This window comes from Nannobrachium achirus, assembly GCF_963921795.1.
Source record: "Nannobrachium achirus genome assembly, chromosome: 17".
Classification (NCBI taxonomy): domain Eukaryota; kingdom Metazoa; phylum Chordata; class Actinopteri; order Myctophiformes; family Myctophidae; genus Nannobrachium; species Nannobrachium achirus.
In genome coordinates, this window is record NC_137824.1 from 31,469,221 (window position 1) to 31,533,585 (window position 64,365).

Consider the following 64,365-nt stretch of genomic DNA (forward strand, 5'->3'; position numbering starts at 1 on the left):
TGTGTACGCCCTGGCTGTGTCCTGCAAGCACCCCCAAGCCATTCAACACATCTACAACATCAAGGCAAGTTGTGGTCGGAACTTTACAGAGAGATCTACACAACTTTCTCTGTCCATCATTGAAGCTGCAATCCAGAACTTAGTAAATTAGTAAAATGAATTTGTTTTGTATGGTAGAGTTACTAGAGTATGTTTAACACAATATGACTAGTACACGTTAGGGATGTCTCGATCGGATCGGGGATCGGAGAGATCTGGTGATCGGGGCGATTTTCAAAAGATCGGAAACGGGAGAAAAAGATCAGGATTTTCTTTTAATATATATTTATATAAAAAGATAAGCTGATAAGCTTTATTTTTATTTTGTTTTGATCCAATGCACGAATATAAGTTTAAATAAAATTATCTACCGTAAGGGACAACGTGAATGTGTTTTTCTTTTTCTTTTTTTTTTTCTTAATGCAAGATCGGATCTGGAAAAATCGGTATCGGCAGATATTCAAAATCAATGATGGGTCGGGAGCAAAAAACTTGATGGGGACATCCCTGTACACATTTATTCCAATGTCGTGGACTGATAATGATGCATCTTTTAAAAATATTGCTGGAAGTTCATGGTAACAGGACCACCATACTGAGCATCACATTTGAAAACAAAAAGTGAAATCTAAGTAAGTTACAACTGTGTACTTTAATTAGTAAATAGTAAATAATTAGCCATAAATTATAACTTCCAGTAGAGGGTGCTAATATGCGGAGGTTACGTCTCTCCTGGAGTTATAACGCAGAGTAAAATAGCTCTCGCTGGTTGAGCCTCCATGTCCCTAATCGCCTCAAAACATGTTTAAATCATGAAGTTGCTCACCTCATCGTCGAAACAGCTTTATATCTACCGATGAGCCCACTCGTTGGCATGTGTTAGTCCATATGTTTCTAATAAATTAATGTTTACTAAAACTTCTCTGAGACTCGCGTTTCCTCGTCGGAATGTTTCCGCATACAGAGCGCTTCAGAACTACAGAACGTTGGAATACTTCCGCATACAAAAACGTCATGTCCTAGTATGAGCAAATCGCAACGGCGATCAACGTCACGTGATATGTAGCCTCGCGTAGCCAGGCTTTTACTCATCTCGCGTGATATGTTCGGCCATTTTACCCAAGCAGTTCAAAAACAAGGAAAGCGATGAGACTCAAAGAAGTTTTAGTAAACATTCATTTATTAGAAACATATGGACTAACACATGCCAACGAGTGGGCTCATCGGTAGATATAAAGCTGTTTCGACGATGAGGTGAGCAACTTCATGATTTAAACATGTTTTGAGGCGATTAGGGACATGGAGGCTCAACCAGCGAGAGCTATTTTACTCTGCGTTATAACTCCAGGAGAGACGTAACCTCCGCATATTAGCACCCTCTACTGGAAGTTATAATTTATGGCTAGTAAATAATTAGAAGAATGTTACTACAATATAACTACTACTTCTGTATGGTAGAGTATGTTAACACAATATAACCTTTAACATCTGTATGGTAGTCGAGTACGTCAATATAATATAGTACAACTGTAAGAGCGGTAGAAGTTAGACAGGAGAACTGGGTTCAGATCTGCTATTTTTGAAAAGTCTTGAAATTCGAAGATTTGTAACTAAATTTAGCTTCTGGGAGTCCCTGGAACTAAATCTTTTGAGATAGGGGTCCTTGACATGAAAAAGTTTGAGCACCATTGACATAGAAACATGGGTTCTTCAGAAACCTGTTACGATTTAGGGGACATTATAGAATCGGGTCAAAAATATTCAAAGACTTGCACACATTTTCACGATTTTTCAAATCTACAAGCTTGTAGATCTGCTATTTTTCAATAGTTAAAGCATAACATAATGGTTAAAGTAATAATGCGTTCAAATGGGTTATAACTTATGTATGACCTGCACCAATCAGGATCGACCAGCGGAGAAGCCCATCTGTATCTGCATCTCCAGCGTTGAGCAGCTGGTGAGCGCCAAGCCCCCGTTCAGCCCTCTGCTGTGGGAGTTCATGAGGAGCGTCTACCCTGGAGGAATCAGCTGCATCGTCAGCAAGGGAGACTGGCTCCTCAAACTGGGTAAACTGGGACCAGTGGCTCCACAGAGAACCAGGGCTGCAACTATCCATTATCTTATTACTGAGTATTCCTTTGATGCTTTTTTGTTGTTGATTTCTCGAATACTTTCTACATATCAACGAATCATCGGTATATACAGTATATAAATGAATCGATGTGGAAAACGATTTTAGTAATATTTTAAATTGATGATTAGTCTGATTAACCACGTAAGCCCTATTCTACTGTATACTTAATTACAACAGTGTTGTGCAAAAATAGCAGAAATAGGTGAGCTTGTAGATTGCTATTTTAGTAATATTTTCTATTGTCTTTTAGGGGGGGGAAAGGGTGAAAAGATGAATACAATCAATGATTTCTTCTTATTAAATGGATTAGTTGTTGGATTAAGTGTTACATCCCTACAGAGAGTCAGTTATTCTGTAATGAGACACAGGGTGACAGTATTGAGGTCTTGGTATGTGTTTGTAGGTGTGGCGGCGGCGTATGACCGCGTGGGCACCAGGGACAGCATCATGATCCGCGTCCCCGATCACACGGTCACCTGCCATCTGTGTGACCTCACCGGACCCCTCGCCATCACCTCTGCCAATCCCAGCGGAGAGTCAGACAGTACTCACCACAGCATGGTGATCAGGTGGGTGTGCCCGCTGGCATTCAGTTTAAAGGACCTATATATCCCATCCAATAAGCCGAGAGAACCCCTCAACTCTGTTACTGAACAAATACTCTGTATCAATGATTACTATCAGAATACGTAAGCTATTCACCATGAGAGGGAGTGGGTTATTGGCTGATTTACCACTGTTTCAGGGTTCAAACAACCCCGAAACAGTGGTAAATCAGCCAACAACCAACAACCCTCGAATGGCAAATTTCTTTTCTACCACTTCTACCATATAAATGAAAGAAAACACAGTAACTTGCAAGGTTATTTAGTTACAATCATTAATTGTTTCAGTGGGTGGGGTCCATGAGCCAACTCAAGGTTGTTGACTGATTTACCACTGTTTCAAGCCAATCAGAATCCAGTATCTGAACAAAAAGTGGTAGAAAGAGCTATTTAACACACATTACTTTCTCGTATGCCCTGGTAACATACCGGTATCTGTTTTTGCTGCAGCCGTTTGGGACACAAGATCCAAGGGGTTCTCTGTGACGGAGACTCCAATGAAGTGGTGGCCTCCACCGTGGTCAACTGCCTGAAGATCGATGAAGGTAAGATGTATAATGATTTACCAGCTGTTTTAGAACAATGTAGGCATTTGCCATTTAGCAGGCTTACTCGTGCAGAGAGAGCGCAGAGACTTGCATCTGTCTAAACAATATGCTACTGTATATATGGTAAATAACATTCTTAACATTTGTGGTGAAGAAAAAACTAATCAAAATATTGCATTGTAGACTAGCATTTATCGAAAGTAAAGAAGGGGCACAAGGAGAGGTGAGTGCTACTGTAGGAGGTGAGGTAGAGTCTGAAGAGGTGAGTGCTAGGGGGTGAGGTAGAGTCTGAATAGGTGAGTGCTAGGGGTTGGGGTGGAGTGAAGCTGGACATGACACTAGTGAGTGGCGCCCCTGGACCATGTCTTGAAGGTATGGGGATATATAATCATGCATTTGGTTGCCTTCACCATCACCATCACCAGTGTTTTGTATTGGGTGCGAGCGGCAACCGGAAGCCAAAGAATGGAAGAAATAGCTCATCAGCTTTTTAGTTTGGACTGTCTCATTAAAAAAACAAAAACAAAAAAACGTTCTTCTGTCTCCACAGGGACCATAACCATTTTGAGGGAAGGCTGTGTCCCTGCCGCCAAAGTCTATCAGATCTTTGACAGGGTTAAGGGCAGAATGCTGTGATCTCTGTGTCCACAAAAGCTATAACAATCTCATAAATTGGTAAACATTTCTCAGTTGTGTCACAGTTACAGACTTTGCCTGTTTTGTCTAAGTCTATTTCATGTTTTTTCTAGTTTTCTTGGTTCTATGTTATTGTCTTCCCTAGCTGTATCTAATGTGTAATCAGTCCTCATGTGTATATTGGTCTTGTTCCCCTGTCAGTCCTTATCAAGTCAATGTTTCGTGTCACTTCATGTTTAGTTGCGACCGTTAGGTTACAGTTAGTATCAAAACCTCCACTTCATGTCCGTCACTCTACTCATCTGTCCTGCTGGTCACAAAAAGTTGTAAGTCATACATTTGGTGTAACACTCACTTACACGGGTGTCGCCTCCCTGATTTCACACAAAGCTCAGCTGTTTAACCGAACGCTGCTCTGTCGCTGCCGCTGGTCACAAAAAGTAAGTCAGTCACTGAGTCACACATTTGGTGTAACACTCACTCACATGCGTCTGTGCCGCCTCGCTGATTTCACACACAGCTCAGCAAATTTAACCGAACACTGTTCACTCAGGTCTGTCTCTCCTGTCGCTGCATTATGGCGTGTTACTTGTGTTAGATTGTGATTGTGAAGTTTTCCCTGTTATTTTGTAATAAATCACCCAATCTTGGGTTTTGAACTCTGCCTGCCTTGCTGTCCTGCATTTGGGTCCTCACACCACCAGATCATGACTAGTTGATCCTTAAGCGATTTTTTATTTATTTTTTACATAGAATCCATTTCTGCTTGGGACATTTTTGTATTGTGTATAGTTACGGTCACAGCTTGTCCGTAACAATGTGACATGTGGTTCTATCATAGAGTTATAATAAGAATAGAGAGGACACCGGATATCCCCGCCCGTCCACTTGCATTGAGTTGCTCACCCAGCGCATGAAGCGTACTTCCGCGTTTGAGACGCCTCTGAAACGTGACGTAGTGGGGCTACTATTTTGCTTCTGTGACGCGTTTTGCGTCATAGTTTGTGTTCATGGACGCGCTCGGGCTCTAATTCATGAACGCGCGTCGTTCATTACGGTTCATGATTAGAAGCCCCAACTGCAGTACCTCAAACGGCCACCATGTACTTTTTGCTTCAGGGCGCCCCCAGGGTTCTGGGGGCTTGGGTTCTATGGGTTGGTCGCTCTGACAGGGAACCACTTTTGATGTCACACTAACAGAATCCTTTTTCTACCACTTTTTCTAGTCACATGTTCAAATACTGGATTCTGATTGGCTAAATTCCGGAGGTTATGGCAGAACAACCGCCGCAGTTGTGTGAGGACGAGATCAATGCGCCTCAGTGTACATCCGGGGACTTCAGGAGGTAGTCGGAACACCTTTCCCCCAACCAACATATGACGGTCGTAGCGGTCCTATGTTTACTAACGTGCGTACGACGTCGCCGATTTATTTGGATCCAATGCAATCCGCCAACTTTAAAGCCCCTTTTCTCTGAACCTATGCCTTTCTGGAAGCGAACAGCCTCTATTTACGGCCGGAACGGTCCTTCTAACTGACGTTAGCTTAGCTGTATGCTAGACATCTTTCTCTGCATGGAGTTGGCGTCATCTGGTGGTGAGTAGAAGATGTTGTTTGTGGAACTATTTGCTGTCGTCGCGGAAGTTTTATAGGCAATAATGATTGTAACTTAATATCCTTGCAAGTTACAACTATGTGTTTTCTTTCATGTATACGGAAAAAAGTGGTAGAAAAGCTATTTACCACTCGGGGTCGGACATTATGCTCTGATAATGTCCTGTGTGAGGGTGTTATCGGACTCGGCTTCGCCTCGTCCGATCACCCCCTCACACAGGACATTATCAGAGCATAATGTCCTCTCACTCGGGGTAAATTGCTTACTTATGCCCATATATGGAGTTCCCTGATGTTATCAATATTAAGCTCATATCTAACAGGACTTCATATGGGAATGACCATATATGGAGACCACGATGGCCACATACCACACTAACAGAATCCATATATGGCCAAGACAGCCCATATCTGTGTGGCTGGTTCTACAGACAGGAATCTCCATGTATGGGCATAAAAGGGTATGATATCACATAACGAATAACTGAGTAAGCATGTTTGGGCTCTCACAGCATATCTCCATTTACAGTACATGGATATCCATTTATGGGTACCAGGGGTCTCCATATATGGGTAACTGGTCCGATATACATCACTGGCCAGATGGCCTGTCGCCCTCTTACTAGTGTATAGTTAACACGTTGACGTCCGAAATAGAATGGTGGTTGGTAGATTAGCCGTGACATTTCTATTATTGTATTGTGATCTGAGACATAATATTATGTTTATAAACATGACCCCGCAGCCCCTCCATCTTGAACAGCGCCGCTGTTTTTTCTTTTTTTTTTCCCCCCAGGCCAGTAACTCACCATGATTTTCTCGATTTCCGTTGGGATAGAATGGGGGTTTTGGCCGATCGTCGATGTCCCCGTGCGTTTCGCGTGCGCGATCCTTTCACGTAAATGTCCCCGCAAATAGTCCATGTGTGACTGAAGAACAGAACTGAAAAGTTTTGCTAGCATAGCCCCAAGCATGGCTGCAGGAGGAGCTCGAGTGTGTAGACAGTAAACGGATGGGTGGAAGGTGCCTTGGAGAAGGAGAGGCGCTGACGTCACCTCTGCTTCATGCACAGTCTGCATGAGCTATCAGTGCACGAGTGGTGACTAGGGAAGGTTAGACGATCGCCGATTTTCGGATCAAAAGCTTTTATTCCGGTTTTAAAGACAAAGTCCGGGAATGTACGACGTGGCTGAGAGTCCCTGGGGGGATGTGCGATATAGTACGGTTTTAACATTAAGGGGCTCCCCTTGGCTTAGAAGGTGTTAATGAGAATATTTGCATATTTGAATAAACTAGCAGAAACAAGGAATAGAGGTCATGCAACTTGTGTTTTGTTTTTTCTGTTAAAATAATGAACATTGTATCTCATATATAAGGATATTTACAGTGTAACCATTGGGTATGTTTATGGTCATTAATAATTAGTATATATTATGCCTATGTTACGACAAAGCAAACACACAGTCATTTTCTGTGTATATTGTATATATATGTATGTGTGTGTGTGTGTGTGTGTGCGTGTGCGTGTGCGTGTGTGTGCATTGGACAGACATTGTTTATATATTTATATATAACTATTAAACGACTAAATGTCTCTCCGTCTGTCACCCTCCGTCAATCAGGTATCAGCATTCTTGGTGACGTCACCATCAACAAGTGCTCCGATATAAACTAGAAAGATGCAATTCTGGGAAATTGCAAGTGTGGTTGCCTATTTGTCTGCATAGCCTCAAATTGTCATGTGTTGAGATCTTCTCTGCATGATCCAGAGATTGAGGGTTCAAACCCCACCCTATATTTTACTGTGAAGCTTTCCTTTGCAGATGCACTTCCAGAAGAAGCACAAAAAGCTGATTGTATCCTACTGGTAAGTTGGGACAATGGTTAAATTACATGATATAGGTAGGTATGTGTGGGTTCAAATCCCTTTGTTGTTCTTGAGGGGAAAATGTTAATTAGTTATTCAGGGAAATTCTGGTGTATTATGGCATATTTGGCTTGCAGCCAGCCAAGCCAGGGATTCTTTTAACATTTGACATCAAGTCTCTAAAATACAAAAGAACAAGTCAAAAGAACTATAAAACACCTGCTGTGGGAGATGGTGTAGTGGTTTAAAGCTTGGCTCTTCAGTGCAGATGTCACATGTTCAAATCCCAGTCCACCTACACTGCTGTGTTATGTTGATATTTTGAAGGTTAAAATACAAAAGATTATTCAAAACCATTGGTGCATGCTGTGAGAGATGATGTAGTGGTATAAAGATCATATTCTCAGTGCAGAGTTCCCATGTTCAAATCTCAGTCCTCCCACATTGCTGTAATACTTTGACATTTTCAAGATTAAAATACAAAAGAACTACTCAAAAGCATATGGTTTATCGGACTGGTGATTGGACTCAGTTCAGAGGATCCGTGTTCTAATCCCAGTCGTAGTAGTAAGGAAGGAAGGGAGGAAGAAACCCTCTTCAGTAAGAGATGGTCTAGTCAGTGGTCTGAAGCTCAGTCTCAGTGCAGAGGTCACATGTTCAAATCCCAGTCTGCCTACAGTTTGTTCCTGGAGTGCTTTGACCTTTTCAAGGCTAAAATAGAAGAGAATAATCTCAAAAGCACCAGGAGATACCTGTTGAAGGCCCAAAGGTGCCTTGGCTCAATGGTGTGGTGTGCTTGATTGGTTGTCCTTGCAACAGACAGGTTTCAGACAGGTTCAAGTCCCATGCCCAAGGTACACAGAGGACCATCGGGAGGGGTGTCCCTCCCCCTGTTTCCTGAGAAGTAAAGGTGTAGGGTTATGTCTGAAAGAACTTTGTCCAGCCTTACTTTTGCAGGAATAACTACAAAATGGTGAAATGCAATTGACTTTATTCAGTTCAGAATTTTAGCCTTGAAAAGGTCAAAATACACCAGCAATGAAACATAGGAGGACTGAGATTTGAACATGGAACCTCTGAACTGATAGTCTGATCACTAGACCACTACACCAACTCTCACTTGAAATATTTTTTGGTGCTTTTGAATAATTCTTTTGTATTTTAACCATGAAAAAGTCCAGATAAAACAGCAGTGATCTGTGAGAGGACTGGGATTTGAACATGGCACCTTCAATCTGGGAGTCCAATTACCAGTCCACTACACTGTATGCAGGGTTGCCAATACTAGCCCGTCAGATTCAAACAGATTTCCTTTTTTTGTAAAGGGGGTGGGGGGGACTCCCCAACTGTGCTATAGAGCCATAGTAAGTCTACAGGGGACAACAAAGTTATTAATCTCATAGGATTCAGAAGCCTAAGCTTTCTTTTCATAATTTATTACCAGGTCTGTATCTGTATATGTCACAATTTTGGATGTTGATGAGGCATGGCATTGTAACTTTTGCTATTTTGTTTGCTGATTAAATAATCTACATCTATATATCTAAGATAGGTAGATAGATAGATCTTTATTGTATGCCAATAGTGTATAGGCTATATACAAATGTGTACACACACACACACACACACACACACACACACACACACACACACACACACACACACACACACACACACACACACACACACACACACACACACACACACACACCTGGTGGAGACCTGTGCAGGGAAGAACACTTTTTCTAGTTCAATATTGGTTTCTCTTTGTAATGAGTGCTGGATGTGTTAAGTCAATATTGTTCCATAGTGTGCGTTCATCTTCAGTTGATTTCTCATTGTAATGATGAGCTCTGGAGGTATTAAGTCAATATTTTGTCCTAGTGTGTGTTCAGCTTGAGTTGGTTTCTCGTTCTAAAGACTGGTTGTTAAGTGTGCTTATCTAATCATGTCAGGATTTACATTATTTTGCCTTTATTAGATAGGACAGTAGACTGACAGGAAATGGGGGAGAGATGGGGAGTAACACATGGCAAAGGTCCTCAGGATCTGGAATCGAACCCGTCAGGCATAATGCCTGGCCAATGTGGTATGCACCTGGACCAGTAGGCCAGCAGACGCCCCTCTGTAATGACTTTTCAGAGCGGTTTCAAAGGATTGATGGTTATGGACTGTTCAGAAACCTGCCTACCAATGAGTTCATCTATGTGGATTTCAAGTTGATACAAAATCTAGCTCAAGAGATAAGTCAAGTCTTTAAATATGAAGGTTCTGGGGTTCAAAACTAATGATCAACATTTTCACTGTCCATTTGAATTCTAAAAGGTGGGTTAAATATCACATTCCTGGTTTCTACTCCATGCCAGCATGGCTCAAGACATAAGTCTAGGGTTTATGTATGGAAGGTCTGGAGTTCAAACCCCATGAAGAACATTTTCACAGTCCATTTGAATTCTAAAAGGTGGGTTAAATATAACATTCCCGGTTGTCTCTCTGTGCCAGCGTGGCTCAAAAGATGAACCAAAGGTTCATATATAAAAGGTTGTAGGTTCAAAGCTCAAACAAAACTAAAACCAACTCAAATAAAACAACAATCAAAACTAAAAGTCAACTCAAATAAAAATCTCAAACGACAACAAAAGCCTCAATAAAATAACAAGCAGAATAAAGATTGAACTAAAAACTGATAATGTGGTACTAACAAATGCCCAAAAATAAAAAAAGACCTATTAATTATATAATTAATATGTAAATTACCTAAACTCCTCCCCCTAGAGGTGGGCTTTATCTATGCTCCACCCTCTCCCCCTAGAGGTGGGCTTTATCTATGCTCCACCCTCTCCTACCGGAGTTAAAAGAGGGCGTGAAGAAGAAGTTGGGCTCCTCCCTCTCCTACCAGAGCTAAAAGAGGGGGTGACGAGGGAGGTGGGCTGATTCCATGCGCTTCGCCTTAAAAAGACCAAATTTAAAGACTTTCCAGTAGTGAGATTCAAACCCACAACCTTCAGGTTGTGAGTCCTCTGCTTTACCTCCACACTACCAGGATTTTCACACTAAATACAGGTCGGAGGTTATATTTAAAGTGAAAAGCATAGCCGACAGGTGAAAGATGAAAATCCACAGCAAACAATTCTACCCCTGACAGAGTGACTGAATCTACTAGATACACCCTCTTATGACCAGGGTTCATTATGACAACCATCTTATTTGAACACCCAGATTTACACTTTCATTGAAAGCACAATTTCTTAGTTTCAGATGATCGAGAAAGACTATAGCAGTTTCAACCAAGTTCTTTTTTAAATATGTTTTGTTAAAACAAGTGCATTTGCAGTTTTCACTTTGACTGTTGAATAAAAACAGTTTGCAACTAGTTTCTCATTGTGGTATTATAACTATAGCTTCATTGATTAACTAAATTAAGTTTATTCGAGAAAACTTCTGAACTGCATTGCTTTGAGCTGTTCTAATAACAAATTACGTACAATGAAAACTACCACTTCCATTTTATGTATTTATTGCAACAAACACCAATTATTTAAATAAACTGATAGCTGTACTGCAAACAATTTAACCTCACAAGAAAGTATGATATTTTTTTAGCGTGAAAAACACAGCCATGCCAGCATAGATGTGAGAATGATCTATTTTATTTATTGTGTGTTAGTTGGTATCAGATTGAAAATAAAATCGGTGGCATAGGTCCCGTTGAGCCCTCCTCCTCTCCTCACATGCTGGCGGCTCTGGACGAGTCTTAAGAGTCATCTTCAAAAGCAAGGTTGGTTTCACCATTCAGCTGTGTCCTCACTGGGTCCGAAGGAAAGTTAGTACAATAGTTAACTAAAACAGTTTTGCCTCTCGCATACAAACGGGGTAAAAACTGTATTGTGTGATTACAAAACTAATAAGCTAATTAAAATCCTAGAAAAAATACCTTTAGTTTTTGTCTTTGTGAATTTATTACATTCTTAAGCCTAGTATTTTTGGTTGTATACATCTTCCATTTGTTTAACTATGAATACTTTTATTACACAATGCCCTGTCAGACCTTTTTACTAACACCTGAGCAATATAAATAAAATTAAACTGACATTGAAAAACATAGTCAAAATGAAATAAAAATGTCAAACTATAACAACCTTGGTGTGACAAAACTTGGGGATCGGGTGGATGTGAAGGGTCATCTTCAAAACCAGGGTTGTTCTGACCTTGCTGATGTCTCCTTTGGACCTCCTCAAATATCTGCAGAACCTGCCAGTGGTGGAAAGTACAATTACAGGTATTAGTTAAACTTTACTTGATGTCCATTTTTCAATACTTTACACTTCTACTCCACTGTCATCAAGATGGAAAATGGAGATACAGTTCAAGGTTTCTACCCAACAGGGACGGTACATTTAAACAGCCTCATCATGAAGAACTCGATAAGATGGAGCATTTGTAACACCTTGGATTTGGGGATGAGGCCCACTCTGAAGAAACCGATGTGTCCCGTTTCTATCTTGGTACAGTCCACCACAGTAGAGGCAATATTTTCAGGAGAGGGTCCAGCACACAGCACACCATCCACCTTATACAAGAAAAATAACACACTTAGAAAAAATAAATGAATAAAAAGAGAAGAAAAAATAATCTGTAGGTGTTTTCTCTTATGAAACTGAAATATGTCATCATCACCTTGTCCCCCAGCTTGGCATGAACCTGGTTGTGGTGAGTTGTGTCTGCTTCACCTGTAGGATTGGCTGAAGTCACAGCAATGGGTCCAACCTAGAAAGTGAAAAGGGTTGGATAAGTTACACTGTCCACAGTGTCCAGTGAGTGTCTTTTGCACACCTACAAAGGCAACAGGTGCTTAGGAGAAGACCAAACGAGGGCCCAAACGTAATAACAAAAAAAAAATCCTGCACACTCTGCATGCAAGAAAATGCAATGCAAGAAAATATTTAAATGAGAATTTTTTTCCCATCAACTTTCAATCAACTTATCTACTTTTCATTTATCCCAGCAACACACTCACTAGTATACATAGGACGAGGTCTGCCATCGCCCACATTTGTGCACCATTTCACCTCTAGCTGCTCCAATTCACCCTTTGTTAGCCTTCTAGTGAGCGGTGCCTTTTATACGTTAATTTCGTTAAGTGTCCCACGAAGCTTTGCCAATGCCAAGCTCTGCGGGCCGGACACACATACAAACCGCTCAAAAAAGTATTAACCTGTGTTTAGCTGGCTGCTGCCACAGACTGTATTAGTAGGGATATGTCTCCCCCCAGACCTCTGGTTCACTAGGGGACGAGACAAAAAGTTCTATTGCCGTCAGTCATTCATTTCATACCATGGCGATGCCAGTTGGGAACACATGCCCCTCTGGTTATACAATACCTGTTGTCAGAGTACCCGTTATACCTGTTGTCAGAGTACTTAGAACAGTAAGCACAGCTGGAGAGCCTATTGCAACCATTCCGATTGCTTGGTCATAACTACTTAACTATCTAACATATAATTAGAGAGAGAGGTCAGTCAGTCAGTCAGTCAGTAGGTCACAAAATGCATTATCTATTCACTCGCTTCAGCGACTGATCTCAAATTTAACATGGCATTGGTCATTAGCATTATACACACGGTGACGGAGCCCGAATTTCATTTTTCCCAAATTCTAGCGATTTATTAGCGTTTCTTCACTCTACAGCTCTACAGCCTGTTGTCAGGGTTACGGTCCGTTCCTCCAGGCCATGGGATCTGTAGCCCCGGGCCCACACACACCTCTCTCACAGTTAGGAATGTTGCAGTCAGTCTCTCTCTCTCTCTCTCTCTCTCTCTCTCTCTCTCTCTCTCTCTCTCTCTCTCTCTGCATGGGTCACGCATGCAACGGGTGATGTGTGTCTCATCTTCCAACGGGTATAGAAAACGTATGTGGAGCAAGTACATCCTCATACTTCTATTCACCTAATTTTGCTGTTAAATTATTTGTATCCATCATAAATATACACTCCTCCATGGGCTGCTCCTTACATTATGATGCTCCCACATATTCTCACGCACGCACCATGCAGTTACAGTTACTTTCCCCAAAACCCACACTCTGCACATATTTTGCAGCACATATATTCGAACGGGTAAGGTCTATCTGTTATAATGTAGCGTAACCTATAAGCTGTTGATGCTAATTACCAGATTAATGAGATGTGTGGCCACAGCACAGTCTGGGTATCTGATGGCGATGCTCTGGGGAGTTCCAATATGTGCGGCTGCGTCTCCTAAACCAAAGCAGTCCATCCAGGCTCCTACATGGGGGAAACCATCTCAACATTATTTTACAGACAGTGAGACTGGAATTGTGTGCACGTGTTAGTTCTCAAAAATAATTGCCGATGTTTAATAGATTTTTTTAAACAAAAAGTGGAAATAGCAGATCTATAATGCTCACGACGTGTGATGAGCTTATAGATTGCCAATTCTCACAATTAAATATGGCATAAGTGGCAAATTCATAATATAGGTTAATGTTTCCAACTTTGGTTCCCAAGGAGACACAGCATTTCTCAAGCTGAGTACCTAATGTCCTTTTTGTACTTACTTATTTTGTTAATTAGTCAAATATAGCAGTGGATCTCAACCTCAGCCAAATAATTTGAGGGGTCGCCAGATATTATGTGCAAAAATAAATAAATCATTGAAAGAAAAAAGTTTGTGCGCGCGTGCGTGTGTACACCAGGGACGTGCAGAGAATGTTTCAGAGGCAGGGTCTGAAATTTCTAAAAAGGCCTTTTGGTGAAAATATCGAAAATAGCAGACCTCCAAGCTTACAACGCGTCGCCCTGCGACACATTGTGATCTTGGCTATTTTCAGTGCTTTAACTAAGCACAATCAAGCCAATACTTGAGATGTGGCGTAACGGCATGGATTTCTACACAGAGAGGGCAATTTTTTCAACATAAGATGCTGCATTCAAGTTCAGGAGAGTTAGTTTGGACAAGGCAAGTCTCTTGAATCCTGCCTTCAGGTATGGCAAGGAAAGAGGGCATTTGCATTTCTTTCACCATAAAAACTGCATTCATGGTCTGTAGAGGGCACTTTTTACAGACGGCTCAAGATGTGTGCACGTGCCTGGAGTACACACACACACACACACACACACACACACACACACACACACACACACACACACACACACACACACACACACACACAGACAGACACACAAGCCCACCTCTGGGTATGACCATGCTGATAGAGGAGGGCCACGCAGCCTGCATGAAGTCCAGCAGCAGAGGGCTGAGCTGACTGACAGGCTGCAGCTGCAGCTGCTTGATGCTGGAGATCCACAGAGACATGGGTCTGTCCTGAGCCTGCTGTTTCACCCTGCAGGGACAATGCATGGCAGAAAGTGACACCAATTAGTGGTTCTCAATCTTCTTGGGCTTCAGTAGGCTATACCCCCTTTTCCGGATTTCTGGATCAAAGTACCTGACATTTTGCTTAGAAAACTACTGTATATCTAGCAAGACTAACATACTGTTGTTGTATTGTTTTGTTTATCGTTTACCTCATATCTCCATATTTTACCTTTTTCTTTGTTAGATTAATGCCCTACGTACTTTGCCATACTGCAGTGTCATCCAAAAGTAGCAAAAATAGCAGTTCTACAAACAAGCGCAACACGTAAATCTGCTATCGTTGCTACTTTTGAATTTGAATCTTGAAAAGTAACCCACTTTTTGAAGAACATATTGAAGAATATAACATTACAAATAAGAAAAGGAGTGGAAGACTTAAACACATTTTGTGCCAAAAACGGAGATCTCTGTTTTTTCTAAATTCACGGTTGCGTGCGAAAAACAGAGATCTGGTCTTTTTAATATGAGCTTATTAATATCGCAGTTCTCAACTGTAAGAGCGATCCTCGGTTGCTAGAAGACGAATGCATGCAGAGATAACCCGGAAATGAAAAGCACTTCTCCATAGGGTTCAATTCTTCTTCTGCAGAAAAGATAAGCTTTTCTCTGGTTCTAGGTTCCATTCACACACGCTGTGTAGTGGAGACTGGAAGGAGCTACAACAACAGGATGGATTTTCTTTCCTTTCGTTCTATTTCACCACATTGAGGATCGTGTCCACAAAGACACGGAGCACACGCACGGACAAGCGAACGCTCGTGCACACCCTCAGAAAACACAGTAAAAACACTGAAAACACTGGCAGGATTAATTAATTAATAGCTGGCAAAATTTGTATTTGAGCATCTTGAGCACATTTACTTTACATTTTTCCATTTTCCACCCTGTAGTACCTCTGCGTACCCCTAGGGGTACACATACCCCCATTTGAGAACTACTGCTTTATACATAATACTGTAGCCTACTGTCTAGATAAATGCTGTAATGACAACAGAGCTAAAAGGTGTCGTCGTCAAAAAGACTACTAAAATGAATGTTTGCAGGATGACTTTCATCGAACATGAGAGTGAATAAACAAACAACAACAACAAAAGCATGAACGGTGAAAGAGTGAAACTCGCTTGTAAGCTTTGACCACGGCGTCGGGTCGGTTGCACGCAGCCACCAGTACGTAGACGGTGTCAGTCGGCATGCCACATATGCCACCGTTTTTCATGATGTCTGTGGAAGTGAGAGAATACAAAACATAGTGACCTTAAAATTCACAGCTGGACAATGTAATAAGGGATGCAACAGTTCATCGAACTGTTTGGCGTAAAACATTACATTTTGCTTTTTCCATTCAAATAGCATAAATAGATGATCTACAAGCTCAGAACGCATCGCATTGTGACACATTGTGATCTTGTAGATTGGCTCATTTTGCACAATCACAGCTTTCTCTCTCACCTGCTATCTGCTGGACGGAGGTGGCTTTGCGGGCTGGGAGGTGCGGACAGACGTCTCCACCTGCCCCGCTCCCGCTCAGCCGCAATAAGGGGTTTCCCAGTGGAATCTGAGGGGCCTCGAACGTTCCGTTAAAGATCTTTGCCAGGAAACAATAAAAGCTGACCAATCCAAATATGATGGTGACCGCCACGTCATAGCCTTGCGGCTCCGCCCCCAATGCGTCCAGCAGGAAGCTGACCAGGATGAGCTGAAAGGCCAGGGATTGCACCAACCAGGCTACGTTCAGCAACAACGCCGCGATCGCTAGCAAACTGTTGAACACCATGAAGCCGATGATCCCCACTGCCACGCCGAAGCCCCTGGAGTCCCCGTAGAGCCCGCCGTACCGCGTCAGCCCCCAAATGGTCCACATCATCCCGTAAAGGGCGAATGCTGTGCTCTCCAGTGTCTTCCCACGAGAAAACGCCACCGAGGCGCAAAGCAGCTGAAGCACTCCGCCGGAGACCACCGCCCAGGGCAGCACCAGCACGGAAAGCGGCCCCTCTGCGCCCACGCCGGCGGTGATGGCGAACGCGGCCAGCACGCTGCAGGCGTGGCCCAGGACCTCGCCGTCTGAATATCTGGAGTAGCCCAAGTAGGGAGCGTGCAGGTCTTTATCGCGAGGTCTGAGAGCGAGGCCGCTCATCCTGGTCACCAGAGCTTCGAACAAACCCCGCCCTGTGGGAATCTGCCAGGCGGAGATCGTGTTAAATGCAGTGACGAGAAGCAGGCCGGCGGTGGCTACAAAAATGGCCGCCTGGACACCTTGAGTCCCTGCTTGGAGGAAGCCCTGGGGCTGGCACGCGATGGAGATGCAGTACGCCACGAAGAACAGCTGGTAGACTCCTTCCAGAACGCTCCTCTGGCAGCTGAACACAGCCAGGATGAAGAAGAGCACAGAGAAGACGGTGGGAAACGGAACGGGGGAAAGCGGCTGAATGTTGTAGAAGGTCAAGAGAACGCTGTAGCCTTCGGCAAACCTCAACAGAGCCGTGAAGCCGTAGAAGGTGGCGGCCAACGCTTCCATGGCGCGGTAACACAGGACGCACACGGCGAGCTGGAAGACACCTGCCGTCCACAGCCAGGGGACATGGCCGATGGACAGGTGGGGGACGACGCCCAGGAGGGGACAGGCCAACACGCTGGCGGACAGCAGGTTCAGGACCAGGCCAACGGACACCACATCGTTGCTGCTTTCTCCATTCTGTGCCGTCCTCGGACTAGTGCTGAAACAATCAGGACATGTACATACAATTGTCATTGACGATTTGATTGTGTTTTTGGCATTGAAGTACAAAGTACGAATAATAAAAAATAAATAATATGCAATGGGCGTCAAAAACAGCCAAATGGTTAATTTCACACAAAAAAGTTAAGCAGTGGAAATAGCTGATTTACAAGCTTGTGGTATTGTAGATCTGCTATTTCCGCCATTTCTCAAAATGTTTGTAAAGGCATTACCATTTTTCAACAGATTAATTTATACAGATGAACGGGAATGATTCTGTCAATCTCTTTATTTTTTTTATTTTTTTATCCCACAGTGCCAATTGCCTAAACTGTAATCCTGGGCGCTACTCTCCCTCTGCCAACCTGGGGAGAGCCCCGAACTGAGCTCATGCTTCCTTCAATGCATTGTGAGTGAGCAAGCGGCTTCTTATCACATGATGGGGGGGGGGGGATTCCCCGGGAGGACGTAGCGCGTGGAAGGAACGCGTTATTCCAACCAGTTCCTTTCCCCTCCATCAAGCGCCCCGGCTGGCCAGGGGGAGGCAGTATAGAGACCAGGATTACTGCATGTTTTTGTGAGGGTAACTACCCTAGGGAACACAGGGAGAACATGCAAACTCCACACAGAAAGGTCCATGGGCGCAGATGACGCGGAGGACCCAGGATCTTCTAGCTGTGAGGCGACAGCGCCACCGACTGCGCCACTGTGCCCCCTGCTCTGATTCTGATTTCTGTCAATTTAAATAATTGTGATCAGGTGATTATTATGTAATAATTGTCACAGGCCTACCTAGCGATCTTTGCCTTCAGGCGGGTGCCTGGCGGTTCCACCTCCCCCCCAGTGCTAAGAGCCAACAGGCGTCCAACGCCAAAGTAAATCCCCAACAGGCAGACAAACAGGTAGTAGGCGGCTGCAACCGATCGGCCAAACCCAGCAACGGCCAGTCCGGCGATCTGGTGGCCACAGGCTAGGCTAATGCAAATGGCTATTATAGACAAGGCCTTTGTCGTCCCCAAGACGGCTACGGCGCCTATAAGGAACAATGATAGGCTATACGCAGCCAGCCCCGGAACCAATGAGGATCGTAGCTCAGCAGGGTGAAGCACGCCTTGTCCCACCAGGATGTACACAAGACCAGAGCCGCACCACAGGGAGGACACAGTCAGACACAGAGTAGAAAACAGCTGGGAGGGCGACAGACTGTGACACATGCCTAGGAGAGACGGAGAGGAAGAGGATGTTTACTTTTAGGAATTGTACAAATACTGCATCTCAGTTGAGCTTGTTATTATGACGATCCATTCTGTTTATTCAAACAAACAGAGAAAAGTGTGTGCCAGAGTACATTTTTTTTTCACTGGCATAAGTTAAAACAGTATTAGGCCTACCACAATGTAGAAATACCAAGTAAATGTAACGCATTGAATTCCCAAGTACCTATTTCACTTTTCTTTTTCTTTCTTTTTTTTTTGTGTCAAAATCGTTTGAAAACAGCTGATCTACAAATTCCAGGTCATTTTGTCATCTACTTTTGGGAACACACAAAATGTTCATTTTATCAGACACGCCCCCTTCCTATACAAACCCATTGTAACTTCAAACTCCATTTTAACCATGATAGATTCATCGAAAACACCTGTCCTTGTTTCTGGTGACTCATTATCATAATGTCTTTTTTATTATTAATAATTGTTTTAGATTTTTTTTCTTTATATATATATAAATCCCTTTAAGTGGTTTTATATCTGGTAACTATTAATTGTCATGGAGTAAAAAGTGTAATGAGTTGCCTCTATGTATAGTGAAGGTACCTCAACTTTATACAATACTTGAGTATATGTACTACACCATAGGTCATAGGACATGATGTTAGACAAGCAGAGAAAGGTGTGTGCTGGAGAATGTATTTTTTCTTTTTTTTTTCATGAATGGAAACAAACCTGCATATGCTAACAGGGCAGCCACGATGAGTAACAGAATGCCCAGGGCATTATGGGGGATGAAGTCTCCAGATGAACTGCCGTAGTCATTTATAAGAAGCAGGAGAGAGCCTGTAATTAAACGGAACATCCATTATCATGGTGTCTTAAAGGTGCTCCAAGTTATAAACATGTTTTGTCTAAAAAGTTAAAGCTTTATATTCTGTCTCAAACTCTTTAATAAACAGAAATACTTTTTCAGGTGGGTTGCCAATTTCATCCAATCAGGATAAAGGACACCAATGTGTCAGCTTCAATTCAGTAGCGAAGTGTGATGTCACTTCCGTGAAATGGCGTGAAATGTCGCCCTCTACGGGGTTCATGCTGGTATTGTTTTGTATTCAAATCGCCATTGGGGAATTTGCGATCACCGCATATAAGAACTGTGTTAAAAATATAAACACACCATGCTCTCGGATTGACCCAAATGGATATGAAGCATCGACTAAGGTGGAAATGTACAGATTTACCCAAAGAGTAACACAATAAACGCTAGAAACGAGTTACACAGGCTATATCAGATATGAATGAATATCATAAACTATGCAGAACCCCCCCGCTGACAGAAACGCGCACATGGTGTGTTTATTTTTTTAACACAGTCCTTATATGCGGCGATCGCAGATTCCCCAATGGCGATTTGAATACAAAACAATACCAGCATGAACCCCCTAGAGGGCGACATTACGCACAAATGACGACATGGCTTCGTTTCTCTATTACATAGCGTTCCAATTCAATTATTATTATTATTACAATGCTATTATATCACTTCCCATTTCACTTGTTTATTGCGACCGTAGGTCGCATTTACTATCAAACCCTGCACAAAGTGTAAGTCAGTCCGTCCCTCCCTCCGTCTGTCTGTCACACCTCACACGTCACACTCTTGCCCTGCTCATATCTCCGCAACCGTTGCCCCGATCCATGCCAAATTTTGCACACACACTCCTTACCTGCCAAACTACAACCTCCAAGGACCCCCGGAGCTCCAGGGACCCCCAGGTCCCTGGGGGACCCCCAGATGTAAAAAATGACCAAATGTGCTAAACTGACCAAATGACCACCCCAACGGGGCTGCTCACGGGGAATTCCCGGGGACCACCGACTCCTGGTGCTCCAGAACGGATGCAAAAGTGGTGGTGCCCCCAGTGGAGGACCCCCTACACTGCAGCTCACATAAAATGCCGTAACTCCGGCTAGGAGCGACCGGGACAGCCGGGGCCGGTACCTATTCGTCCGCCTTGCCGGCGCGGAGACCCCACCCCTCATTTCTCACATGGCCCTCTTCTAGCGCCACCATGAGGCCCATTCTTGCAAAACACATTTTTGGACACTGCTCCTACAATTTTTGCCCTAAAATCACGCAAATCGGTACACAGTATGTCTACACTCATCCCATCAACATGAATCTCTCCCATATAGCGCCACCTCCAGGCCGATTTTTAAAAACACATTTTTTGACACTGCTCCTACAGATTTTGCCCTAAAATCACGAAAATCACTACACAGTATGTCTACACTCATGTCATCAACATGGATCAGGAAGATTTTGGCAAAACACATTTTTGCCCTATTTGTGGAGATAAGTGACCTACGGTCGCTTATCTCCCGATTAGGGAGCCTTACTGGTACAATATCCTGTATTAGTGCTCCCTTATGATTGGACCAAAATGCATTAATCTGAACCATGTTACTGGGGGAAAAAAACACTCTACAGCAATTATAGCAATGATTACAATCAGTAATATGTATTACAGCATTTAAAGAACTATTGACAATTCAAAGTCAGTGTGATTTTGTGCCCTCTTGTGGCTTAATACAGTGCAAGCCCGTCACAGCTACTTCATTAGATCAGTTTCTTCCCATGTTTTTACATAATACAACTATAAACAACTTCATTAACAAACATCCAAATATCTACAGCTGAATGCATTGCTATTTATTTCACTTTTATATGATACAGACTGTTTCAAAATATTTCTGATGTGTATTATTTAATCCTATCTCTAGCTTAGGCTACTCAGAATGTAAAAAATACAGTGTATTACAAGTGAAGATTGTACTTGAATAAAAGTACTAAAGCATTATTGGCATCAAATTATATTTAGTAACAAAAGTAAAACTATTCATTATGCAGAATGTCCCATTTTACTTTATTACATCACTAAGGTTTTAAAAATGTGTCAACATCTTTTGAAAATTTAGAACTTGGTAAATTGGTTAATGCATATTTTGTAATAATCTAAACATAACTATCGTTTTCAAATAATAAAAAGTACAATAATTTGCCTCTGAGATGTAATGGAGTAGAACAATAAACTAGCTATAGTCTATTAGGTAGGCTACTCAAGTAAAAGTAAAATTAAAAGTATCTTAAAAGTTTACTCAAGTACAGAACTGGAGTAAATGTACTTTCCCTGCCTACAATATATTAGACCTACAGTAGATACAGCTTAGCTTACCACCAGAGATGCCCAGAATTCCCACAGAGAAATGCAGCGACTGGGGTTGAGCCATGATTACACTGAGACATCCTGGAGCTGGGGAGCACAACATTTATACACAAATGCATCCCATAGCCCTGAGGAAAACCAATCACAAGACGACTGGGCTGACATCACCACCTGACTACTGGGAAACCCCAACCCATAGAAAACCACTATTTCCGTTACCAAGTGTTGTAGGTGCAGAGTGATTGATGATTTATGATCACATTGATTTATTGTATCCACCGTTGGATACAATGTTTTGCACCCAATGTTTTGCAGCCTGTCTGCCCTTCCGTGTCTGTGTCCATCCGTCTGCGAGCCGCTAATCTCCGGCACCGTTGACCGATCGCAGCGAAACTGTGCATGCACACTTCCTGGATGCCAGAGCAGAACCTCTGCCCCGAATTCTTCAGATCGGCCTTGTATAGCGCCACCAGGAGGCCAATTAATTTATATTACTCAAAACAGATTTGGAACACAGTACCTCTATAGTCATGAAACCAAACAGGTTTTTTCATATTCCATCCTGGATGGCTTCCAAAGTTTGTAGGAGTTGTTTGAACAAAATGCCTCAAATCATGAACATGGCGTGCGATTGCCACACATTGCCACTAGGCCAAGGAAGAAATGCCACTTGCAATCTTTCGAATCAGCCTGATGGTGGCGCTATAATAAGCCGATTCAAGTTTTTGCATTCACACTCCTAGAGGCCATGCAAGGAAAAACCTCTGCCCTGCATTTTCCACATGTGCCTTTTATAGCGCCACCAGGGGGCCAACTTTTGTAAAACATTTATTTTAAATGTTTTATATTACTTCAGATTTTGTCCAAACATCACTCAAATCGGTACACAGTATCTCTATAGTCATGCGATCAAGGCGGATCTGTACGATTGTTCGTAATTGGCTAACATTGGTTTCAAAAGTTTACAGGATTGGTCAGTTTGGAACAAAATGCTACAAGTCATGAGCATTTTCCGTGAACTATTGCACGCACATTCCCACTAGGCCGAAGAAGAAATTACACCTTTTTCACATTAGCCTGCCCTGTTATATAGCGCCACAAAGAGGCCCCAATAACCTAACTGACTTCGCGGAGACCTGTGGTCCAAGGAGTACTTTTTTTTAGTTAAAGGAGCTATAGTCAACTTTTTCTTGAAAAACGGATGCTAAAATAAAAATCAAAAATCAAAAATATTTTATAAAAAAATAAACTTCATATATGTGTTTCTATTCAAAAATGACCACAAAAAGCGTAAAATAATGATTAAAATAATCATTTTGGCCATTGTCCGTTTACATTCTAGTGTCTAGTCTAAAGTTGACTATAGCTCCTTTAAATATAAGAAGCTTTCAATCCTTTGTGAGAGAAAAAAATTTCAATTATTTTGAAAGACTTAATGGAGTGTAGTGTATGAGGTGTGGTCAGACAATGAAATAAAGTCAATGCTATTTAAGTGAGCACAGTGAAAATTGTGCAAGAAATGAGCAAAACAGATCACATGTCCTCTGCTGAGAAGGAGCTGCTTTCTGCCCTACTTTCCCTTGATAGCAGTGGGAGTGGAGGTGACTAACTACAGCAGTGGGAGTGTCAACTTGGAAAGACACTTTCTGATAATAATGAGAATTCCAGACAGAACTGAGAAAAAGAAATAAGGAATTGAAATATCAGGCATATGTATTGGTGTTACATAGGGTAAGTCCATGACCGTGACATGGGTGATTAGCTAACCTGCTGACTCTGTTCGACCCAACGGGAGTTCGACCTATGGGGCAGTCCCCGACTTGGCTAGAGGTTTTTAACCTAATAAGGCCTAATACTAAGACATTTAGCCACTGTCTGTATTTGTGGATGTCATTGAAAACTAAAGTCTATGTGTGGTAAAGAAAACCTGGCTATAAGATATCTAGGACATTTTTTATGTTAAGAAGCTATTCAGTTGTTGAAATACAGCTTTTTCAATTATTTTACTTTGAACCGGGCCTATAATCATTTAACATTGACTTTTTTTCCTTCCTTTTTTTAGAAAGAGAGAGGCGTTATAACTTCCGGCATAGTCTGCTCTGAAGACTCACCTCTCCGCATTTGATGTATTGATGTTGATGTATTAAAGCATTACTTTGTGCTGTCCTTGCTTATTGTAAATCGCTCTAGATTAAGAGCATCTGCTAAACGCCTAAAATGTAAATGACTGCTGTTTTCAGGGTATGTGGGAAGCAACCTGATGCTGAAGAAAGGGAACTTGGAAAGACACTTGCAGACAAACCATTTGACTAAACGTTTCCAGCTGACAGAGAACTGAGAAAAATAAATAAACTAAGGAACTGACAATTCAACATTTTTGGAGCTGTGTGGAACACAAGCTCCCTATACGTGGCCGTGTGTGTGGGTCTGTCTGTCTGCGTGTCTGTAGCCTACAGGACCTTTTGTGACCACACGAGGGCGCTGTTGTTCAGGCCAGACACACACACACACACACACACACACACACACACACACACACACACACACACACACACACACACACACACACACACACAGCTCCACTTCGAACAGAGGTTCGATTTTTTTTCTATCTAAAAACAACAAGTGTTATTGTTTGATGTGCATAACACTTTTTTCATAATTCATATTTTTTATTCATATTAAACTACTGACTTATTCTCGGCCGGCCTGGACCCAGGGGTCACACATCAGAAGTCAGTAAATGACAGTGACAATGGAAGGAGCAAGAGTAGTGTCTTATCTTTAGATCTCCCACACAGAAACAAGCTGCTAAGACAACATAGACACAAGGTGGACAGAATCCTCAGTGCTTGGAAACCTTTGGTTAAACAAATATCAGCTTCTTAAATGGGTTTGACTGTTTGTTTGCACAAAAACTCACTGTGTGTTATTTCCTAGTTAATGGCCAGTACAATTCCTCCAGACATGTCTGGAGAAATTGTTCCACTCAATTACACAAAAAAAAAGAAAACTAAAAACAATAACACATTCCACTCAATAACAAAAAATACAATAAAAGAAATACGCTATAAGAGTGATTCTCAACATTTCTAGGACCCCGAGTTTGATATGCATTAAGCCACAAAACCCCATTTGATCAATATATTTATCCCCAGGACCTCAATCTACACTGTAAAATGTATATGTATTTATACTGTATGTACAGCATGTGTCTATTTAACTCTATCCAAATGGGCCTGTAATTCTGCATACGCTCGGAGTTACAGACCCATATGGGACGTTATGGGTCCATTTGGAACCTCCTTGGTGAGCCAACATTGAGAACCAGTCCTAAGCGATGTCATCATTCAAGGCCAGAATATCTTCTGCTAAATTATGTCTGAATTGAGGTTTTTCCACAAAAATGCAAATACATGAACACATATGATTAAATTAAAAAGGTCTTATTTCCTTTGTGGCCTTTCCTTGCCGCACAAAAGACAAAATATATATTTTTATTGTATGTCAAAGTGATTTAGATAGCATGTTGATAAATGCTAGGCTCTTATGGTACCCTAGTGTCTTTGAGTTTCTCTCGGCACTCTACTTTTGTGACTATTTACCTTTTTATTAGGTCATATTTAATTTGATTTGTTGATAAACGTGTCCTGTAATGGTGATAATGTTATTTTCCATTATAACGTTTTATTTATTGACTCCACAAATGTGTAACCTAGAACTGACTGCTGTGTGATATGGGTAAAATCCAATTTCCTGGAGGTTTAAAATCTCCTTTCTTTGAGCACTATCACTATGCCATATTTTTGATGAGTGTTGATGACCAACGTTACTCCAATGTTACTCCAATGGTGTAAATAATCTTTAAAAGCATTTTATTCGTTCAAGATGAGGAAACATTTAATCTAAAGACTTCCACATGAAAAGCAATACAAGAATAATCACAAATTGGAATTGCATGACTATTTTGTTGGATAAAATATTGTCTTGAATATGCCATAACATGTTGAGCACATGGCAACAGGTGAATCTGTTATTTATTCTGCAGCAGGCATACCGTACCATTCAGGAAAGTAGCCTACTTCTTATAATATCAGCTTAGAAGACACATAATCATTCTCATTTCTCACATTCTGAAATATGCTTTCTGAGCGCTAATTTTACTTACCTAAGCCCCATTCAGGTCTAAACTTGTGGTGTTCACAGGCATATTTAAAGTACAGGAGCAGCCAGCCGCTGGTCCAGAGAATTACACAGTAATAATAGACCCTCTCTCTGCCTGGTCAGTTGATGTTATCCAGCTAAATGTTGAAAACTGCGACTAATGCTGAGCTTTCTAACTGTCGTTATTCAAACAAATGTGCAGAGTGGTCCTATACTGGACTGAGGCAGCAAGGGCAACTTGGTTATAAATCTGGTTCTTTGAATAAACCTTTGTCCAAGAAGAGAAACTTTTCCACTTTGTAGACAGACCTTAAAGATAGACCGTTATCTATCCATCGGTCTCACGGAGACCCAAACTTGCAAAAATACATTATAAATTAATCGCTTAAGCCCCATTTAAAAAAACTGTGAAAATAGTACAGGCTCACAATACCTCAAATCGTGATGAGTTTGTGAGCTTGTAGATCTGCTATTCTCACTATTTTGTGAAGTTCTTTGGAACATCTTTGATTTTAACTATCGAATTATCAAACTCACAAACGAGGCTCATTTACAAATGACAGGAGCTGCTCAGACGTCAGTGGTGGCATGTGTGCTAGTAGTTTGACACTTCAGTCAGGTGGTGGCTGTGTGATAGACCAGTAGTTAGTCACCTCAATCAGGTTGTGTGCTAGTAGTTTGACACTTCAGTCAGGTGGTGGCTGTGTGATAGACCAGTAGTTAGTCACCTCAATCAGGTTGTGTGCTAGTAGTTTGACACTTCAGTCAGGTGGTGGCTGTGTGATAGACCAGTAGTTAGACACCTCAATCAGGTCGTGTGCTAGTAGTTAGACACTTCAATCAGGTTGTGGTCAGGGTCACGGAAATACAGCGAGGTGATGGCTCCCACAGCTCCACTCCTTTCAACTGGACCTTCCTCTATCTGCACCCCGCAAGCCTGAAGATGCAGCGGGTTTATCAAACTAGTTGATAATAGACATCGATAATAATAATCAATACATCAATAATGTATCACTGTTTTGGGCATTGGAGGGGGGGGGGGGGGGTACCTGCAGGTGCGTAGCGACCACAGCCAGCGGAGTCGTGGTGATCAGACACAGATCTGCAGAACCTGGCGTTGGACGACCAGCTTTGGGCTCAAACTCCTGTCCCTCCTGGTGAAGGTTCAATTTCTGCTGCCCAAAACCCAAGGCCTTGCGGTTCCCCTGAAGTGAAGGCATTCATTTATTCTTTGTTAAAATAGCGTTAACAATATCTTTATATTCCCATAGTAATAATTTCTATAGTGTTTGTCCAGTAAGTAACAGAGGTCTACCCATATCTCCAGCTCTTTAAAAATCGAATTGAGCATTGGTTCTGAAACACAGGGTCGTCGCAGACTATTTTTTTATGGGTCACATAAATATCAGTTCTTTCCTTCTTTTTTGTTTACCTTTATTACCAATTTGTTTATTTCATACATTTTTCAAAAGCTTTTCATAAATAATTTCTGCACATTTTCAGAGGTTTTCTAGATAGAAAAGACAGGACACTGACAGTGATCAAATGCTCCCATCCAGTGGACAGGTTGGAGGAGTGCATCAAGCGAGGAAAGGGTTTACTAATAACTTTATCACCAAATAAATAAATGGAGCGTTTGTGTGATGACTGATGTGGTCCTCCTACCTTGAAGGTAATGACCTCCATGCCCAGTACTGAGGAGTAGAAGTTGATGGTGTTGTTAATATTCTTCACCGTCAGAACCAGGTGGTCCAAGTGGCTAAGTGACACCGGACAGCTGCTTTTACATCTGACCACTAATGCTGGATTGGAAAAGGTCTGGAAGAGAGAGGGGGGGGAGAGAGAGAGAGAGAGAGAGAGAGAGAGAGAGAGAGAGAGAGAGAGAGAGACCAATTGATTGATTTAGGAAAGAAGGTATGTAGTAAAATACAAACAATATAAATATTAAAAATAGGGACCAAAATATGAAATGATACAAGTTGAAAGTAAAATGAGATAATCATCAAATAGGGCCTGTAAATATAAAATAAGCACCCATCCTAAACTGGCTAAATTTAAAACATTTAGCTTTAAATAAGACAAGCTAAAGAATGTCAAGGAACAACTATACCCTTAAATATATGGAGCATATAATTTAATGGAGTGGTGAACTGATAATTTCTTCCAAATCTCTCACAATTGTTCAAAAATAGCAGATCTACAGGTGACGCATTGAGAGCTTGTAGATTGGTATGAAATAGGGTTAAAGTGGTCATTCTTATTTTTTATGTTATTAACGGTAACTAATTTGGCTGGGGGGGTGGGTGTGTGTGTGTGTGTGTGTGTGTGTGTGTGTGTGTGTGGGGGGGGGGGGGGGGGTCCTGACCTGGAATCACCCTCAGGCCTAGCTCTGGTCCATCGGGCCCAGGGACCCTTTGAGGGACACTTTGAGAACGACATTTACAGTAAGTCAGGAGATGCCACCATGTGGTCAAATTGGGCTTTGCATGTTTGAGTAGCAACCAGCAACATGTATCTTTGTTCTTTAGTAGACCTGCTTTTACAGGAATGATTCGGCAATCTTACAAGCAGGTTCAGGCTACTTCAAGTTCAAGTTCAGCTCCATAAAGACCGGGACTAAAGTGTTGTTTCCATAAAACGACATACTACTACTCACCTTGAAACATGTCCGTTGAAGTTGTGATAAACGGCTCCCAAAAGTCCTGAGCGCCATTCTGCCACGGTGAAAAGTAAACTGAACTGATAATGCGAGCGACTTTACCGTACTTCCTTCTTGTCTGGCCTAGGTTTCAATCTTACCGTATTTATGTGTGTATATGTACACAGAGTTTATACGCATGCACGTTATTGAGTGCCTCAGCAATATTGCCATAGGCCTAATGACATTTGAAATAAGGGAAGTGGGGGAAAAAAGACTTGGGGCAAAAAATATTGTCCGTCTTGAAATAATACAAAAATAAACCACACGACCAGGCAGGAAGACACCTTTTTAGGGCTATAATGAAATTATTGATAAACTTTGTTAATGGTGGCACATGTAATTTATCTTTTAGCGTTTTTGTGCTTTAAGAAAAAGCAAATAGGACAAAATCCATCCACGAGAAGCCGGCTATATCTCAAGGGTTTAACAACAAATCGTCATAACTTAATTAGGAGAAACGTTGCCCTCTGCTGGTTACAGCCCGTTACAGCCTGTAGAGGGCTGCCCGGCTGCATAATAAGAATGATTTGATTTGGATACCTACAAATATTCCAACATTACGTTATATAGCCTACTGCATTATGAATATAGGGCCATACAGATAATACATGTAGTACAGCCCAAAACCGTAACATTGCTTACCTCTCTTTAGCTCCTGAAGCTGCAAGTAATTCAACCGGTTCTTTTTCACCTGAAGCACAATCAAATATTTGTTTTTTCCTGTCCTGAAAATAAAATAAAAACATTGCAAAGATTGGGACGACTAACCACAGCATAAGTAGAAATAGAAAGAATGCAGAGCAAAATGAGTGCTCACACAGTGGTTTAACTATTGTACAGCTAGTTGTTTAGCTACCTGGCCATGATACAAGTCCAAATACCATCACTATCATCAGTTGCTCCTGCTATCTGTCCTCACTGGGCCATTGTGATCATGCCCAATGTCAACAGTATTGTTAATGTTGGCATGTTTGCACTTAAATCTAATACGCCCATTGTTAATTTGATTAGCTGCAGGTGTTGCTTAAAATCACAATGTTCAGCCACTAAGAGATTAAATGTTTAGATGGCAACAAACTCACACAAGTTTAGTTCCTATTCTTATTACCATTCTGTTGAGCTTGTGAAGAGAAGAAAGGTAACCCAGGTGTACAACTTTCTATTCTATTCTCAAGAGTATGAAAAGTAGAAAGCTAGTATCCCAGGTGTACCACATGATCAACGGATCAAGGTTATTGTTCTCAAGTTAACTATTTTTTATTAGCATAAAAAAAATTAAACTCACACCTGACAAGGGGGAGATAAACTAAACTAAGCTTTAAAAAAAAAACTTTTATAAAAACATGTGAAATGCAAACTAGAATAACCATAGCCTGCATGTGCCCGTTTGTGTTGATAATACCCGGTCAATACAATAAAAGGCATGCAGCTACAGTATGTAAACATAAACCAGACTTCAAGACATACCCAAATTATACTCTGTTGTACAACAAATAAGAACAATTCAAGCTCACAACACGTTGGAATCCAGTTTGTGAGCTTGTGGAATCGTCCATTTCCAGCACTTGGCGCTGTCATACGACAAAGTATAAATCAGGCTTTAATCAGGGAACATACCAAGAGTAAAATAATGCATCTCTACAATACACTGTGTAGCATAATAACCTGTTTAATTCAGAAAAGCGGTTAGATGGAGTGGGTTTTAATACCCAGTCAACATACTGCATTGGGGGTATGGATCAAGGCCAGGACTAGGGAAGCACCGCCAACAAAATTAAAATAAAGAAATAAAATACAGTTCATTTACATCTGCATGGTATATCCAATCAGAACAGCTTCATGAAAGCTTCACACATGAAACCGTCACGGTAACAAGCATGAAGTGTTCCTTTCCCCGCCGTGATGCTATGAAAAGGACACATCAATAAAAGGAAAAAGAAAAGAGCTTCCAACATTAATTTTAAGTAACAAGTCTTCATTTAAGATTTTAACAGTCTACAATATTTCAATAATAATATACACATTTATAATCATGGTTTGTCATTTCTCTACTTTCAGGATTTGTATCTTTTTTTAAATGTATTGCACACCAACATTCCAAAAATGAAGCATTCACTCATGAGAAGAGTGGAGGACACAGTGGAGGTGAGCGCCATCTAGTGGAGGAGTCTGTGACAGATATACAAAGAAAAAGGCATCGTTTCTTTTCAGACGAGGTATGTTTCAATCTGGATAATGAAACCTGATCAAAATGACGGAACCGGTCGATGGTATGTCGAAGGCAGCCTAAAGCCCAAGTTATACTTGTCTCACGTGCCGAAAATAGCATTTAACTACAAGCTGTGGATAAATAAAGTGAATGAATGCATGAAAGGTGTTTACAATATGTATGAGGGGCATCTGATTTCAAACGGTGCTTCCATCAATTGTTTGACGCCATTGACAACCTGGCAGACCCGAGCTGCCTTGTCAAACATGCCAGCCATACAACAAAGACGGGATCAAACAGAAAATGTACGTCCCGTTGCGGGGTCAGGTGGGGAAGTAAAGGAGGAGAGGTACAGGTTGTTCCTTCCTGCTACGCACTGCTATTTTCGGCGCGTGACACTGTGGTACAAAAGTAATTTAGGCTTTAATCATAGCGTGGTGTCAGTTGAGAAAGAGGCCCCATCTGTGCTTCATTCCATATAGGGATACACCAATACCACATTAAGGTCAATACTGACTACTGGCCCAATACATACACAATTTTTTACATTGTAAATAAACAATTAAACAAGTCATTTGGGGATTATACACAAAGATGTTTTGACAAATTATCTTCCATTACAGAGTTAACATCTTTTGTGTGAGAAAGAAAGAAATATCACTTTGTTCTAATAGGTGGTGCAGTAGCTCTTGATAGTAGATAGTTATATGGGGGAAACGGGGATACCAACACATTAATTATCTATTGGGCCAATACCTGATATACTAGCATCGGTATATCCCTAATTGCAGGTCTGAACACAACTCAAATCATTTGTATTGATCAGTGAAAAGTAAAGATGCTTAACAATTCCAAAACAGAGCAAAGCATTCCAAAGGTTATCTTAGTTGCACTTATGTCTTTCCCTACAGTTTGTACAACATTCTACATTTATACATTTTTTTTAACAATTCAGCAAGCGTTGATGTGTTTGGCGGTCCGTGCCACTGACAAATAAGGACAGTTTTGCTTCTTTTGGGCGAGAAACAACACACGGTGGTTCATGGTGTGAATGCGCTCAAGTGTGACATCCTTCTGAAAAACCCTCCAGTCCGACCCAAGGGATGCTCCCATCTGAATGATCTGTTGTGAGATGCTGTGATCTTACTTTTTTGTATTAACCACTTAAACCATAAATATGTAGTTGACCGGAGTCTCCCGTCTACAAGCTTAGGACACCATCGCTGCACGGCGTGTTTAGAGCTTGTCGATCGACTGTACTGGCCGAATGTTCGGCCCAGAAAAGGGACGCTAGGGTTCAAGTGCTAAAACAAAAAAAAAATTATGTATCAATAGGTAATTCAACAGGCCTATTTAACATTATACATGTTTTCTGAGTAGGTTGTAGTGACTTAAAAAGTTTAAATTAAAAAAACTAAAAAAAGACTCGCAAAAACCTCCATTCATGTGGAAAAAATAACTTGAATTCAATGAGAATAAATAATAAATCTGAACCGATACCCATCCTATATTTAGATGCACATTAGCAGTAGATTGCTACTGAGACAGTGCCTCAGAGGCTGTCCTGAAGCAACAAGCTTTTCCATCAATAACGGTTGGTGATGTCAATGTAAGGGCCTGATCATTCGGAGCATCCCACATAAAACCTATTTCCATGGATCAAATTTAGGCATATGATGAGGGGGGTGGGCAGTCCTAACCACCTCTGACCAGCTTGAGGCATCAGATACCACGGTTAAATTAATGGAAAAGGCATGCTGTCTCCTCCTTTTGAGTGCTGTGTAAAGCCCTTCTCTCAACCGGTTAGACCACGCTCTCCCGGGTGGCAGCTACCAGGACAGCCCTGCGGCAGATGGGGCAGGTGGAGTTTTCGGACAGCCAGCGGTCGATGCAGTGAACGTGGTACTCGTGGGAGCAGGGCAGCTTCCTTAACTTGTTGCCCTCTGCGTACTCCGTTATGCAGACGCTGCAAGTCTTCAAGGCGTCACTCTCCCCGAAGTTCCGCATGGAGAGGTTGTCGATCTGCTCTTTGGTCAACCCCTGGGGTTGGTCTTCGTCGTCGTCGTTGAGGAGGAAGAAGTGCGCAAGCCGGAGGAAGGGCAGCGAGCTGGGCTCCTCCAGGCTGATGGGGGGCCTGGGCCGCGCCCTGCCGGCGCCAGTACCACCTTCCCGGGCAGGTGGGGGGCCAGACACCAGGCCCTCTTCTAAATGCGTGTCAACTGTCCTTGGTTCCGCTCTGCCTACAGGCGGCTCATCCACTGCTGCGGCGTCGGCATCCGCGTTGTTTAGAGCCTCGTTCAGATCGGCCGCGGGCGTGCCGGCGCCACGGTTTGAGTCCGAGGAGTCAGAGTCAGAGTCCATGAGGTAGCTGAGCTCGCCGAAGCCCGTCATGATCTGTCGAATCATAGACTGCAGTGCCACGGATGTTGCCTCCCCCAGGCCCGCGTCAGAGATCCGCCGAATAGGAATGCGGATGGTGCTCACGTAGGTCCTCACGCCGGCACGCTCAGAGCGCGAGAAGGTGCGACGGAAGCCGCCTCGCTCACTCTCGTAAAGAAAGGTGTTTGAGTTCTGGGAGCGTGAACGTGTGCGGTTGGCAATGCTGTCCCTCTGGCGGTACTCGCCTGGGCGCACACGACGCACCTGAAGATCGAGCATGATGGTGGGGGGACGTCGGTCGGCTCCCCCTCCTTCCGTGGCCGCAGCCTCCCCTTCCTGAGATGCTACGCTAGGGGCCTCCGGTGGGGCCGCTCCTGCTCGGGATGACGGATTATCAAAAAAATCTGTATTGCTCGGTATATGCTGTCGAGTCCTGGAACTGCCCTCTGGTGGGGGCACTGGGGCAGCGGTGGCCCCGTTAGAGCGGGGAACGGCGGCAAGGGTGGTCAGGTCAGGGAATGAGACAAGGGGAACAGGGGAGCGGCTCCTGGCTGTACGTGCCCGGGTCCTGCGGGCTTCTGGGCTGCGGCTGCGAGCTCTCCGCTGGCCCCGCCGTGGTGTTGGGGGAACGGGGGGCTGAATGGGCCGAGTGGCGCGCGCCGGACTGGCAGGTTCCGACGCCACTTCCTGTGGAACAGCCTCTTCCAGCTCAGGCTCTGGCTCCACTATGACGGCCAGTTCCTCCACCACAGGTTCTTCCACCACTTCTTCAGTCTCCATTGGCACTGGCGCGGGTGTGACTTCTGCTGCCGGGGCACCTGCTGTAAGGGTGCAACGGTTAAAGTCATTGATTTAAGGGTCATTGTGAAATTTAGTTTTCAACATCTATCTATTAATTTAGCAAATGTTTGTCCGCAGTCCGTCTGCAGTACTCTGACGTCATAGTACTGACATCACAGACTGGCCTGGACACGGAACACCATGTATGGGCATAAAGATCTGCCCAACGGGCACTCCAACATGGAACACCATACATGGACATAAAGATCTGCCCAACAGGCAGTCCAACATGACATCATAGTACTGACATCACAGACTGGCCTGGACACGGAACACCATGTATGGGTATAAAGATCTGCCCAACAAGCACTCCAACATGGAACACCATATATGGGCATAAAGATCTGCCCAACGGGAACTCCAACATTACTTCTGAGACTCCTACATTCAATCCCTCAGACACCCGTTTGCACACACCCCCCAGGCACAGGACAGGACTAGTTTATTTATTTTTATGTTTAAATAACAGATTTACAAACTACTGTTAACTGTATAATTGCGATATGGAAAAAGCACCGATTTGAATTTTTCCACAAGCGATTCATTTATATAAAACATATTAACAAAATAATTCATGCTTATAGGTATTGATGGATAGATGCAGCCCTAACCTGGTACAGGTTCTTCTGGCTCTGGCTCCACAGGAGTCTCGGCTGGCGTCTCCTGTTCGCCCCCTGCGGCTGCGGCAGCAGCTGCAGCCGCCGCAGCCTGCTGCTGCGCGGCCAGACTGCGGTTCACATTGATCTCCAGACTGAAGCGGAAGTCTCCGCTGTTCGGGTTGGTTTGGCTGACTGCCCGCCATGACTGGTTGCCACGGTGACCGGATCTGGTTGTGTTGCCCGTGCGCCTCACGGTGTTCAGCCAATCCAACAGGGTGTCTCCGTTGGACGGGTCCTCAGAGCCTTCAGCGGCTTCTGAAAGCGTTCGCATACATATTAAGTCAATGCCAAATAACAGTCCGGAGGAAATCAATTATGACTTCTTATAAACATAACTATCAATCATCTTCTTTCTAACTAGCAATTATAGAATTATTACTTTTAATCGAGAATCACATTCTTTCTAATTTCATGAGTCTAGGTCAGGGGTCTTCAATGTTTTCAGGCCGAGGACGCCTTAGCTGAGAGAGTGATAAAGTACTACACATTGTATAAAATTGTGTTGGAGATTAAACATTTTCATAGATTTCTTAGACAGAGTAGACTTGTTTGACAGCACTATCAGTGTAGGTTGTTGGTCCAATGTGTATTTTTTAGACATTTAACCACTTGAACCATCAATACTTAGTCCGACTGCTCATTTCCCTCTACACCAAACCTCTTTGCCAAGAGTAGCAGCACAAGGTGTTGTGAGCTAGATTGGTTATTCTTGGCTATATGTTCCACACAAAGTTCTCACCACACAAATGATTTGGACTCTTGAACTCTGAGGACCCCCTAGGGGTCCCGGAGCACCTGTTGAAGACCCCTGGTCTAGGTGATTGTACAGCCCCAAATCCAGTTACTCGTTCGGCAGAGTGTATGCACACTGAGGGAGCTGTCTCCAGGTTAATGTGCCAGATGGATGGTTGCTTGTGGGTGTTTGGGCTAGTGTTGTGTGGGAGGGACTGTAGTTTCCCCCTTTGGCCAAACAGAAATGGTTCTCTTCATAAAGTCCTGGTATCTTTGAGTACACAAGTGTGTGGTACATAATGGTAGCTAAGATCAGTTGAATTTATTAGAACTAGCCCTTACCCGTTCAAAGATATGAGCTCCAAAATGATGTGCAGTGTGTGGGTTATGGGATGTGCACTGTGCACACAGTATATGAGGGATGGAAATAACTTTAACTGGTGCTTGCATGATGTACTGTAGGAGCATCAATGTAAGAAACCCGTTTCGTTTAATGGCTACAGAGATACTGACCCCCCCCCCCCCCCAGCCCGCCCCCCCCCCCCGTGTGTGTGTGTGTGTGTGTGATTGTGCATGGCCTGAACAACAGCGCCCCTCCCTTAACATGTGTGGTCACAAAAGGTACTGTAGGCTAAATAGATATAGATACACCATAAAAATGCGAATATACAGCATACGATTTGTGAAAGTGACAAACGGGCTTCACAGTTATGTTAGGTGTGTTCATATGCTAATGGTGATGCGATTTCAGATCAATTGCTCCAGCCACTGAGGAGAAACGCTGTTTCAGACAGACAGACAGACAGACAGACAGACAGACAGACAGACAGACAGACAGACAGACAGACAGACAGACAGACAGACAGACAGACAGACAGACAGACAGACAGACAGACAGACAGACAGACAGACAGACAGACAGACAGACAGACAGACACTCACTCACTCACTCACTCACTCAGTCAGACAGACATTCGCAAAATTATAGTATAGATGAGTAACAAGTGAAACTTTGCCCATAGCAGTTAACTATACACTATGTTGGTGTCTCTACAATGAGGAAATTAAAATGAAAGTGGTTTATGATTATGACACGAGACATAGTTCATAAAGATCATAATTTATATTTGCTGGTAAGGCAGCAGAAGTCAGTAGCCAGTTTATCGAAAGGCTCATCTCCAAATGGACCTGGTTTAACACAACAAGCCAGGGCTACAGCCTTATTTATCATAAGTGAATTCAGAATAAATACTCAGAACAAATCACCAGGGCTTGGAGAAAGAAAAAAAATAAACCGTATTGTGGACAGCCCTAGGTCAGTCTCTCAACATTGGGTATGGGGACCACCACGGTACAAAAGTACAATTGTGCACATTTGTACATTTGAGTTTAAAAAGCACTATGGATTTCACTATATTGATTGGGGTCCCAGAGATAAACAATTATATAACATGAGGGTCCATAGCCTAAGACATCAAACTGTGGGTCCATTAAAAAAAATGTTTAAAGGTTAAGAATCACTGGTGACAAACTGACCTCCAGTGGCAGCTTCTCCACTCTCAGTACTGGGAGCGTTTGTCCGCGGTTCTGGAGGACCATCTTTAATTTGCTGCAGTCGACTTAGAAGCTCATCCTCTGTTATCTCACCTACAGGACACATACAAAAAAAACGTAGTCAATAAAAACAAAAAAGCAAAATGACTCATTGGCAGTCTAGGTTTCTTCCTTTTCCAAGGATTTAAATTTAAGTGATACATCCAGTGATACATCCTACCTTTTACCCAGCCTGAGCCAGAATCAAAGCAAGCAGAGAAACATGGTGGGTTGCTAGAACCACCCATTAACTCTCCCTACACATGGAACAAACCGTTTCCTCATTTAATGCACTGATAGGGGAGGCAGGCCACTGCCGGTCGATATCTAGCATGCAAGCATCAAAAAAGAAAAGAAAAAAAGATCTGCCACTGCAGCATATTAGGAACTTAGATGGTCATTATTGCCAGACCCATGAAATGGGTAGGCCTACATAAGCAAATGTCTGTCGGTCCGGGTTTTCTATATAAAGGGTATATATGATGATGACATGATGATGACATGCCTACAAAAGGCATGATGTCATAAATGATGATGACAGACAGGGGGTCTGGCACAACCAGGTTGACCTGGTCTAGTTTAGTATGTACATACAAAAATAGACTGTTTTCTGTGCTGTATTGACCCACCGCTCCCATGTATACCGCAACATTACTGAAGACCAGCAGACATACCGGGACATGTCCAGTCCATTCAATGCATTCTCCTGGAACGGTGCTCTGCTCAAAGCCAGCTCCAAACTTACATTTCTTCTCCAACTGTCCTGGGACAGAAACGGATTGGACTTCCTCAGTTGACCGCAGGCTTTTTGCTTTTCGAGCACAGACAAAACAGTAAAGCTTGAGGCAGCCTTTCTGAACTCAAATCCCAGTACATGTATGACATATCTGCATGGAGATGCACAGAGATGCACAAGGGACTCGGGCGCCACCGCCTTAGCAAGAAGTGTCAGTGACCTTGGCTGAAAAGCTCTTACAAAACTAGCATTTCCATTTTAATTATGGTGACTACTGACTAACTGTGACAACTGTGTGTTAACAACTGGAGCAGCAGGAGGCCCCCTATGCAACAACATTTGTTTCCATTGTTCCATCAGTACACCAAATTATGTTGGTATACCACAATAACCAAAACTACTGTAGACATCAGATCTGGATGTAATCTCATTCATTACTACTTCACATTGTCTGCATCTAGCCTGGGTTAGTCAGGAGAGACCTCAATTGTATCTTGTGAGAACGTCACCCGCATTAAGCATAGCTCATATTTCTTTCCCTCTGGTCTTTTAAAACATGAATGATACAAATGCAGCTTTTGCCATCCATTGTGATGGTAACCAACCAAACTGTTAGCCAGTGAATATTTGTATTTATTTATAGCCCTGCACTACTTCAGTACTGCACACCGCAGGTGTTGAAAAGACACCATATATCCATACCAGGCAGACAAGAGAAAACCCATCTACGGTTCGTTGGCTCCCACTGTTTCACGTACAACGTGAAATCATACAGAGAATGACTGTGTGAGCAGTCTATGCTGGGTTCACAGTTTGTCTTTGTCCATCTGTAAATAAAATGGCTGCAGGCTAGCACAATCGCAGAATTGTAAAAACAATCATATTATTAATAATCCACAGCAGATTACCTGGGGTGCCCAACAGATTGTTGTCTCTCATCAGGCGGTAGTCTTCATCGCTGAGATTGTTGACAAACTGATAGAAGGCCTCCTCTCTGTCCAGACGGTCAAGCTGCCTCCTGCGTTGTGACTCTGACTGGTCACCGCTACTCTGCTCTGAGCTGTCAGACCCCTCCATTGATGTAGAAGGGAGGATGAACAATACGCTCCACCTGGATACAGCTGCTGTCACAACAAAAACAGAAATGCTCAGTTTGCTGACCATACAGTGGTATCAATGAGTGTAGCAAAATGGCTGCGTGTAGAGCTCATTTATCATGTCTACAACATCTGCCCTTACAAACCTTCTACAACCAACAATTTATTAGGGCTCACAACACACAACAATGACAACTATGAAACATGGAGACAAAGTGTGTGGAGTCAAGACTGTTGAAAGCTTTAGAGGAAGACGACAACCAAATTAGATTTTTGACACCGGCTTCTAAATGTGCATGTGAGGACCATGCAGATGCATTAATGTCGGACAGTGGACCAGATCAGTGGTTCTGAATGCAAGGTCTAGAGACCACCAGGGGATCTTGGGGCCCATCCAGCTTCATGATTGATGGTTTATCATCTTCCATAAATATGACATGTACACATTAATAAAACTAGCAAACGCAAGGGATTTCTGGACAAAATAACATAACTGATCAAATTATGTCAAACAATAAGCGTGTTCAATTGTGTCCCAGAGGGAGGGGTGTGTGTGTATGTATGTATGTATGTATAATTGTTTTAATAAAATTGAGGGGCCTTGAAATGAAAAACGGGAATGAGAATCACTTATCACAAAAGATATTATATAATGAAATATAGTTCATACACAATGCGCCCAGCCAAAAATATGATAAAACGACAGATGATAACAGCAGGACTTTTTAGGCCAGACTAGACAGCAGTAGGTCAGTTCACGTCCATGGACTCTAAAGTGGCTTTGAGACATTTGTTACTTCAGACTCGTCTATTCCTACCTCTTGTTTTTAACCTTGACATCGGCGCTAACGATCCACCATTTGGCGTTAAAATCTAACGACCAGGCTTTCAGAATGCATCATTATTCCTTTGTAAAAAACCCGACTTTTAGGCCAAAGTCGAGGAAAAAACAAAATGGCATCAGCAGCTATTAGCATTGCTAACCAGCTAGCTAAAGGTTAACAGCTAACAGCGTTAGCCGGCTAGCTCAACCGTAATAAAAGAAAAAGCCGTCTGAACCTAAACAAGTCATCCGCTAAAACCAACAGGTTGAAATAAATATCACGCTTGGTAACGTCAGATTCCGGTTGGTTAGCTTGGCTAACGACGTTACCTGAATATGTCGGTCTGAAGGCTCAGGAAGCTGTTGTTGGATTAGCCAATATTAACATTAGCATATCAACCAAGAGGCCGTCACTTCATCTAGTTCACTGGTTATCAAACATTGGGGTCGGGACCCATTTGTGGGTCGCGGACACATTTTTATAATGGGTCCCTTAATTTTTGTTATCAAACATTTTTTTAATTATCATAATTTCGAAACATTTTCAAATACATTCCCCAAAAAAAGCTAACATTTTTCATGAATTAAAAAACAGATGCAATAATTTTTTACAGTAATTTCGTGTAGAAATCAAAGAAAATCTAAGAAAGTCCATAAATTAGAAAACAAACGTTCACGTAGTAGTGAAACAGCAGATCTACAACAAGCTCACAACGCCGTAGATCTGCTGTTTTCATTGTTTTCAGTCAAATGTCTAATTTTGGGTCTCAACTAGAGCTAAAAGTTTTGGGCATCACTGAGTTAGTTAATTAAAAACCAACCAATAACTTCTGCAACTGACAAAAACTCAGCTTCGCTGTCATCTGGGCGGTATGTTTATTAATACCCACACAATCACAACACTACTTTTACTCATGTAAAAACACATTTTATGAAATGTATACTCCCATCTCGCGAGAGTATCGCTTCACGCAACAAAAAAAGAGGAAAAAACACATCTTTATCAAGCTAACGGGTCAGAAATTCTAGCGGTTTTCTTGCTGGTCAGTAGGCATTTGACCAACATGTCTTGGTCTTTAACTCTGTTCATGTCGGAGACAACAAACGCACGACGGAATCAAAAGCCACCGGTAAACTGTCACAAAAAGATAAACACACACATACACACTGGTCAGCATCAAGCTAAGCTAACCGCTAGCCAGCAAGCGACGTCAACTAATGACGTTGTTATCGCTAGCTAGCATGCTAACCAAAACTAGCTAAGCTTTAAGAACGACAAGACAAGGCAAACGGAAAGGCGACGCATAACAACAGTATCATACCGGTATATAATGTTACCTGTGTGCTTTCGAGCAGTTCGCCGTCGGTGGTTGTCCAGGTATTCGAGACGGAATCCTTGATAAAAAACACGGTTAAGACGGTTGAAGCTACGTGCGGTGATCCATCTCACGATTCCATTTTCTGTTCTCTTTACCAGGGGGAGGAAAAAACAGAAAGCTCCGGAAACTGGGTAGGGAGCGCATGCGCAGAGTTGGGGGGGGGGTGATGTTGTTTAGTAGGGAGGGAGGTTCCCATTGTCCGCAGGGACGTCTCTGGGTGCTCGAGCTGTGATTGGATGATAAAGGGTTGTCAGGCAACCGCTGACGCATGATATCCCCTAACCTGGCCCCTGGGCTGGCGCTGGCCAGGCCTCGATATACAACTATGGCTGGCCTCTATTTTTTGGGCATGTCCTCTTTTTATTTATTTTTTTCAAAAAAGGTAAAAAAATGGAAAACATAAAAAAAAGAAGAAGAAGAAAATAGCAGCAACATGTCACTCACTATTTCCATTCGATAACGTCGTACCATTAAGTATAGCCTTAAGGCCTGCCCATAGTATCTCCGAAATGTTCGGTGAGTTGGACTTTCCGACGTGCAAATTTCCGAACTCTAATTGGTTCTAATGCTTTTCAGAAGCCGCTAGGAACATAATTTTATGGAAATCTTCGGTTTCGGTCGAAGTATGGACAGGCCTTTAGCCTGGGATCAGTACCATTTTCAGGTTTCTGATCCGGTCTGGAGCGGAAACAGCCTACGCCCTACGTCATGTTGTAGTCCTCTGACGGACTACACTTATAATAATAACCAGTAAGATGCCCTAAAGGGTGAGGTGACGTTGCCTGGTTAATAAACCAGACTCTATCACACACTTCGTTTTGGGAAGAGAGTCTGGAATTTCGGGGAGAGATTATTTTTCTGGGGGGCGGGCTAAAGCCTATTGACGTAATGTTAGGGGTGGTTTAAAAAAATGTCAAGGTGACTTGATCTTAATTGCTCCCTTTGAACTTCAGAGGGGTTGTAAACCGCAGTAATTGATTGAGCCATACAAGTGTCAATAGCTCGTTAGTGTTCTCTCTAATCAATGAAACATCAAAGACAACTACCTCTTTGATGCCTGTAATGAGAGTGGAGGGGGGGGGGGGGGTGTTTGTATACACACAGACTCGCCTGATTGGCTGAATGGTTCTGAACCAGGCCACCACCCACCACGTGCCCCAAGCCTACAGCCCTGATTGGCTAGCACTCTCATCGGGCTAGAGGAAAAAGCTTAGTTAATGTGGAGGGCCAGACTTCACTACAACACCACTACCACCAGGGGGTGGTGTTGAGTGCAGTCTGGTTTTAACCAGGCAAGAGGTGACGCACATGGGTGCGTGCACATGGGCGCGTACACATGGGCGCGTGCAGCCGTGCACATGGCTGCTTTGTATATATGCATGTATACCCTTCTGCTGAGCTGGTCGAGTCCGTATATGAAGTCTGTGAGGTCAGATGTAGAGGTAGACCAGCTCCGCATATGGAGATCTAGGTGATGATCCAGTCGTCTCCATGTATGGATATCCAGGGTTTGATGAGGTCAGCGTCGTGATCTTGGAGATGGAGATCCAGGTGATGATAGTCAGCAGTCTTGATTTGCAAATGAATTCTGTCTTGGCCACATTCCCAGATATGCGCCTAATATTGATGACATCGAGACAGGGATCTCCATATATGGGCATAAAAGGGACAAGGACGAATTCATTTGCAAGTGTGACTCGTGTTGCGTCAACCACATTAGTTAGACTGACAATATGTCTATATGGGCATTCCCAGATATGGGCTTAACATTGATGGGCATAAAAGGGATTCTATTGTATGGGCATTCCCAGATATGGGCTTAATATTGATGGGTATAATAGGGATTCTATTAGTGTGGTTGGCCTAACAGGGCATCATCTGGGAATCATTAGAGGTCAGCTCCATATATGGAGAGATCTAAGTGATGATCTCCATGTATGGATATCCAGGGTTTGATGAGGTCAGTATGGTGATCTTCATATATGGATATCCAGGTGATAAAAGTCAGCAGTCTTGATTTGCCATATGGAGTGTCCATATATGGGCATTGCCAAATATGGGCTTAATATGACATCAGGGATCTCCATATATGATTGCCAGAACAGGCTGTCTTGTGAATCTGAGTCTTTTTGTAAGTGCTCTGGATTAAGAGTGTTTGCTAAATACCTACCGGTAAATTGTAAATTGTATATATGCATGTATGCATGCAGGTATGTAGGTATATGTATATGTATATGTATGTATGTATGTATGTCTATGTATGTATGTATGTTTGTTTGTATTTTTATTGTTTTTTTTATCATTGTTGAGAGCTTTGAAGATTAATTAGTAGATATAACAAGTTAAAACTCACAGACACCACTCTGTCACAGACCTAAGCAGCGGTTGCCTCACAACCAACTAGCCAATCCTAACATGAGCCAGCTGTCCCTCCAGGCTATGGCATCAATACCCTACCATGTTTTGATGCTGCTGGGTGAGCCCCTGTGACAATAGCGTCCTGGTGCGGTGATGGATGATATTATCTTCTATTTTTATTTAATTATTTTTTTCACATCATGAGCTGTAGCTAGTCTGCACCAAGCGTGAGGTGATTAGTGTCATTACTAATTTTGCCACAAAACCTTTTTTATGTAGCCTGGCCCTATTGTATGGCAGTTCAATTTGATTGTCATCAAAATCAAATAATACAAATCATGGTAGGCTACTGTCGACTATATCAGGCCTTACCATGATAAAAGCTCTTTTTTGTGATTACACAAAACTACAATAGTCATAGTCCTAATGACATAACATAACAGTTCTTTCAATAAACAAAAACTAGTCCTTACCCGTTCAAAGATATGAGCTCAGAAATGATGTGCAGTGTGTGGGTTATGGGGAGTATATGAGGGATGGAAAGTAACTTTAACTGGTGCTTGCATGATAATATGTAGGAGCATCAATGTAAGAAATACCCGTTTCGTTTAATGGCTATAGAGATACTGTGTGTCGATCTGCATGATTTTTGGACAACATCTGTAACAGGGCCAGACAACCCCCCCCCCCCCCCCCCCCACACACACACACACACACACACACACACACACACACACACACACACACACACACAGAGCTGGTTAAACATTTTGCCTCATGCTAGATGCAGAATAGATATGCCTCATGCTAGATGCAGAATAGATACCATAAAAATGCTAATATACAGCATATGATTTGTGAAAGTGACAAACGGGCTTCACAGTTGTGTCAGGTGTGTTCATATGCTAATGGTGATGCGATTTCAGATCAATTGCTCCAGCCACTGAGGAGAAACGCTGTGACAGACACTCAGACAGACAGACACTCACTCACTCAGACATTTGGAAAATTATATGTTTGATATGGACCCAGTGAGTTGTATGCGATATTCTAGCATTTGTTTGCACGTCTATCTGCTATGGGTGACTAAAGAACAAAAACAATGCCAATACACCACCTGACAATGTTGGAGAGTGATACATCATGAGGTCTGTTTAATCCAAGACAGTAGTTCTTCTAACTCCAATTAAGCTATGGCAGAATGTGCTGCAATGCAGACCGCAGTAGCCTGCTCAGTTATGGATGAGCAATCACTCTAGCGAGGCCTGACCCTGCGTGCTAATTAGATATAACATTAAAATAAACAAACCAGAAGTTGTGCTGAAATTAAATGCCTTTCATCTCGGAATCCTATAACAAATTGGGGCAGACTTACAGTATAGGCTATGGGAATGCTTTACATCAGTGGTTCTCAAAGTGGGGTCCAGGGACCCTCAGAGGTCCATGAGCATATGAGGGGTCAAACTAGGTGTTTTTCAGGATTCTGAATCCAATGCAAGCATTTGTTTTGCAGGAAAAACATTCCTTGGGCTAAAAACTGACCCCATAATTTGGCAATAAAACTATGGTTTAGTGATGAGTCATCACTTTTCACAGTTTTGTGGCGGCCATTTCTTGGAAAGGAATGTTTTTCCTGCAAAACAAATGCTTGCATTGGATTCAGAATCCTGAAAAACACCTAGTTTGACCCCTTACATGCTACTTAAAGCATATTTATTTTTTGTATTATTTTACTCTATAGTAAAGTCTATGAGAGCCCAACTTTGATTGGCTCCCACAAGTTTCCCAAGACAAATCTGCGATGCCCCTATAGCCTTTTGGTATCTTTATCCTCCTCCTCCTTTTTTTTCTTTTTTATTCTTCTCTTTTTTTTGTCTTTCTTAGTCTTGTGTATCCTTCTCTTTTGGCTACTGTCTATGACGGTAGTCCCATATGACATGATGGACTGGACTATCTCCATATATAGTGTTATCCACATTTCGTGTAGCCGCCCCGTACAGGAAGTGATGTCACAACTCGCTGACATCACTCCCGTACAGAAGGAAGGTTACGGAAGGAAGGAAGGAAGGAAGGAAGGAAGGTCACTCAAGCGACACGGTTTTTCAGAGTATATATGGCATGTTTTAACTGTGTGCCAAATTCCATGCTTCTTTCATAAAGTGCACGATTTTTGCCTGAAACGCTCAGACTAACAGTGGTTCTCAACCTTTTCAGGCCACGACCCCCAAAATAATCATAGTTGAACTGGGGACCCACTACCCTGACGAGCACTTGGGTGTATTGTACAGACATTTGTAATAGCAGATCTACATGCTCACGCGTTGTGAGCATGTAGATCGGCTATTTTCACAATTTCTGCCTCTAATATTTGACAATTTGGCCAATGTTTTTGGTCATTTTAGAGGTATTAAAGTCCTTAAATTGTTACTTTAGAAATGTGCAGATACCCTCGATACACTTTTGTGTGGTTTGTTTGTTGCACATAAAGTTAATCATCTGGGGACCCCCCAAAATCATTTGGGGACCCTCCTGGGGGTCCCGAACCACTGAGCTATGGTAATAGAGCATGCCTATTTGCTCTGTGAATAAATACAATTTTGACATTTGGTCCAAAAATCGTGTCAAACTAGAAACACAATCGTGTCAAGGGTCGTATCATACCTAGACACTGGATCTAAATGTCTCAACAGAAGAGCAGGAAGACCAAATTGTATAATTTATATTGTCTTAACATACTCTACCATACAGATTGGACAATCTGACTTATTGTCACATGAATGTGTAAATGTGTTGTCTATGTTGTACAATATAGTCGGAAAAGGTAACACTGTGCTTAGCTGCTGACTATTAGTACTACAGTACTACTGACAACAAACTTGAATTAATTGACGTTTCGGCCTGCTGCCCTTCTTCAGAATAAATGTGTACTGTGATAACCTGTGTTATGTGTTCTGATTTTAATGGCGTTCTATGTTCATGTGTAGGAGGGGACCAGCCTGCAGGGGTGAGTCCAGGGGACGAGACACACCTGGCTCCAATCACCACTAGTGTATTTAAGTAGGCTGGTCTCTCCCCTCCCCTGGAAACTTTGTTTGAGTAAGTTCTTAAGTTTGAGATCTGCACGTGTTCCTGCACAACACTATCACACATCCATACATGCACTACACGACTGATACCACTGACAACTCATATCACCTTCTAGGGGCGGCATAGCTCAGGGGTCATTATAGCACGAAGGGTTCCCAGTTCAAATCTGGGCTCCCCCAGAGTTAATGTCGAAGAGTCCTTGAGCAAGACTCTGAACCCCAAGTTGCTCCCGGTGACCAGGTTGGTGCCTTGCATGGTTTCCTCCGCCATCGGTGTATGAATGTGTGTGTGTGAATGGGTGAATGTAATGCACAATCTGTGTAAAGCGCCTTGGATAAAAGCGGCAAAGCGCTATATAAATGCACCATTTACCTTCTCAAATTTAAGTATAATTTATGTTTCTTTTAGTTATAAATAAAAGTACGTTTTCAACTTGTGTTTTCACCTGTGTGTGTCGTCTCCCATTTATGTCATGCTTGAGCCAGGTCATGACATTACATGTGTACATACTATAATGAACTGAATGTGGGCTGTATTAGCCTTGGGGCCGGGGGCCCTTGGCTCACAGGGGCCCTTGGGGGGAACTGGGCCTTGCGGTCATCGACAATTTACTAAAATGAAACGTATAAGTTAATCCAATATCAAATGTGCAGCCCACTCATTATTACATGTAAATCCTGTACAATAAAATGTGCTTTCTTGATCATGCCTTAAAATAGCAGTAGGCTTCTGTGTGCCCACCATTGTGGGTAGTGCCCGTCAGAATATGTACTGTTGTACTATCATTAATTGAATGTGTACTGTCGTACAATAATAAGTGGGTGGAAGAAACACAACCCAACTCTCTTCAGAAAGCAGCATTCAAAATCTTATTTTAATTTGTATATTTACTCCATAAACATTATTACAAAACTCAGCAAGGTACCAATATTACATTATCACCATACAGGCTTGATCACAAATATTTAAAACTTTTGCAACAGTTACAACAAAAACAAAATAATACTCAAATAATTTACATGAAAATCTATAAAACAGCAAATTGTTCACAAATTAGATCTTTTTTTTTGTCAAAGTTTTCTTTTGTTTTTTTCTTTGCTTATTTGTGTTTTGCACAGTAACACAGCACTCTCACAACAAGATCATGGTCTTATTACAAAACTCCCAACAAAATGTAAATATTTCTAGTTTTCTGTCGATACTTTCATATTTTGGTTTTTAAAACCAGAAGCTTGTCATTGTAATATCCTTTCCACTGCCTGTAGAGGCGCATAAAAGGTTACTCACACACACAAATACTTCACAGCACTTTCTAAGAAAAATATACACTTAGAAAATATGTTACAAATTGGCACACAAAAAATATACAAGATTTTGTCGCGTCAAGAGTTCATTAAGATTCCTTCTGGTAACAACTCTAGACAGTATATATAAAGCTCGGTATTCTTTTAATGAAAAGAGCGAAAGTAATCCCAATCAATGTCAAAGAATCATGGAGTGAATACATCAAACATAACATAACAATATAATATACATTCATAAAGAGGGTTAAGGTACCTAATCTATTTTGCATTTCTTTTCCGTTTATGTATGGGAAACCAAAAATAAACCAAAAGAAAAACAAAAACAGATGAAACAATTGTCAGCTTTCTTAGGCCCGATTCATACTATGTCAAGCGACACGGCCATGTGCCGGAAATAGCAGATCTATAAGCTTGCAATGCATCCTACATCTGTGGCGCGTTGTGAGCTTGTAGGTTGCTTATTTACGGTGGGCGGCGCACACGCGCGACAGAGCACAGCTTAGGCATTAGCACCATTAACATGAGGCAGCTCGACAGTGGCACGTTTTTTTTATTCTTTTTAATAAAGAAAGCAAAAACCAACGTCTAAGAAACTCAAAGAGAAGTACATTCAATTTGACAATAGGCAGAACAGAGAGAAGGCAGACTAAATGGCCCGGTTTGGCCCATGTGGAGCTTCCTTCAGCAGCTTGTCTTGGTCCTAAACCCTGATACAGTCTGGAGGAAACAAACGCAGGAATCATGGCAAGGAGAGGAGAGGAAAAGAAAAGAGACACAGATTGATTACAATTCCTGCCATATTGCAAGCAATCAATTCCTATCACCTGTGCGTGTCAGTATTATCACATTATCCAGTGTTGGCGTTCAACCTTCGATACATCGGCAAATCTCCATGTAGACCTGCAGTTAATTGCTGTTCTGTTCAGAAGGTATTTGGAAGAGAGAGTGCAGCTCTATGGCAAAACCATGAGCGCTAATTTGACAGGGGTGTGATATCATTTGTTAAAATAAGTGTTAAATAGCTCCATATTCCCGAAGGAGTGTTTGCCTGTTTGGTCAGTAATAGGGATCTCCCCGTCATTTTCAAGTCGGGATAACAATTTTGTTCAATCAGGAGAGAGCTCAGACAGGATAAACAAGTGAAACTGGAAGAGACGAATAAAAAAATTACACCTTTGGAATTGGAACACTATAAAACTGAGCCGATATGTTTTAATTTGACCTTGTACAGAACTTTGATGACCCCTGGTCATTGTAAATGTGCTTTATAAATCATCACTGTCAGGCAGAAACCTTGTATCTCCAAGTTTCAAATTTCTATGTCTTTTGGTAAATTAAAGCCCTACTTCACCATACAAAAGTGTCGCACAAAAGTAGTGAAAATAGCCGATCTATAAGCACAAAATGCCTCGCGATGCGAGGCGTTGTGTGATTGTAGATCGTCTATTTTCACTATCTTAAATAACCAAACAAATTACGATTTTGGAGATACAAGGTTGTCACCCTAATGACAAAATACAGTTTGAGTTGAGTTAAATGGGTTCGCTCTCCTGATGGGATGAAATTGGCAACCCACCTGAAAAATAATATGTTTTTGTTTTTGTTTTGTTTAACACTGGAGAGACAGGGTGACCTCTGAACAAATACTTTATACTAGCAATGCTTACTATCATAGAGCTTTAACTTTTTAACAAAAAAAACAAACAAATACAAATTAGTTACTTATAAATCTGCTAAGGAAATCTTCATGCCAATAATAGAACAGGCTTGTGTAGTTATCATCCTACAAATGTCTGAAAGTCTTTTTGATTGTGAAATTATTTTGAGTTTTGCATATGTCACCGTGGTAGTTGTGATGAGATGAAATTGATTAAAAAGCGATAATCTTCTTTTTGTACATGGAATCGGGACAGTTTTCAGCTCAGACATGAATGCATAGTATATTTTAAGATAGATTTCCTTGTGAAATGTTCATTGCTTTCATTTCACGACAACCAGTCAGTAAGATTAATCTAAGGACTGATTAATAAATTGTCTGTGGAACTAAACGACAAGAATCTTCTATTCATGTACATATATCGGCTTGGTTTTCTAGTTTGAACTCTTCCATTTCAACATGTTGAGAAGACTATTTAAAATATCATAAAATAAAATAAAAACATGGTAATACAATGGAATAATATATCTGAATCCATTGGGAGAAACATACATTCAAAGAGAGAAAAAAAAAACTTTGATGAACATGATATGAACATGGTATTAAACCTTCCATCCCCATTCTATTGTTTCTTTAGGCCTATAGGCGAACATTTTCAAAGCGATGCGTCACACTGTGAGCTTACAGATCTGCTATTTTTGAGATTTCTGGAATTGGGTTTAAGGTAATGGTATGGTATAATTATTGTCTCATTTTTTAGCGTTTCAGTAGTCTCTCCAGCCGAACTGTCCGTTCCACAATCTTTGAATGCTACAGAGTCTGTAATTCCACCCTGTAAAAGTTTTGCAGAATCTTTTACGCAGAACTTGTTCACGAAAATGCTGGGGCCTATATTTTTTTTAAATATTTTTTAAAAGGGAGCTTGGGTGGTGCAGGGGTAAAGTACCTGTCCACCACTTCAAACTAGGGCAAATTTTATTTCCAGTAATTTCCAGTAATGGCTGCACATGTGCAATGAAAGTGGGGGGAGGTGGGACATCTGCTTTATTTTATATAGTCATTTTCAGAGCTTCCGAATTACAGACTGTTAGGCGCAGAAGCAAACACTGTGGGAGCAACACATCCGTCTCAAGAGACTATGATTTCAGTTGAAACAGTAGATCAGATTCCCACGCGGACGATGCAGACGCATGCTTCCCATTTTTAGAATATCACTAATTCTGTTCTAAGCGAGAGGTGACATTCACATTAAATCCAACTGCGGACACTTCAATGTCATGAGTGCATTCCTTCGCCAGTGACGCGTGCAATCAACATCTCTAAAAGTAATAAATTGCGTTGAAATTCGACTACAAAACATCTTTTCAGTGAAAGCACAGCCCAGACGGACGGGACAGATAATTGCCTTGCTTACCCTCAAAACATTGGCACTACACTCTCCTTGGTTCAATGAAAGCTCGTTTGAACATCTCCTTTCTTTCATCCCGTTCCTCTTCAAGGAGCCTTCAGAGCGGTTCTCTCCTTCGACTCCCTTTTAGTTTTTGCTTCTCAGAGCCAGGCGATGTTGAGGTAAATTGAATTTGGCAAACAAAGTGGGGGGGAAACGAGGAGAATTCAGAGAGGAGTCTTTGTGTTTTGGTTTAGTGAGTGGTGGTCGTACCACTGTCAGCTGTTGGTGCCTTTCATCAGAGAGAGGAGAGAGAGAGAGAGAGAGAGAAAAGTTCCAAATAAAGAATTCCTGGACTGTTACAATAAAGTCTTTGTCAGGAGTCTGCAGTCCGAGCAGCCAATATTCCAATCGATAAAAAAAGAGGAACAGCCAATATTCACACATATATAAGAGGTCATTTACACAGCATTGTTACTTTTGGCACATTGATTTTTAAAGATTATAATGATCTTTTTTTTCTTCTTTTGTTGCAAATATTGCATGTCCCTGTACAACAACATTGACAAAAATACTCTGAGGGTGGAGCTTTTGTGAATTTGCAAGGCGTAAAAATGTGAATTTAGATAACCAGTTCCTCTTAAACTCCAGAAAAAAGAAAAAGAAAAAACCAAACGGAAACATTTGATAAAGGAAAATGGCAAGTCATTCCAACATTGAGGAGAGAGAAAATAAGAAGAAGAAAAAAGGGAGAAAAATAAATAAAAAAGACAACGTTTGATATGTCATCAATACAAAATGGTCCCATCTTGTCTTAAAGAAGTCTCGGGCTGAAATTGAGCTCATTACTTGAAGGTTTCCCTCTTGAAATGAGCCAGGCAGTGAATGAAAGACAGCAACAACAGGACATCCATATTCTGCATACAAAAACAGATGAGGAGGAGGGGTGCGTAGATGTCACTCAATGCATTTTTGTGTATATAGCTACATCTTTAGGGAAAAGGGAGAATAAATACAGAATTCGGGGCGGCTAGTTTCACTAAGAAAAAAATACAAAAGCAAAGTTTCTCAAAAAGGCGACAGAACTGTTTTCAAGGCTTTTTTTTCTCTCTTTTCTTTTCAGACAAAAAATAAAACTGAAAACGACTATAAGAAGAAAGAACAAAGCAGAAACAACAAAAGCAAGAAAAAAATGCAGCCATGGTCGTTTCGAATCTCAATCAAGCTTTGACACAATCACTCAATAGGTAGTTTGCAAAGTACAAGAAGTTTTTTTTTTCATGCAGATATTAATTTCGTCTTCGGGGGTTAAAAGGAAGTGGGAGGGTCGGAGCGGGCGGGCGGGCGTGGAGTGGGGGGGGGGGGGTATTCGGGGGGAACATAGTAGTCATGCAGCTCTGGCATAGCGTCAGTGTAGGTATGCTCGGGGAGGGGGGGGGGAGGGTGAGGTGAGGAGCAGGGTGCATCAGCAGCCGATAACAAAATATTACCTCAGCTTCTCAAAAGAGGCCATCAGTGCTATGTCCTTATTAGGGTCTCTCTCGGCTCGCTTCCCCTTCAGTGTCTCAATCCGGGGGAACTTTGCACTGGTCTTGTGGCGGTACAGCTTTTTGTGTGCGGGCCCAGGGTTAATGAAGCTGGGTTTATCAAACATGTTACAGCCCAGAGCTAGCTGAGGGAACAAGGGATGAGAGGCGTTGAATTTGGCCTGGTTCTTGCCTCCCTTCACCCCGGCCTTCCTGTCCCTCCCAGCCCCCGCTAGGGCTCCTCCCTTTTTCTTCAGATCGGCCTCGGTGCCCGCCAAGATTTTGAGGGTCTTTAGGTTGAGGCTGTTGGCCTCGGGGGGCATGCAGGCCTCGGACATAGGGTCCCACAGAGGCTCTATTGAGGCCATCATGAACCTTTGGACCTCGGCCATCCCGGAGACGATGTTGGACAGGATGTTGGAGGGTTCTTCAAACTCTCTCTGGTCGTCTCCGACCAGACTGTTACTCTCTGACCAGGCCGTGCCGGACCAGTCCCCTGTGCAGCTGCTGTCACTCAGACCTGCCGCCTGGTTCTTCGCTGCCTTCCCCTCCAACATGGCCTTTATCTTTTTGGTGGAACGAGAGTTCTGTTTGGGAGCCTTGACCTTGTCTGTCTTGCCTGCCCTGGGAGCTCTGGGTTTCTTTGGGCCCTGCCCTGCAGCCGTCTGCTTGTAACTCCCTTTCCTCTTTGATTTTGTGCTTTTCGCTCCATTGATCGCCTCATCAAAGTCAGCGTCGGCGAGCTCTTTTTTATCCGGGTCTAAGCCGGCCTCGCTGTTGAAGTTGTGCAGCGGAAACTGCCCTTCTTCCACCGCGTACACGCCCGCGGCGTGCTCATGCTGCTGCATGACGTCACAGTTCCACTTCACCTCCCTGCCGGGGATGTCGCTCACCTCCTGGTAGTCGCCGGCTTTCCCCGCCATCTTCATCTCACGGCCGACCACCTGAGGGGACAGGTTGGGGGTCTCGGGAGGCGAGAGCTCCGACAGGGAGGAGTGCCTGAACTTATCGGGGGTGAAGTTAGAGATGTCCAGCAGGTCCGAGGACTCTCGGAGAGGGGTGAGGGCGTCCACGCTCTGCTGGATCAATACTTTGGGACTGCAGTGAGCTAAAAAGCTGTCTCTGCCCTCCTCCTCGACCTCGTGCTCGCATGACTTGAGGCTGAGGGAGCTGTAGTTGCTAGACGCGGCCGACAGAGAGCCCACGGAGTCGTAGCTGATGAGCCTGCCGTTGTCCGTGCACAGGGAGCCTCTCTGGTACTGCACCTGGCCGTCCCCACAGGCAGACTGACACACCTGCAACTCCGCCCCGGGCTGCAGGCCCGTCTCGGCCAGGTAGTTCTTCTCGTAGAGCAGCCTGTCGGCCTCGGAGCTCAGCTGGTTGTAGCCGGACACCGGCAGGCTGTCGTTCATGGACAGAGTGGCAGGGAAGTTGCCGGGTAAGATGGGGGTCTCGGGGGTCTCAGGCCCGAAGCTCTGGCCGTGGCTGGGGCAGAGCTGCGGGTGCCACATGGGCGGGAAGCTGGGGCAGTTCTGAGGAGACTGCTGCAGCTCGGACTCGGAGGGAGGGGAGAGTACGCAGCTCTGTGCGAGCTGCAGCGAGGAGAACTGCTTCTCCTCCAGAGACAGGCCCAGGGGATACTGCTGCCTAGAGGACTGCTGGGGGAAAAAGGGGATGGTTGCTCCACCGGAGGAGTCTGTGGCATCCAGCAGAGTCTGCAGGTAGCCCCCGGGGATGACGGGGACCCCTGCCTCCACCTCCCCAGAGGAGGGGGCTTTGTCAGGGGAGCAGGTAGAGGGGGCAAAGGGGAACTTTTCCTCAGACACGTGTGATGCTGTGGCACTGTCAGAGAACTGAGGGCTGACTGCGGTTGAGCCGGCGGCTGCCTCTCCTAAGCCGGCAGTGGGGCCGTCGATATGCGCTGAAGAGGCACAGACATCCGTTTCATTTGTCTCACTCCTCCCCTCCTCTCCCTCTGTCTCTTTTATTGTCTCGCTCTTCAGCCGTGCTTCGCTTTTGAATTTCCTTATCCTGATCATTTTATTTCCTCCCATTCTCCTCCCTTCTCTCTCCATCCTCTCCTGGGAGCGGCTCTTGGCTCTAGCTTTGTGCATGATGGAGTTTGAGTCTAATGACACTGGGAGGCCGGTGGCTGCTATTATTTCTGCTCCTGCGATGGAGGGGGTGGCTACCTCTTTAGTGACAACTCCCTGGCCCCGATCAGAGAGAGAGGAGCCCAGCGCCAGGGCCGACTGCGCCACAGCATGAATTCTCTGAACCTTAAGTCTGTTTGCGATCTTGTATTTCCTTTTGGGATGGCTTGAGTTAAAGGGACGATGGTGCCGTCCGTTTAGATGAATGCCGCGCTGCCGTTTATCTCTGGCAGCCAGCTTAAGCTGCTCCTCTCTCTCTCTTTGCCTCTCATGCCAGAAATCCTTCAGAGGAGCCAGCGTCTCATATTTGTTCACTACATCCATGTTTAAGCTCACAGACACCTCGGCAGGGTCCAGCCTCCCCAGTTTTACTGACATGTGTCTTTCTCCTTTGAAGCGGTTGATGATGATGTACTTAATGACCACAGGTGGCTCCTTGCGGCAGGATTTCCGGCGCTTCTTGGGGCACCAGTCAACGTCCTCCTCCTCTTTCTGGCCGGCGGGGGCTTTCTCTTTTTTCTCTGCGTTCTTCTCGCTCTCGATGGAGTCGACATCGTATAGGTAGTCATCGCTGTATCGGACTTTCCTCTTGGAACGCAGGCCATAGTTAAGCGGGTTGGAAGGGCTGAGGAACCTCCTGGAGTGGCCCTTCTTCTGCTTGCCCTCCTGCAGCGTGTCTGAGGAGGATCCGGTGCAGGAGCTGTCGTCGCTGTACTCCCCCGACTCCTCTGTGGAGTTGAAGTCCATCAGGTAGTTGATCTTGGCCGTGGACATGGGGGAGGAGCCTTGGGAGCCGTCCATGGGGCTTCCACCGCTGCAGTCTCCCACCTTCCCCTCCTGCTCTGGCTCCAGGCTGAGCTCATCCGCCTTGGGCTGGATGTCCTCGGCGCCCCTCCGCGGCACCGTGCCCCCCTCCTCCTTCTTGGCACAGTTGGCCAGGACACTGGGGAAGAAGTTGAACTGGGTTTCCTCCTGGAGAACGTTGGTCTTCTCCCTCATGTTGTCCTGGAACGACTCGTAGCGGATCTTCAGCGAGCAGACGTCGCTGCTCAGGGTGGAGTCGTCGTCCTCGTCGTCAAACAGGTTGTCGACGTCCTCCTCGGAGAAGAGGTTGACCGACAGCTCGTTCTTGGAGCACAGGTCTAGCAGCTCCATCTTGCTCTCGCTGATGAAGGACTCAAAGTAGCCCCAGTCCTGGCCGGCGTTCGCCAGCAGAACCTCTTCTCCGCTCACCTTGTCCAGCAGCAGCCCCTCATACAGGTTCTTAGCCGTGGCGTCATCCTCCGGGTCGTCGGAGTCCTCCGACTGTTTGTCCCCATCGCCTCTCTTCCCGTCTCCGGGGGCCTTGGGCAGGGGGAAGCTGAGCAGCTGGTCAGAGATCAGCTGGTCTCCGAAGTGACCCACCGCCTCCCCGGCGTGGCTCAGGCACTGGATGCTGATGTTGCTGATGTCGGAGAAGTCCTCTCGGCCCACGTCTCCGATCCTCACGCTCAGCCCCGAGTCCGGGTCGGGATTGCCGGCGGGGTCGAGGACCGGGTCGTGGACGGAGCCGGGGTCTGCGGCGTCGCGGGTCTCGATGAAGCAGCCGAGGCAGGTGCGACTCGGCTGAAGGAGACACTCCTCCGTCAGGACGGACACGGCCTCCGGCTCCATGATGCTGGACGGCAGAGGGAGGCCGATGGGCAGCGGGAGAGAGTCCTTGGGGTTGTCGTCTCCGGACGGGTCCCAGGAGCTGACGGCGGAGGTGGGCTGAGGAGCGCTGTGAAGGTCGGGGGCTATGGATGGAGCCTCATGGGTGGGAGGGGAGTGGGCCACGGTCAGGCCCAGGGTGGGGTCAGTGCTGAGGGCCAGGGGGAGGGTGGGTGCTGTGGATAGCGTCTCTGCAGTGGGAGGAGGAGAGGTTTGGGGAAGAGCTGCGTCAATGAGTCCACGCAGCCTCAGCTCCACAGTCTGATCACATAGTCCTGGAGGGGTGAAAAGAAAAAGAAAGTGTGTCAGTTGTTTAATTCAACCTGTTGTCACAATTTTTGCATGACAATACGACAAAGTATAAAATATGGCAGTGGTTCTCAATGTGGGGTCTGGGGACCCCCAGGGGTCATTGAGGGAGTTCCAGGGGTCCCCAGCTAAATGATTGATAGACAGCATTCCTAACAGTTCCATTTGGTTCCTAACTTAGGAACCAAATGGACTCTTGCAGTTCGGTAACTCTGAGAGCGTACAAATGGTTGCAAATGATGTTCCCATTTGTACAATGAGTTAAACTAATACTGAGGATTTTACATTGTAGATTGGAGTCCCAGAGATAAAAATTATATCAAATAGGGGACCATTCCTTAATGCAGATCAAACTGGGGGTCTTTGAAATGATAAGGGTTGAGAACCATTGAAATGAGGCTTAGCGGTTACACTACAAAACACAACAACAAGAACAACAGCTACAACTAGTTTGTTCCTAAATACGATGCAATTCTTCTGGGCTAGACAAATGCAGTTGGTGTCATCTAACCCTGTACAGTTCACAATTCAAAGTTGTGATGGCCATAATGTTGCGCTCATCACGTACAGAGGTGGGATCCTTCCCTGAACAGCAGAGGCTGTGGAGGCCTGACCAGATAGAAGTTCATGACTGTCTAGATGTGCGATATGTGACCGGGGAGTGTTCCTCTGGTGTGTGTGTGTGTGTGTGTGTGTGTGTGTGTGTGTGTGTGTGTGTGTCTGTTAGAGTCCCACGCTTTGAAAAATGCTCCTAAAAATACAATACTCCTGATGAATATGATATGTTCTAGGCCAGTGGTTCTCAACCTTTTAGGAATCTGGGCCCACGTGAAAATCTTGAATGTCTTCGCAGCTCACTTAACGTTTGCAGTCCTGTGTTAAGTGGACAGATGAGTGGGCTGGCTGACAACTAGTGTTACAAGTAGTGGTGTATGTTAGAACCGAGGTGAGCTACTTCACATAAATAATAAATATGAATACACATGATTAATTATGGTACAACATGAGGCAGTGATATTCAATTATGTGCCACCATCGGCTCCTTTTGACAAGAAGGGTTAACCCAGAACTGAAGTTGCCAACTCCCAGAAATGAAAATAAGGGACACCTATTCTCCCACCCCAAACCCTCGAAATGCATAGAAAAATACATTTTGGCTCAGTTATACCTATAATGCACAATACAAACACAACAGGTCTTACACCTGCACTACTGCATTATACACTCTGTAACATACTTGGTTACTGAGCGCATTTTCCCACACCAGACTCACGACGATTCTGTATTTTACGTGACAGTTTTCCATAACCTGACACTTTCCAGAACCGTGAAGTTCGGTCATAGTGTTTTTGCTTACATTAATATTCTAACCAGAACCAGCCATGATGGGGGTGGAGGCGCTACGTCACAAAAATACTACATAAATTCACAAATTAGATTCTGAGATCCTTACTGAAACCGAACCGTATGCAGTGGTGGAAAAAGTACTCAAAAAAGTAAAAGTATCAATGCTGCAACGTAGAAATACTCTGTTACAAGTCCGGAATTCAAAATGTACTCAAGTAAAAGTACGACAGTATTGGCATAAAAATATACTTAAAGGACCTACACCATGAATTTTCACTTTTTCTATTTTAAAACCTTTTTTTGGTGTCCCACTGGCACCTTCTATCCTCACAAAGTCCTATTTCTGTACATTGTGTCTTTCTCTGGTTTTGGGAAGACAGAGATGAAAAGCTTTCCACGGGTTCTCAGAACAGTGCTGTTCTGAGAGTTGATCCGTGTGACGTCACACGGATTCCCTTTTTTTTTTTTCAGAGTAAAAAAAATTTTTTTTTTGCAGCTGGAGAGCCTCATTATAGTAGAGCTAGAACAAACAAAAAGAATGGTCAGAGTGTTTGTTGAGGGTTAAAACCTGTCTAAGACTCAATTTTGAGCATATATTTATACAAAAAATATAGTTTTAAAAGCATGGTGTAGGCCCTTTAAAGGCGCTATAGTCAACTTTTTCTTGAAAAAAAGATGCTAAAATAAAAAGAATGTTTCGAAAATATTTTATAAAAAAAATAAGCTTCATTCATGTGTTTCCATTACAAAATGACCTCAAAAAGCGTAAAATAATGATAAAATAATCATTTTGGCCATTGTCAGACCGACACTTTGTTTACATTCTGGTCAATTATTTGATAGTGTTAGACTAGGATGTAAACAAAGTGTCAGCCCGACAATGGCCAAAATGATTATTTTATCATTATTTTACGCATTTTGTGGTCATTTTTTAATTGAAACACACATATGAAGCTTATTTTTTTATAACATATTTTCGAAACATTATTTTTATTTTAGCATCCGTTTTTCAAGAAAAAGTTGACTATAGCTCCTTTAAAGTAACAAAAGTAAAAGTACAACATATTTGAAAATAGCAGAACTACAGTACAAGCTCACAAAGCGTCTTTGTGAGCTTGTAGATCGGCTATTTTCAAATAGCCAAGGTATAAAATAGGGCTGAAGTGGTTTATGTATGTTTTATACGCACCATTGCTTCATATAGGCTACTTACTTATTATAGGTGAAGTCTTTCTAAAGACTAAAGAATACCCATAATAGCAAAGAACAGCAGATCTACTGTAAAAGGTCACGGAAATCTCAAAAGATCACAAAATATCCCACTTTAAGATATACAGATATTTTGTGATATACTATATTTCACTATTCCTCATAAGTCGAAGTACTGTATATACTGTAGGGCTTAAATGGTTAATCAACACACGGCTGGTAGATACAGTACAGCCATCATTAATTCAGCATGACATCTGTGTGTGAGCGCACATCCATCGCACAAAATTACCAACATTGGTGTGAAACAAAGGTGCTAATGACTAAATTGAAAGTGGGTTGTTTTTGTTGTTTTTTCCCGCTGGTTTTCTCCAGATTGGTTTTTGACAATGCCTTAACCCATTAAGACTCGCATCTGTGTCACGTAACCACTTTAACAATTATTTTGTATACTTTGGATATTCAAAAATAGCAGATATACAAGCTCATAGCCTGCTATTTTTGAAAAATCGTGAATATTTGGGAAAATCTTTGAATGTGTATTCTTTTACCGTGAACATTTTTTTTTTTTTTTTAATTTTTATCCCATGATTTTGCAACCCATTTTGACCCAGTGCCAATTGCCTATGTATCCTGGGCTCTGCTCTCCCCCTGCCGCGCCTGGGGAGACAACGGACTGACCTCATGCTTCCTTCTATGCATGAGGAGTCCAAGTTGTTTCTTTTCACCTGACAGGGGGGATTTCCCCGGGATGGACGTAGCGCGTGGAAGGAACACGTTATTCCAATCAGTTCCTTTCCCCTCCATCAAGTGCCCCGGCTGGCCAGGGGGAGGCATTATTGAACCGTGAACATTTCTAACTCATATCTTTGCTTCTGGTGGTCCCCATGGAACAACGTTGAGATGGGATTCCGCGGCCAAATACTTTTCATATTGGGGGTCCTTGACACAAGTTTGAGAACCGCTGATGATAGAAACACGAAACATTTAACGAATCGGGTCAGTATATTCAGACATGCACAAATTATGATTTTTCAAAAATAGCAGATGTACAAGCTCACAGCGTGGCACTCAGTTCCGCGCTGTGAGCTTGTATGTCTGCTATTTTTGAATAGCTAAATTATAAAATAATGACTAAGGTGGTTAAAATTCTAGCGTGACAGAGATGCATTGCCGGTCTAAATGCCTTAATCAATGGGAGGGTTCCACCTTGACGAGTAACAATCAAAAAAAACAACAGCAGCTTCGCCTGCAGTGGCGGGCAGATCGCTTTGTTTGCTCTGCATAATTAGACAACAGCAGCAGAGGCAGGTACGCACACATGGGACGCGACAGGCCCATATGTTGGAGACTGTAATACCAATATCATCTACACCTGCCTCTCTACACACACACACACACACACGCATCCGAGCTATACTTCCCTCTCCGCTCGCACACATAAAAACACCAAGCCAGGAGAATGCCTGTGAATGAAGATGAGTAATAATACCGCAACAATTAGTGCATTCGCGGAGGTTAAACTATCGGCCGTCCCCCCATTTTAGAACACAAACGCGCCTCGTCACTCTCGCAGGGTATGCGGCGGCGATCGCTCGAGGGGGTGCGGTGGGGGGGGGGGGGGGTTGTGCTTAACCAAACACCGCTCAACATGGCGTGCGTGCGGCGAGTAAATCTTTGAATATGGATATGATTTTGAGAGTTGTGAGTTAATGAGGTAATGAAATTTCCGAGAGCAGCTCCCCGAGGATCTGCGGCCTGCAGATGCATCGGCGGAGGCAGCCAGAACGCCCACTAACGGCGCACAGCGATGCTACTGTCACACTTAATGAACGGAACCTCTAGAGAAATAAATGAAAGCACCTCCTCCTCCTCCTCCAACCAAACAGTGGCGGAGCGTCTTAGCGAGGTGTATAGGCTGCTAGCAAGAGCGAATATCGGCGGGTCACGCCCCTACGGCCGCGGAGCTGCGAGAGACATAGTGACTCAAGGTCTCTCTCTTCCAAGATGTTCACAAGGAGAGAGCTTCTCCTTCAAGGCATTCAATAGGCAGATTCCATCCAGCACACTGTCGCTGTCGGGCGGAAACCTGGTATGTAAAATAACGTTTCTTTCCTACTTAACCTCTGTTCCGATGGATCCAGTGTCTTTATTATTAAGTCCCAAGCTCTTGTTACTACTTTTCACTGGCTAAATATTTATAACATAAACTTAACAAATTTCACTTTCACGTTGATTGCTCTTTTTCTTCTTTTTTTTAAATAGCAAAAAGAGAAACTCTACAACTCAACTGCCACACTGCCACCCAAGTGTGGAATGCTTTGACCCCTTCCCTTAAAACATGTAGTTCACTGGCTTCCTTCAAAACTGCCCGGAAAATTCACCTTTCAGGAGGCCAGAGGCGGAGGTAGTTATCACTTCTCCCATAGACAGGCAAGAAGTAATCACCACCCCCTTACTTACCCCTACTTGCAATGATATTGAATGTTTTTTTTAATGCTACTTTATATGTCGATGAATTGAATACCAAGGACCTCCAACAGAAACAAGACCGGAAGGGCTTTTTCGGGGGTGTTCCTTTTAGGCAGGGTGTTTTGAATGTACTTGTGCTGTACTACATATTTTTGGTTTTGACTGTACTTGTACTATTCAACATTTTAGTCTAATAACATATGCAATCTATCAATCTACAAGATTCGATCGAATCAGATTGAAATATGGAGATACAAGGTTTCTTACCAAAAGCAACGACACAGTACAGTACAGTAGCCTTCGGTTCTCCTTCTATACAATAAAACCGCATGATAACAAGTGACAAAGACAGGACCAACACACAATGTCGTTTTTCTCCACAAAGGTATTAGCAGACGCTTAGAAGACAATTGGTTATGTTCACAACTATGCGTACAAAAACACTCTGGTGCTTTTCAATAACAGCTCAGCATTCAGACCCATAATCCCCTCCAGACTCGTCACCCAGCTCACAAACCTAGGACTCAAACCTAGGACTCAACCCCAGTCCGTGCACAATATGTGCACTAGGCCTATACGTGCACTCCAATACCCAACCTTATTGATTCCTAAACGTAAGCTCAGTAAACTATGCCTAAACCCAACCTTATTGATTCCTAAACGTAAGCTCAGTAAACTATGCCTAAACCCAACCTTATTGATTCCTAAACGTAAGCTCAGTAAAACAATGCCAAAACTATGGATAGGACGATATGAAAGTTTCATGTCACGATTATTGTGATTAAAATAATAGCGATTTACGATATTATCACCAAAATCTAAATATCCCCCACATTCCATATTCCTGGGGTGGAACATTTGCCAAAAAATAGAAGATCTACTGCTATCTGCTATCAGGAAGAAAAGACTGAATCAAGTACGTTATTTCCTATTATTTCCTGTCTATTTTACCAATAATAGAGGGTTTAAACTAGAGATGTTACCGATCAATCGACAATGGATCGGATCGGGCCGATCAAAGCGTGATCGGCGATAATCGGTGGTTTAGATCAAAAGGTAAATTCACCGATCCGATCGGTGCATCCGATCAACCAGCCGTTCAGTATGCCCACTTGAGGCCATTTTGGGGTATTGATTTCCAGTACTGAAGGAATAATTAGTTACTGCTATGATAATAAATACATAGTAATGCTGGTAAATAACTATAAGGCAAATATATAAATGAATTCATGATTGAATTAATTAATTAAAGTTAAAACATTAACATTTAGAAAATATAAATAATATATAAATAATAACTTGATCGGATCGGTGATTGATCGGTATCGGGTGATCATACTTTTGTGATCGGTGCTCGGTGATCGGTTCCAAAAAACCTGATCGGACCATCCCTAGTTTAAACGGTACCGGATATGCAGCTTGGCAAATAAAAGGTGAATTGATCCAAGTGTGTGACGGAGGAGAATTGACCGATCGCTATGCCCCTCCTAAACCCGTGCTTGCCCAATGCCACGTTTAGCGACAGGTTACTAAGGCGGGTGCCTTGGCAAGCTGCCATGGCGGCGTGCAGCAATAGCACCCAGCTGCAGACTAACCTGCCACAAACGAACGCACGTCCAGGAAGAAAACAATAGCCTATACTAAAGTCAGATTAACATACAGTACACAAGCGTTACCAGTTATATTTTCTCATGAAGTGCTCCTAAATTATTCCCGTGGGTTTGTGTAGGTCAGTGCAATCCGTTCTGTTTTTGTTTCAGTGTTTGTGACACGGAAGCGAGTGGGTGGGACGTTCGCGAACGAATCGAGTCTGTTGAACGACTCTTTGAAATGAACGATATGATTCGGTTCACAGTAGGGAGCCGTTCCTTTCTAATGAACAGTGGTGGAAAAGTACTACATGTCTTTACTTAGGTAAACATATCAATACTGCAATCAAGTTTGGAATGTTATTAATGTACTAGAGTAAAAGTAAAATAATATTGGTTTCAAAATGTACTTAAAGTACCAATATTAGAACCTACTCATTATGCAGAATGTCCTGTTTCACAGGTTTTCCAATGAGTAAAATGTAGAAAAATCATTTGCAAATAGCCGATCTACAAGCTCACAATGCATCGCAACGTGACACATTGTGAGCTTGTAGATCACCTATTTTCAAATGCCAGAAATGTATACAATGGCCAAAATGTATAGGCCTATATGGGTGGAAGTGATTTACAATCATAATCAAAATCTACAAAGTAACCAGTAACTAAAATGAGCCAGTCTTTTGAACGGCTCTTTGAAAGGAACGGATCTCAGAGATCCGGTTCACTTCAAAGAACCATAAATCCCATCTCTATCTAGCAGCCAGACACCGATGCGCGCCGCCATGGCAGCTTGCCAAGTCAGCTGCGTTAGTAACCTGTTGCTAACTTGGCATTGGACAAGGACGGCTTTAGGAGGGGCATAGCGATCGGTCAATTTCATGATAAATTTAAATCTCCATGATACCATTATCGTGAGTGTTTTTTATCACGATAAACAATAACAATTATCATTCCTAAACTTAACC

General features: G+C 43.1%; 5 protein-coding genes across 8 annotated transcripts in view; 1 reads left to right on the forward strand and 4 right to left on the reverse strand.

The window, feature by feature from the left end:
- Window positions 1–3,965, forward strand: part of LOC308302415 (putative threonylcarbamoyl-AMP synthase) — a gene marked incomplete at both ends in the record, with an annotated part of 5,979 nt that extends 2,014 nt beyond the window's left edge. Inside the window, 5 exons of the mRNA XM_080746669.1 lie at window positions 1–64; window positions 1,946–2,108; window positions 2,580–2,745; window positions 3,232–3,326; window positions 3,880–3,965. The exon at window positions 1–64 is cut by the window's left edge and continues 128 nt beyond it. Of these exons, the coding sequence (XP_080602795.1) occupies window positions 1–64; window positions 1,946–2,108; window positions 2,580–2,745; window positions 3,232–3,326; window positions 3,880–3,965 (574 nt within the window). The remainder of the gene's footprint in view (window positions 65–1,945; window positions 2,109–2,579; window positions 2,746–3,231; window positions 3,327–3,879) is intronic.
- Window positions 3,966–10,298: 6,333 nt separating this feature from the next.
- LOC308302416 (uncharacterized protein) lies at window positions 10,299–22,062 on the reverse strand (the record flags this gene model as incomplete). Its single annotated transcript, XM_080746670.1, has 11 exons — window positions 10,299–10,348; window positions 11,656–11,698; window positions 11,895–12,017; window positions 12,125–12,214; window positions 13,618–13,730; window positions 14,658–14,799; window positions 15,962–16,065; window positions 16,294–17,558; window positions 18,353–18,776; window positions 19,504–19,614; window positions 22,008–22,062. The coding sequence occupies 11 exons, from the start codon at window positions 22,060–22,062 to the stop codon at window positions 10,299–10,301; spliced, it is 2,520 nt and encodes an 839-aa protein (XP_080602796.1).
- Window positions 22,063–26,982: 4,920 nt separating this feature from the next.
- On the reverse strand, window positions 26,983–28,828 carry glod5 (glyoxalase domain containing 5; the record flags this gene model as incomplete). Its single annotated transcript, XM_080746671.1, has 4 exons — window positions 26,983–27,099; window positions 27,212–27,367; window positions 27,828–27,964; window positions 28,819–28,828. The coding sequence occupies 4 exons, from the start codon at window positions 28,826–28,828 to the stop codon at window positions 26,983–26,985; spliced, it is 420 nt and encodes a 139-aa protein (XP_080602797.1).
- Window positions 28,829–30,527: 1,699 nt separating this feature from the next.
- Window positions 30,528–41,394, reverse strand: rlim (ring finger protein, LIM domain interacting). 4 transcript variants are annotated; one of them, XM_080745917.1, is made up of 5 exons: window positions 41,270–41,394; window positions 38,920–39,132; window positions 37,219–37,329; window positions 34,903–35,205; window positions 30,528–34,272 (listed from the first exon to the last, which is right to left on the reverse strand). In XM_080745917.1, the coding sequence occupies exons 2-5, from the start codon at window positions 39,086–39,088 to the stop codon at window positions 32,876–32,878; spliced, it is 1,980 nt and encodes a 659-aa protein (XP_080602043.1). In that variant the 5' UTR covers window positions 39,089–39,132; window positions 41,270–41,394; the 3' UTR covers window positions 30,528–32,875. The 4 variants fall into 4 exon arrangements, with proteins under 4 accessions (XP_080602043.1, XP_080602042.1, XP_080602044.1 ...); XM_080745916.1 differs by having other exon boundaries at window positions 38,920–39,135; window positions 41,270–41,388; XM_080745918.1 differs by lacking the exon at window positions 41,270–41,394 and adding an exon at window positions 40,262–40,295.
- An 11,195-nt stretch (window positions 41,395–52,589) lies between these two features.
- nexmifb (neurite extension and migration factor b) lies at window positions 52,590–56,516 on the reverse strand (the record flags this gene model as incomplete). Its single annotated transcript, XM_080745927.1, has 1 exon — window positions 52,590–56,516. Exon 1 carries the CDS (start codon window positions 56,433–56,435, stop codon window positions 52,590–52,592), a length of 3,846 nt encoding a protein of 1,281 aa, XP_080602053.1. The 5' UTR covers window positions 56,436–56,516.
- Between the last annotated feature and the right edge of the window lie 7,849 nt (window positions 56,517–64,365).

Bases quoted from the DNA above. Each gene is read 5' to 3' on its own strand.
- rlim (XM_080745917.1), bottom strand. From the start codon at position 39,088: ATGGAGGGGTCTGACAGCTCAGAGCAGAGTAGCGGTGACCAGTCAGAG. The intron at 35,206-37,218 runs GTCAGTTTGTCA...GAACGCTTTCAG, and splicing joins TGGAGAAGCTGCCACTGGAG to AAGCCGCTGAAGGCTCTGAG. The intron at 34,273-34,902 runs GTTAGGGCTGCA...GCACCCTTACAG, and splicing joins GCCAGAAGAACCTGTACCAG to CAGGTGCCCCGGCAGCAGAA.